The 69,298-nt window shown below is 46.9% G+C and overlaps 15 protein-coding genes across 15 annotated transcripts; 9 read left to right on the forward strand and 6 right to left on the reverse strand.

Annotated features, from left to right (window-relative positions):
- Positions 1-1,235: 1,235 nt before the first annotated feature.
- Positions 1,236-3,725, forward strand: CMQ_2285 (transcription factor tfiiib complex subunit; the record flags this gene model as incomplete). Its single annotated transcript, XM_014316243.1, has 1 exon — positions 1,236-3,725. One exon carries the CDS (start codon positions 1,236-1,238, stop codon positions 3,723-3,725), a length of 2,490 nt encoding a protein of 829 aa, XP_014171718.1.
- A 909-nt stretch (positions 3,726-4,634) lies between these two features.
- Positions 4,635-10,912, forward strand: CMQ_2415 (haloacid dehalogenase-like protein; the record flags this gene model as incomplete). Its single annotated transcript, XM_014316373.1, has 5 exons — positions 4,635-8,794; positions 8,854-9,369; positions 9,608-9,673; positions 10,223-10,523; positions 10,583-10,912. 5 exons carry the CDS (start codon positions 4,635-4,637, stop codon positions 10,910-10,912), a joined length of 5,373 nt encoding a protein of 1,790 aa, XP_014171848.1.
- A 121-nt stretch (positions 10,913-11,033) lies between these two features.
- CMQ_2193 (aminotransferase class 3) lies at positions 11,034-12,495 on the reverse strand (the record flags this gene model as incomplete). The annotated part of the gene is made up of 2 exons (XM_014316151.1): positions 11,034-11,754; positions 11,804-12,495. 2 exons carry the CDS (start codon positions 12,493-12,495, stop codon positions 11,034-11,036), a joined length of 1,413 nt encoding a protein of 470 aa, XP_014171626.1.
- A 1,386-nt stretch (positions 12,496-13,881) lies between these two features.
- On the reverse strand, positions 13,882-15,702 carry CMQ_2159 (peptidase m61 domain containing protein; the record flags this gene model as incomplete). Its single annotated transcript, XM_014316117.1, has 1 exon — positions 13,882-15,702. One exon carries the CDS (start codon positions 15,700-15,702, stop codon positions 13,882-13,884), a length of 1,821 nt encoding a protein of 606 aa, XP_014171592.1.
- A 586-nt stretch (positions 15,703-16,288) lies between these two features.
- On the reverse strand, positions 16,289-17,333 carry CMQ_2462 (uncharacterized protein; the record flags this gene model as incomplete). Its single annotated transcript, XM_014316420.1, has 3 exons — positions 16,289-16,701; positions 16,785-17,006; positions 17,252-17,333. The coding sequence occupies 3 exons, from the start codon at positions 17,331-17,333 to the stop codon at positions 16,289-16,291; spliced, it is 717 nt and encodes a 238-aa protein (XP_014171895.1).
- A 1,127-nt stretch (positions 17,334-18,460) lies between these two features.
- Positions 18,461-19,149, forward strand: CMQ_2102 (uncharacterized protein; the record flags this gene model as incomplete). The annotated part of the gene is made up of 2 exons (XM_014316060.1): positions 18,461-18,536; positions 18,596-19,149. The coding sequence occupies 2 exons, from the start codon at positions 18,461-18,463 to the stop codon at positions 19,147-19,149; spliced, it is 630 nt and encodes a 209-aa protein (XP_014171535.1).
- A 1,512-nt stretch (positions 19,150-20,661) lies between these two features.
- CMQ_2135 (protein toxd) lies at positions 20,662-22,026 on the reverse strand (the record flags this gene model as incomplete). The annotated part of the gene is made up of 2 exons (XM_014316093.1): positions 20,662-21,500; positions 21,570-22,026. 2 exons carry the CDS (start codon positions 22,024-22,026, stop codon positions 20,662-20,664), a joined length of 1,296 nt encoding a protein of 431 aa, XP_014171568.1.
- A 694-nt stretch (positions 22,027-22,720) lies between these two features.
- On the forward strand, positions 22,721-25,662 carry CMQ_2134 (ketoreductase; the record flags this gene model as incomplete). Its single annotated transcript, XM_014316092.1, has 4 exons — positions 22,721-22,724; positions 22,784-22,908; positions 22,973-23,895; positions 24,228-25,662. The coding sequence occupies 4 exons, from the start codon at positions 22,721-22,723 to the stop codon at positions 25,660-25,662; spliced, it is 2,487 nt and encodes an 828-aa protein (XP_014171567.1).
- A 203-nt stretch (positions 25,663-25,865) lies between these two features.
- Positions 25,866-26,282, forward strand: CMQ_2180 (uncharacterized protein; the record flags this gene model as incomplete). The annotated part of the gene is made up of 1 exon (XM_014316138.1): positions 25,866-26,282. The coding sequence occupies one exon, from the start codon at positions 25,866-25,868 to the stop codon at positions 26,280-26,282; it is 417 nt and encodes a 138-aa protein (XP_014171613.1).
- A 34-nt stretch (positions 26,283-26,316) lies between these two features.
- Positions 26,317-26,709, reverse strand: CMQ_2461 (uncharacterized protein; the record flags this gene model as incomplete). Its single annotated transcript, XM_014316419.1, has 2 exons — positions 26,317-26,455; positions 26,516-26,709. The coding sequence occupies 2 exons, from the start codon at positions 26,707-26,709 to the stop codon at positions 26,317-26,319; spliced, it is 333 nt and encodes a 110-aa protein (XP_014171894.1).
- A 1,440-nt stretch (positions 26,710-28,149) lies between these two features.
- On the forward strand, positions 28,150-28,824 carry CMQ_2367 (uncharacterized protein; the record flags this gene model as incomplete). The annotated part of the gene is made up of 1 exon (XM_014316325.1): positions 28,150-28,824. One exon carries the CDS (start codon positions 28,150-28,152, stop codon positions 28,822-28,824), a length of 675 nt encoding a protein of 224 aa, XP_014171800.1.
- Positions 28,825-32,065: 3,241 nt separating this feature from the next.
- Positions 32,066-32,838, forward strand: CMQ_2358 (uncharacterized protein; the record flags this gene model as incomplete). Its single annotated transcript, XM_014316316.1, has 2 exons — positions 32,066-32,635; positions 32,716-32,838. The coding sequence occupies 2 exons, from the start codon at positions 32,066-32,068 to the stop codon at positions 32,836-32,838; spliced, it is 693 nt and encodes a 230-aa protein (XP_014171791.1).
- A 2,109-nt stretch (positions 32,839-34,947) lies between these two features.
- Positions 34,948-36,203, forward strand: CMQ_2273 (cyclic-AMP receptor protein; the record flags this gene model as incomplete). Its single annotated transcript, XM_014316231.1, has 3 exons — positions 34,948-35,204; positions 35,268-35,453; positions 35,666-36,203. 3 exons carry the CDS (start codon positions 34,948-34,950, stop codon positions 36,201-36,203), a joined length of 981 nt encoding a protein of 326 aa, XP_014171706.1.
- Positions 36,204-36,286: 83 nt separating this feature from the next.
- CMQ_2175 (purine transporter) lies at positions 36,287-38,159 on the reverse strand (the record flags this gene model as incomplete). Its single annotated transcript, XM_014316133.1, has 3 exons — positions 36,287-37,628; positions 37,701-37,966; positions 38,079-38,159. The coding sequence occupies 3 exons, from the start codon at positions 38,157-38,159 to the stop codon at positions 36,287-36,289; spliced, it is 1,689 nt and encodes a 562-aa protein (XP_014171608.1).
- A 3,089-nt stretch (positions 38,160-41,248) lies between these two features.
- On the forward strand, positions 41,249-43,128 carry CMQ_2215 (efflux transporter; the record flags this gene model as incomplete). The annotated part of the gene is made up of 4 exons (XM_014316173.1): positions 41,249-41,716; positions 41,842-41,932; positions 41,982-42,771; positions 42,825-43,128. The coding sequence occupies 4 exons, from the start codon at positions 41,249-41,251 to the stop codon at positions 43,126-43,128; spliced, it is 1,653 nt and encodes a 550-aa protein (XP_014171648.1).
- Positions 43,129-69,298: the final 26,170 nt, after the last annotated feature.

The following is a 69,298-nucleotide window of genomic DNA, read 5'->3' on the forward strand; positions in this document are numbered from 1 at the left end:
ACCAGCCTTGGGGTTCGTTCGCTCAGCACACAACCGCACAAGCACGATCTTGCAATGGTCAAGATCCCTATCATCGCTGCTGTCGCGGCTCTGACTGGCTTCACCGTGGCTGCTCCTCCAAAGGGCACCGGACCGGCGGCCGTCTGGCCAAAGGGAAACTGGACAACCTCATTTCCGACGCCGACGCCGTTCAGCCCGTCTGGCCCCGTTCCTGGAAAGTGGTGGCGCGTCTAGAACATCGATGGGGTTTCAGCGCCGAGCATGCGCTGACGATCAAACCTCTAAGACCAGTTGATGGTTGCGCAGCTCAAAGTCAAGCTGGAAGGTTGGAATAGATGGACTAGCTTGAAGGACTTTTTTTCTGTGGGCTCGTGTGAAGAGAAGCATCCGCACATGCAGCCGAGGCATACATTAGGTAGACTTTAAAGAAATTCGTTCGATAACAGCTGTACTTTTGCGATGGCTCCAGCCGTGCAGTGCAACATGCTAACGGTCAGACAAAAGCACTGGTCCAATTAACGAAGTCGAGCGATGGATCGTAACTATATAATGCATATTCTATGCAACCCAATCTATTCTGCAATATGCTTTTGGTCTGTTTGGGCCGACCGTTCTTTTGACCGATGCGTGTTGAGGTTTGTTGAACTGCATGTAATGGCTAATGTCTTTAGCCTACTGTGCCTGCCTCATGTTGTCTCAATTTGGACAGGCGCTGAACTACCCTGAGAAAATAGATGCTCAACATATCGTTATGCCTAAGAGGAAGCGCACCAAGTGTTGTGGTCGCTGAATAAAAGTGCTCCTTGGGGTGCTCGAACACTGTGGCTCGCGGGCGACTATCACGTGCGATGAGTCATCCAGTGGCGAAGGCGAGCGAACAATCCCGTCTTTCCCCCTCGACCACGTCCGGACGTCCCCCACCCAAATACCGAAAAATTTCTCGCTTTGGCCATCGCCAGTATCTCCCTCTCAATCGAACTGACAAACGCGCGACGGAACGCGACGCTGCGATAGAGCGATAAAGAGCCGAGCGAGCAGGACGAATGCAGAGCGAAAAAGAACAAGAAAAATCCACGTACAGACGGAAAGAATTGCCCGGCACTGCATTGCCCAAACGATGGGCCTGACTGTTGGCCGGTAGTCTGCTTGATTGTGAATTTGAGACGCTCAAACAGGGCAATTTCCGACGCTTTTCCCCTTCACATTCCACTCCACTCCACCCTCACACCCTCGCCATGGCCTCCCTCACCAACCTGCCCAAGAAGTTCTCGGCCGGCCACCAGATCCGGCCTCGCAGCGCGCATCGCATCAACCCGATCAAGGCGATCCAGGACCGCGAATGGCGCCGCAAGCAGATGGCCGCAGCCGCTGTAGCCGGTGGCAGTGAGGCTGGCTCGCCTCCACCAGAACGGCAGCCGTCCACACAGCCGACACAAACACGGACATCTTCCCGGCCGCAGTGCCCCAACAAGGCCTGCAAGAACCCCAACGTCGTGGACGGGACATGTCGATCGTGTGGACGGGTGTCTGATGACAGCAACATCGTGGCCGAGGTGACGTTTGGCGAGAACTCTATGGGCGCAGCCGTGGTGCAGGGCAGCTTCCTGAGCCATGACCAGGGTGGCGTGCGGCCGATGGCTGGCATCGGTCATCGACGAGTGGCTGGCAACGGCTCTGCCGAAGCACGCGAACGGACGTTGCGCGAGGCCAAGATGCTCATGACCGGCTATGCCCACCAGCTCAACATTCCCGAGCACACCGTCACCGTCGGCTTCCAGTACTATAAGCTCGCGTCCAGCGCCAACTTTGTGCAGGGCCGCAAGATCCAGAACGTTGTCGCCGTCTGCCTCTATGCAGCCTGTCGCAAGAGCACGCAGGCAAACCCCTGCAAAATCATGCTCATCGACCTTGCCGATCTCGTCAAGGAGGAGGTCTTCTTCCTTGGTCGCACCTTCAAGAAGCTGCTGCAGACCATCGACGTTGCCGCCCGAGACGTTCAGCCCATCTATGTCGAGGACCTCATCTTCCGCTTCGCCGCCAAGCTCGAGTTCGATACCATGACCAACAAGGTCGCCGAGACGGCCGTCCGTCTCGTCCAGCGAATGGACCGCGATTGGATGGTCATGGGCCGTCGGCCCGCTGGCATCTGCGGCGCCTGTCTTATCATGGCTGCCCGCATGTATAACTTCCGCCGTACCGTCCGTGAGGTCGTGTACATTGCCAAGGTCACCATGGCCACTCTGCAGATGCGCCTCGACGAATTCAAGGAGCTGCCGTCGGCCAAGATGACTGTCGAGGAGTTTCTGGCCCAGGACTTTTTGACCGAGGAGTTCGACCCCCCTTCCGTCTACAAAAAGTCCGAGGAGTATCAGGCCAGGCTGCGCGAGAAGCGACGGTCGCTGAAGCGGAAGCGGCCGGGCGACTCCAACGGAGCAGAAGCCTCACCCGCGCCCATGTCAACGCCAACACCGACACCAGAGCCTACCAAGGCCCAGCTACCACCATCACAACCAATACTGCCGCGCGTTGTCGATGCAGACGGCTTCGCCGTACCGGCTGTGCCGCCAGCCAGGGCTTCTGCCCTTTCCAGAACTGAGCCAGACCAGGGCCTCATTGAGCAGGCGCTGGAAGCCGGCGACGAAGACACTGTCCTTGACGAGCAGCTCGATGCCTTAGCCGAGGAGTATGGCGATGGGAGCGCGAACAACGAGGTCGAAAGTGTGCCATTAACAGAGCCACGGGCAGAATCCTTACCCATGGACGCGGCCTCCGATGCCGGCAGCGTGACGACGACGGCGAAGCGACGTCGACGGGGACCAGATGGGTCTTCATGCCGATCGCTTCCCGTCAGCAGTGTCGAGCCCGACTATGTTGATGACGAGTGGCGTGCCGACGAGGAGAACCTGGAGATGGAGATGACTGAGGCCATCAACTCGCCTGGCTGTCTGGAGCACGCGCGGGCCTTTGCAGCTGCCGAGAAGCGCGCACAGATGATCACGATGAGCCTGGCAAAGGCCAAGGCAGAGGCAGCAGCTGCGGCAGCAGAAGCGGCAGCAGCAGTCGCCACAGAAACGGGGACAACGTCGGCTGACGACTCTGACCCAGCAGCAGACGTGGAAGAGGGATCGATAACGCCTGCAACAGCAGCAGCGACATCATCATCATCGGGCTCGTTGGACAGTCCCGAGGTCGACGAAGACGAGTTCAAAGACGATCCCGAGGTGCAGTTCTGCCTGCTATCCGAGGCCGAGGCCGCAGCCAAGGAGAAGATTTGGATGAACGAGAACCGGGCGTATCTGCGCATGCGCCAAGAACGCGAGTTCCGTGCCAAGATGGCTGCCGCCAACGGAACCAAGAAGCAAACTCGCCGCCGGCTCAAGAAGCCTAAAATCGGCGAGGGCCAGACCAGCCCGGCCACAACGCCTGGCGAGGCTGCTGTTGAGGCCATGGAGCGTCGCGGCTTCTCCAAGCGCATCAATTACGACGCCATGCGTCGCATGCTGGATCGCCCGGCCGCCAGTCTGAGCAGCCGCGCCGGCTCTGCCTCCGTCTTCGGCAGCTTCTCGTACAGCCGTGCCGGCAGCTCGGCTGGCAGCGTCATGGGCGACCCTGCCGACGAGGACGAGGATGAGGAGCTCGACGAGGATGACGGGGCTGCATATGACGAGCACGAGGTTGATCCGTTTGCCGACGATGGCGAAGAAGAGGAGGCTATTGACGAATAAGTTGATTGCCTGACGATGAGTCAGCAACAGGGATCAGTCAGTATGAGACAAACATAGAACAGAGCAGAGCAGAGCAGAGCACACAGTACGGGGTATCTCGTTAGAGCAGTGGTATCCCACAATGCGTCATTTGAATCCGACAGCATTTTTTAATCCCTCATTGTCCACTGCAACGGTTTTCGTCTGGTCTCGTGCTGTGCTGCACATCAGCTTCCGAATCATTCGGGAGGGTCCACGTGTGCAAAGTGGCCTGCCGGTTCCACCTGGCAATAACATGTGTTGGCGGCCTTGGCAAGTCTCCCGAGTGCCCGTGCCCCTGTAATCCGAACTACTCCGTACGAGCCAGTGTTCGTTCCCGACCAGGTCGTATCGTATCGCAATACCTTAATACACTTTGCCGCCGCAAAACTAGGCAAAAAAGGGCATGCCCCAGCCTGTTATCTCGATCTTGTCGGCCTCATTTCGTCTTGGAATTCTCCTGTTTTCTTTCCCCTTCTTTCGTACTCGTGTTCGCTCTTGGCATTCCGCTTTGGTATTGCCGATTGATTTGTTGTTGTTACACTCCGGAATTGCGTTCCTTGCTTTAATTGCTGGTCTTGTTTTTTCAGCCTGTCTGTTCGTCCGCAATACGACACCGGCGGCCTGTCCGACCTGCAGCGGTACAAACGTGCACTGCGACTATTGAAGTTTAAACGAGTCTGCAACGGGCAGGTCGAAGTCCAAGCTGCCAGGAGACGGAGTGGCGCAGACCGTGAGACTTGTGAAAACCGGCCACAATCTTGCTTCTTTTCACACCCACCCTCGTTTCGTTCTTTGCGATCCTTTGCCTTCATTTTCCCCGTTCTCTCCTTTCGTTGACCTGGCGCAACGGCTTGTCGTCTCAATGCTTTTCCAAAACCGCCCGATACTATGATCAGCCGCCTAAAGGTCGGCCTGCGAGGAGAGAAGGCCGACGAACGAAACCGCGTGCGGGAGACTGGAGAAGACGACAGCGAGGCTGAGACGCCTGTGCAACAGACCCAGCGCAAAAATCTTGTCGCCGCCAGCCGATCTTGGTTCCATCGCGCCGTCACCGAGCTGATTCTGCGCCGCACAACCCTGCCGCCGTCCAAAGATGGCCGCCACATACCGCTGCGTCTGACCGACGAAAGCGCCCGTCCATCCCAGCTTGTCGATGAGCGCCGTAGCCATGGCCGTGGATACGTGGCAAATGCCATTCGCACCTCTCGTTACACCGTGTTCGACTTCGTCCCCAAGCAGCTGATGTTCCAATTCACGCGCGTCGGCAACTTCTACTTCCTCTGCGTCGGCATTCCTCAGACGATCCCCGGCGTCAGCACCACCGGCAACTTCACCACGATCATCCCGCTGCTCGTTTTTGTCGCCCTGACTGTCCTCAAGGAGGGATATGATGATTACAAGCGCCACTGCCTCGACAACATCGAAAATGCCTCCATTGCGACTGTTCTTCGGCCGATTGACGAGCTCCCCCAACACGGTCAGAAGTGGTGGTCAGCCTTCGTCGCGCTGTTGCTCTCGCTGCTGTCCCGGCTGATCGGTAGACGCAAATCAAGATTCACGTCCGGAAACGTAGGTGGCCGAAGGAAGCACGTCGTTGACAACGAAACCTTTGCGGGCCTTCACTGGACTGGCATTCAATGGCGCCACATCCGCGTCGGCGATGTCGTCAAGCTCTCCCGGGACGAAGAGGTCCCTGCCGACGTGCTGCTGCTGCATGCCGACGGTGAGGGCGGATTGGCATACGTCGAAACCATGGCTCTCGACGGCGAGACGAACCTCAAGAGCAAACAGGTCCCTACTCCTCTGGCCGACGGCCGCTGCGCCTCCATCGAAGGGCTGGCTTCGTGCTCTGCGGAGTTCGTTGTCGAGGACCCTAATCCTGACCTGTACCATTTTGATGGTCGGATCACGGTCGATAAGGAAACGCTTCCCCTCACGTCGGCCGAGGTCATCTATCGCGGCTGCACCGTGCGGAATACCCAGACCGCCATTGGTCTCGTCGTCAACGCCGGGGAGGAGTGCAAGAGCCGAATGAACGCCAATCGTCATCCCAGCGCCAAGAAGCCTGCTCTCGAGCTTGTCACCAACGGCATCGTCATGGTCCTCTCGTTGTATGTCATCTCCCTGACCACTGGTTGCTCCATTGGCTACTATCTTTGGCATCGGAGCACTGAGCGCATCTCCTGGTATCTTTCCGATGCCACCGTCAATGCCGGCCAGATTATCGTCGGCTTTGCCATTCAATTCAATAACGTCATTCCGCTTGCTCTGTACGTCAGCTTGGAAATTGTCAAGATCGGCCAGATGCTCCTCCTGAACTGCGACGCGGCCATGTATGACGAGGCTTCAGACACGCCTGCACAGTGCAACACCAACACAATTCTGGAAAATCTCGGTCAGATTGGATATGTTTTCTCGGACAAGACGGGCACCCTTACCGAGAATGTCATGAAGTTCCGGAAGCTAAGTGTGGCTGGAACGTCCTGGCTGCATGAAGCTGATCTCCAACAGAAGACTTACCAAGGAGCAGGCCAGGAAGGAGAACAGGATCGCCCGCGCAACAGTCTGCATATGGCACCATCCAGGCTGTCGACGTCATCAAGAGTCTTTTCGCCCCCTCGTGAGGATCCCCCAGCAGCCGATGCCTCATCGGTGCTCTCGCCCATCCAGGATGGCAGACGGTCGTCATCGGTCTGGCGCTCGACCGGCCGACCCGACCATGCGCAGCCTGAGCTCACGACCGAAGACCTCATCGAGTACATCCGGCTCCGACCTTATACGCCATTCTCGCGGAAGGCTATCACGTACATTCTTGCTTTGGCCCTCTGCCACACATGCATTCCGGAATTGGAGGATGGTAAGGTTCTCGGCTTCCAATCCTCTTCCCCGGACGAACTCGCCCTAGTTAGTGCAGCAGAAGAGCTGGGTTTCCTTGTCGTGCAAAAATCGGCTCACTCGACGACGTTGCGCTTTACCTACACGAATTCCGAACACCCGCCCGAGGAAGTGTACGAGATCGTCGACGTCATCGAGTTCAGCAGTCAGCGGAAGAGGATGTCCATCATCGTCCGGCGTCCTGACGGCCAACTGTGGCTGATCTGCAAGGGCGCCGATTCTACTGTGTTGCCCCGACTGAAAATGGCGCCCTTGGCGATGCAGAAAGCCCGCGATGTCCGCAAAAGCGCGGATATGGAACGACAGATGATTCGCAACAGCGAGCAGTATGAGCCCAGGAGTAGCTTCGGAGGGCCAGCAAGCGTCATGATACGCAAAAGCATCGGCGCAGGGCATCGTGACAGGTTGGATAAAGATGGAAACGCGATTCCCACTCTCACAATTGAGCCAGGTGGTAGCTCGTATGGCGGGCCGCGGTTGTCCATGTCTGACCGGAGTCGTTCGTTTGATATGCAAAGACTTCCGAGGCGGTCAATGGACGCTTTTCGGCCACGTCCGACATCGATGGCTCGCGGGCCCTCCTTGGACATACCGTCTGGCATGGTGAAATCCGATGTCCAGAGATCCAGTTCATTGGCTAACCGGCCATTGCGGATGCTTGTGCCGGCGGTGCAAAAGTTGCAGCAGCGGCCTCCCTTGCCGGATAAATTTTCCTTTCTTGAAGACGCCTCGTTGCCAGAGGGCGAGGGCGGCATCTTCGAACAGTGCTTCAAGCACATCGACGATTTCGCAGCCGAAGGTCTGCGTACGCTGCTCTTTGCCCACAAGTTCATCTCAGAAACCGAGTACCGGGCTTGGAAGAAGGAGTATCTTGCGGCAGCAACCAGCCTCGACGACAGACAAGAACGTATAGAAGCGGTCGCCGAAACTCTGGAACAAAACCTTAGTCTGATCGGCGCCTCGGCTATTGAGGACAAGCTGCAGAAGGGCGTCCCAGAGACTGTCGACAAGTTCCGTCGCGCAAATATCAAGATCTGGATGCTTACGGGCGATAAGCGAGAGACGGCCATAAACATTGCCCATTCTGCACGAATTTGCCGGCCGGCGTCTGAAATATATATCTTGGACGCATCCAGGGGCGATTTGGCCGGCCAAATGCTGCACGTGGCTGAAAGTCTTGGACTCCGTGATGTGGGCGATGTCGCTGATGTTGTCGCTGCTCCTGGCGACCGACTCTGGGACTCATTCTCGTTTTGGCTTGGCCGATCAAAGGCATGGAAACCACAGCAGCAACGCAGGAACCACACGGTAGTCGTGATAGATGGTCACACCCTAGGGATCATTGAAAAGCAACAGCAGAATGCAGGCAAGAAAGCAACATCAGCGTCCATTTTCTCAGCGGACGCGGACCTTCGCGAACTCTTCTACACCATCATACCCGAAGTCGATTCTGTTATTTGCTGCCGCGCTTCTCCCTCTCAAAAGGCGCTGCTCGTTCGTAGCATCCGGCAAGGAAAGGAGACTAGCAAACGACAACGCCAGCAGAACCCAGGCCTTACTCTTGCTATTGGAGATGGCGCCAACGATCTGGCCATGTTGGCTGAAGCCCACGTCGGAGTTGGAGTGTCTGGACGAGAGGGTCTGCAGGCAGCACGCGTGGCTGATTACAGCATCGCACAATTTCGCTTCTTGGGTCGGCTGCTTCTCGTCCATGGGCGTTGGAACTATGTGCGTACAGCACAGTTCATTCTCAGCACGTTCTGGAAGGAAATGTTCTTTTACACCCCTGCTGCGGCATACCAGTGGTACTGTGGCTACACAGGCACTTCGATATATGAAAGCTGGAGCTTGACGGTGCTCAATACCCTGTTCACCAGTCTGTGTGTCATCATACCGGCGATCGTGGAGCAGGACCTCAGCCAGACCGTTCTGATGGCTGTACCAGAGTTGTATTCCTTTGGGCAGCGTAACCGTGGGCTCAACCCATTGAAGTATGTTTCTTGGATGTTGGTAGCCGTGGCCCAAGGTGTCCTGGTCTGGTTCGGCTGCTGGGCTGGCTACGGTGCCTTTGCAAACAGCAAAGACACCGGTCTGTTCGCTCTCGGAGACCTCGTTTTCGCCGCGTGCATTATGTGGACCAATGTCAAACTTTTGTGAGTCGATATTGCTAGGAGTGGCGAGTTGTTTCTTCGACAATTACTAATCGGAGCAGCATCCTGCACACGCACCACAAATCGGTTCCTGTGTTGATCGGTTTCTGGCTCACCGTCTTCGTATTGTGGTTCTGGAACATATTTTTGTCGCTGGCACACAGCGCGTCCCCATCTCCGTACGACGTTCGAGGCGGATTCTTTCACGAGTTTGGACGTGATTTGTCGTGGTGGCTGACCCTGATCATTGTCGTGACGGCTCTTACCGTGATCGATCTGAGCTATGCTGCTGTCAAACGCAACTTGCGCTTTCGTAACATCTGGCAGAGTAAGGAGGGACGCCAAGGCAGGCATCTGTTGCTGTGGCCGCCGGCATTCTGGGGACGTAAAAGGTCGTCTTCGGATACAAACAACGAGGACAGCTGCGCAGACAAAGACGACACATCGGACGATTCTGCAAGCATGGAGATGCCAGCAGACGAGCTGGATCTGGAGGTGTGGCAAGACCTGGAAAGAGATCCTGCCGTCAGAGCGAAGCTGCGGCAAATGAGCGGCGAAGAGGACGACGAAGACGACTGGTCTTGGGGCCTCAATTGGAAGAAAAACAAAGGTGAAAAGAAAGAGGGGGCAGCATGGGAAGAAAGTCGCTGCGAAACGGATGGGGAATGATCCGTTTTGGAGCGTTCTTTTGGTTATGGAGTCTGTCGCTCCTTCTGCATTTGTATTTCAATTTCAAGATACCCCTTGCGAAACTCGTATTTGCCATGCGGCCGTCTTTGTGCTTGAAAATTGTACACTGAATTGGCTGCTCAGCAGTGATAAGGATGAGAAGGTTTGCCTGCACATTACGGAGTACTTCTCAGCTGCCCTCAGCAAGTTCCTGTATGTCTTCTATCTACACTCTACTCTTCAACAAGTAATCCGACATGGTGTAATGGCTAACATCGGTCGCTCTCACCGACCAGCTCGGGGTTCGATTCCCCGTGTCGGAGCTAAAAGCGCCTGTAAGGCGACGATTTTTTGCACTTTTTTCGTCTGGTTTAGCACGTTTATTTACAAACTCTGTTACATTGACCACCCAAGCAAGGCTGGCCCAAATTTTGCTATTTTACTTCGTGCATACGGCTCTAGATCAAACCAAGAAATTGGGACAAGTGTAGTGGCAAAAAGGATTCTTCCTTGTTCAATCTATGCCGATTGGTGCACAAAAAAAGTCGCATATGCGGCGAAACATCAAAAATGCCAGCTACAGGGTTCGAACCTGTGAATCTTTCGATAATGGTGTTTTAAACTATAGGGCTTAAGACCACCGCCTTAACCACTCGGCCAAACTGGCAAGTTGTAAGAATTTTGTTAGCATTCTGAGACTATTTAGGCATTTCAAGTGGGACGACGATCTAAGACCTGGTTCACATGCTTCAAACCCAGCAGACCAAGCCGAGAAGCGAACTGCGAGCATCCAAACACGGACACGACGGCCGAGCCGCTGGCCGGGATCGTGCGGAAGCACTTGTCTGGCGCTGTGGGCCTACAGCCACCCGACCTCACGACTGTGCAGACGCTCGTGGTGCTGTCGAAGTACGACTGGGGCGTCGGCTGCGGATACCGTGTGTGGATGTACGCCGGCATGGCAGCACGTATGGTGCAGTCGCTGATGGTGCTAACACGACCGTCGAAACTGTCGGCCATCAAGCGCGATGAGCACAGCCGCATGTTCTGGAGCTGCTTTGTCGTGGGCTAGAGCTGGTGGATGACTATCCAGCACTGTTGCGCCTTGTTCAAAAACGCAAGCCGCGACTGTCAGCTGTTTCACGGCCGCACGCGCGCAAATTTGAGGCCCTCGAATACTCTATCCACGACCCGAGCGGACAGCCGCCGACAGAGGGCGAGGTCATCTTGCCGGCCAGCTCGGCTGGTCAGAGGCCGTCACGAAGTGATTTTAGCACGACCGACGGCATGGTCTTATCGGTCTTGTTCAGCCCCAGCAGCATCCATGACGTGGAGGCGGAAGAGCCAAGCCAGCCCCAGCCGCTGTGGGGGGAGCAGCACACTATTCCGTTTGCCCTCGAGGGACTGCCGCTGGACTACAACCTCGATATGCTGGACATGTATACAACGTGATGTAATAGTAGCTTACGTAAAATTGCGGAAATAGTTCCTACTCGTTATGTACGTACTTTATATTCTCTTTTTCAGCCCCAGGTATTCTTTTTTCTAATCATATCGTACATTATTGAAACACCTAATCTAGGCTCTTCACCACCTCGTCGTACGCCTCCCGCAACGTAGCTACCGCCGTGCGCAGCTCCTCGTCCGACGCCATGTATGGCGGCGCCAGCAGCACATGATCTCCGAGAATCCCGTCGATCGTTCCAGCTCCCGGATACACGGCCACGCCCTTGTCAAACGCCACCCGCTGCACGTGCGGCCCAAAGTTGACGCGCCGTGGAAACGGCTGCCGGCTGGTGCTGTCCTGCATAAACTCGACCGACCAGAAGAAACCACGGCCCCGGATGTCGGCCACGTGGACGCAGCCGGCAAAAGCTGCCTGCAGCAGTGTCTGCAGCGTCTTGGCGCGGGCTGCCACCCGCGCCACGAGGCCATCCCGCCGGAGGATCGTCTGCACTGCCAGAGCGGCGGCACACGAGACCGGATGGGCCTGATACGTCTGACCGTGGTTGAAGGTGGCTGAACCGTGTCGGAGGGCGTCGACGACGCGATCGCCGACGAGCATCCCGGCAATGGGCACATAGCCGCCGCCGAGACCCTTGCCGACCGTCACAATGTCCGGCCGGATGCCCTCTTGCTCAAAGGCAAAGTACGAGCCCGTCCGCCCGGTGCCGCACATCACCTCGTCCATGTGCAGCAGGATGCCGTACTTGTCGCAGAGGTTGCGCACCGATCGCCAGTAACCCGTCGGAGCTGCAAGCGTGCCGAGTGCCGCGCCACTGACCGTCTCGCCGCTGGGACATGTTAGGGGTAGCATGACAAGATGAGTCGAAATAAACTCACATAAACGAAATCACATTCTCCGGCCCCAGCCTCACAAACTCGGCCTCTAACTCGGCCACCAGCCTGCTGACAAACATTGCCTCTGTCTCGTCGGCCTTTCGGCCATGGAAGGCATCGGCTGCGCTGACAAACGACACATTGGTCGGTAAAATCTCGTTGTACGGCATCTTGCGGCCGGCCATGCCCGAGATCGACATGCTCCCAATCGTGTTCCCGTGATAGCTCTGCTTGCGCGCCACGTAGAACCGCCGTTGCGTCTCGCCCTTCTCGTACCAGTACTGTCGCGCACACTTCATCGCAGCATCGTTGGCCTCGCTGCCGCTGCCGACGAAAAAGGCCTTGACAAGGCCATGGTCGAAACTGCCGTCGGAAAAGTGCAGCACCGCGTGCGCCAGCTCCTCGGACGAGTCTGTGCCGTACGATAGAGTGTGCACATACGACACCTTTTGCATCTGCTTCATCACAGCTCCGATCACTTCGGCGTTTCCGTGTCCCAGGACCGCCACTGCTGCTCCGCCGCAGGCGTCGAGGATCTTGCGCCCGTCATCTAGATAGAGATAGCTGCCAGTTGCCATCTCCACGTTGCTCGGCCGCTCGATCAGCGACCGATAAAGGAGGCATGGCTCGGTCGATTGCACTGCTGCAGGCTCTGAAGCCTTCTCTAGCACTTTTGCAGAGACAACCACGGCCATTGTTCCCTGGACCGATTGGAGAAGAGCGGGGCTAAAAGGGAAAATACACTGTAGCCGCAGTAGAAAGAGGACACCCTCAAAATTATGATACCACGCAAATGGAACGGTAGCAAGTGGGGCGCCACCTCCTACTCTGCATATGTGCTGTTATCATGCAGGAAGCACAGCTGGTTGTGGCGATTCGGCTGGGAAAGCCGAAAGCCGTGACAGCTGCTAGTGCCTGATAACGTTCCATAACCGGCGGGCTCCGCTGTGGGTTACGTCAGCAATCTCAACCCGAAATGTCCTTTTAAAGCCATGATTGTAGCGTTGCCGCGAAGTAAAGCTGAGCAAATGGTCTGGATGCCGTGCACTTAATCAAAATGAAAACCTGCTACTCCCAATCAAAGAGACATCGTTATAGTTCGCGTCAGTATCCTACACAGCAACGTATGAGGGATAAGGAGCAAGAATCTCGCCGAAATGATATGACGGTCTGTCAGGCAGATCTGTAAGATAAAACGCGGTCTTAGCTGAAGATACAAGAAAAGGCGGTCCGACATTACGAATTCAAAGTAGACGGAGTTCTAGTAATACGATTTGTGTATATAAACAACATGTCTTTTGCAGTATAAAGGTAAGAAGAGGCGAGTTATAAAAGGTAGGATGACACTATCTAAAACAGTCTACTTTATAGCTATTTTCTTCGTTTGTCTAGGGTGGTCCCAATCTCCGAGATACAACAGCCCTCAAAATGGACTCACACATTTACTTGGAATATGCTGCACAATGACCGAGCCAGCCTAGAGCAGCGACCGTACCGTATATCAACAAGCAACTAGCAAAAGTTTCAAGACATGCCATAGGATCAAGACCCAACGAGACGTCTGCACCGGACAAAAGTGACTGAAATCAAGTACTCGCTGTGCTGATGCTGTGCTTAAAATGGCCTAGTAGGCTGTTCTTCATCTCACCGGCGCGCACTAAAAATCGATGCTGAGGGCAAAAATTCAACTCGATCCAGGCAGGGATCGAACCTGCAATCTCTTGGTTCGTAGCCAAGCGCCTTGCCATTTGGCCACTGGACCTCGTATGAGCGGATGGGCTTAATCCAATCTTGTGCGGTTGCTGACAAGTGCTGCCGGGATCCTAGAGGCAATGTTCGATGGCACTCGTCCTTTCCAGACCATGATGAGGTTATTCTTACTAGGCTTCCTTTGCTGGCTTTCCAACAGTGATAAAGAAAATGGGAAATATTTGGCCGGACTAACGCATCTACATAATGAAACAGTACCTGGCCTTGGTGGTGACACACTTTAGGCCTCTGGATATTCGGCATAAAAGAAGCTGTCTCCGGAGTTTCGAAAGTTTATCAACGGCAAATACGCTGTATACAAGTGTATTATCTCACAAATCAACATCACCTACATGCAGGATAGCAGAAAGCATGTCGGGTACGTAGGCCTGACGCTCCAGCCTCGGATAACGTAACCCGGCGTGGTAATCAAGTTCAGCTAGCCACTCATCACCCTCTTGTGTCATGGTGAATCGGATACGACTACCAGGGGCGTCCTTATTCGCCGTAATCTCAGCTGCAAGAGTCTTCAAACTGAACTGGACCTCGCCGACTTTCACAACAGTCTGTCTCGGAGCAAGTTTGGCGGTATCAGCCGCGCTTCCACGTCGTACATCCACTAATCGGCCGTCTTCCCCCAAACGCACTCCTATCGAGTTCCAGACTGCGTCGCTTGTCCCCTCATCGGAATTCTGCTCTTGGTCGATACCGGGCTCCGCCACGAAAGTAAATTGGTATCCGGCGCGCTCGATACCTTCGATATTAACCCGGGGCGAGACCATAATCACTTTCATATCAAAGAAAGCCTGCCAATTATTGCCGGCAACAGTGTCCAGGCTGGCCACTATATCATCCAGGGTATATGGGATCACCGTAGGACTTGTCGGGGTACCCTGCCCAAAAAATGCTCTCGTGAAGTCGTCGAGAGAGCGCTTGCTGTTGGTTTTACTGCGGATTAGAGTGTCGACATCAAGCCACAAGAGCACTCCATCATCGTAGTAATCCTGGCCGTCCCGCTTCCAATTTTCCCACGCTGAGCCGCCACGTAGACTAGTCCCAGTGCAGGTATCCTCGGAAGAGCGCCAAAGACGGCCTGTTTGGCCTTCTAGCCGTGCAACCGTCCGGGCGAGCTCTGCGCGGTAAAAGACGGACGAAGCAAGGCCGCCGCGGACGGAAAGAACGCCGCCGTAATACTGGGTGAGACCCTCGTACACCCACAGCAGTCTAGCATCGAGCGGCGTTGCAAAGTCACGAGGCATGTGCCCGGCCGGTCGGCGAAACTTGCCATTCCATGAGTGTACAAACTCGTGAGCTATCGCGGTACCATTTTTCTCCAGGTGTTTTGTGTCTGACAGCGTCTTTAAAGGCAGGACGATATCGCACGAATCATGGTGTTCGGAACCGCCTGGACCAGGCCAGTAGTCGGTTAAAGCGACAAGGAACCAAATTGTGTCATAATGTCTAGCCCCAAAGGCAGCCGAAGTCTGCCCAACAAGGCTCGCCAGCCGGTCTAGTGTGTCCTGTGGTACAGCCGCATACTCTTCTCTATCTGCAGCAACGCACAGAACATGCCTTTGGTCTGTTGTAACGGCATACTGGTCGAAGTGGAGACCTGTCAGGACAGGCGAGTCCGCCAGACGGGCTAGGCTTGTTGGCTGATAAAGCAAAGTTTGGCCCCCTTCGTCTGCAGTGTCTGTGATGATAGGCTGCCCAAGGTTCTCAAGGGCGGTCCCGGTTCGCCATCCCCGTGGAACTATAACAGACGCCTGTATGCGAATCTTATCAACATCTCGGCGGGCCGGATAAAGCAGAACATGCTCCCAGCATAGCATTACCATGCGCCTCGTAGCCTTCCGCGTGATAACGGCATCAAACACGGCGTGTATCACGTCGGTGTCCGTAGGTATCTCCACGTAGTACTCCGATGGTCTCGTTGGATTGCGACACCAACGCAGTGTTTTGTCTTCGGATGCAGATGTGAAATACAATCCTGCAACCCCTGCGACCGGCCCATTATCCCGGTGAGATTCTTGGATCCATAGGGGTGTCGTGAATATGGCAACAGCACCAGATTTCACTGGCAGCTGTACTTTGGTGTGTATGAGACTTCGCCAGGCTTCTGTCAAATCGACACTGATGTGGACAAGCCGCATGTTGAGTGGTGAGCGAATGTTAGGGTACAAGTAGGAAAGTATGCAGTCGGTTTATATTACAACTATGCGACCTGACAACTTCGTATGTAGATTCACTTGGAAGTAAGTAGGCAGCCAAGAAGTTGCACAGTCGCGTGATGTTTATATGTGCTTTTTTAGATAAAAAGAACCGGGTTTATAACGCTTTAATAATGCTATGAAGCATACTAACGACTTTCTATATGCAGTCTAGTATACTGTAGTATTAGGTCAGGAAAGTAATATACGTAAGTCCGACCGACCCCCTTAGCACTACCAAACCTTTGTAACGCCTTTCCAGTGAGGGCACGGTTGGCTAGCATAGCTAAGACAGGTCTTAAGTACGTCTTGGATACGCTACATTTCTGTCCTATTTTTTTCTCCTTTTCGCTTGCTTTTCCCTAAATTGTTGTTTCTAGAGGGTTCTATTGAGAGTTTTTCCTCTCAATAGTTTCGCTAGCCTGCTATCGTACAACGGATCTCAGTTGTCAAACAAAGCTCTACTTGTCAAACAGTTTACCGCCGTTCTACTTTTTGATAAATATATTCCAAAGATTGTGACCGTCTACTAGCGGGTACCATTCCATCCGTTCTGTTTGTTTATTTCGACCAGTTCGGGCCATAACGGTAGGAAAAAGTCTCCTGGTTGCGGCCGAATCTCGTCCCATTGATCCATCGTGATCATATTGCTCCTCTGCCAGTCTATAATCCTATCGTGGCTCTTACACTTGCGGTTCATGTTGAAATCCGGTACGGGATACTGCTGCGTTTCGACCCAGTTGTGCGTGATTAGATCTAAGCTCGGCTGGCAGGTTAATGTTTGCAGCAACAGCATGACACAATGATCTCTATGGGAATTATGGAGCAAGCCGGGATCGTCGCCAAATTTGGGCCGGAAGTAATAGTCGTAATGACCCCACTTGCGGAGGACGTTCAGGCAGTGGATCTGGTGCTGGCCATCAATTTGGGCAAGGTGTGCATCTGTTCCAAAGCCTGATTATCTATTAGGACGATGCGCGACGCCGGGAAAATGGTACGTGAGATACAAAATCCCCTGTACTCACCCCATTCAGGTGGAGCCTTCACTGTTCTGGACGGATCTTTGCCAAGTCCACGGACGTCCTCGCCGCTTATGAGGACGATGCCGACTTCAGCTATGGCATCCCAAGCGGCATCGACCTCGTCAGAAGGAGCGCCACGATAGATAGTGTAAGGCCTGTTAAAGAGCTCATTGATCTCGTAGCGCGCGACGGGTTCGCCGAGGTCAATATTGTCCAGCAGCGGGGCTTGCACGGTTAGTCCGGTTCTAGAAACAATGTACTTCGTTATTGATCTTACAATACGCTGAAATCTGTTTCAAATGCCATTGGTATGTCTGATGGGACTGCCTATAAGCAAGCCCCAGACAGATTACAGAGAGGGGAAAGAGGACCGAGTTTAGCAGGAGAGTCCATCTGCCTGCGCGACTTTGTCTTCTCGGATGCTCTATATTTACATACTGCTCGACGTTAGATTAGTGAGTCATTTTTACCGACAGAGGGAGACCTGACCTGTTCGTCCTGCTCATCGTCAAGCTTCATCGGAATATAACCCGATTTCGTGGCACCGTCCATAGCTTGCCGAGTCAGATGAATTTGCCCAAGGCTCGAAACAGAGACCTCGATGCTATACTGCTAATATGAGGGGATTTTAGCGATTTAAAAAGGGCAAGCAGAAAAATGGTAGTAGGCTTCGTTGGATGTAAGAGGAAGAAGGGGAAGGGAACACGGGCAAAGCAATGGGATGGAAGAATGTCAACAGCGGACGCTTCAAAGCCCCGGATTACCCAAAAGAAAAAGGGTTGCCTTCGTCTTGTTCCGTGCTTACCCTGGTCTCAACAAGGCTGGCTAGGTTTGATGGGGAGGATTACGCAAGCGTCCTACTTTCTGACGATTCAGTTTCGATCTGCATTGAGGCTTGCATCATGAGTGTCGACTGTAGCGGGCATGTCTTGAACTCTTAAAGTACCTATGTTTTTTATGCCGTAATACAATGTTTTCATTGTGTTTGCAGGAGGGCGAACCTTCCTAGTGCGTATTAGAACAGGTTACAGAACAGGGTATGCCGCGTGCTGGGAGCTGCAACCTGATTGGCTAGAAGGCACACAAACGATTTTGGACGTAAGACTACTATTACACTGCACTCTGACGTGGCTTGTTTTACAGCAGGAACTCTGCATAGTGTCTTACATTACGACATTGGACCCACCTGAATTGCAGACGTACTGCAGCTTAAGCACCTAGGCGCCGGTATATTGTTTTTAGAAAGACAACTACAGCTAGACATCATATTACTGCCTTCCCGAATTGGTAAGTGCTATATGTACAAACGCATGCCGTAGCTGCTGGAGACAAAGGCTCCAGCAGTGTCCTAGCCTGTTGGCAAATATGTCGCGATCGTGTGCCGAGGATGAACACGAATGAAATAGAACTCCTCATTGCGGATGGTGCAAGATCAACCTTGATGCTGTATGAGCACATCATAGGCAGTCTCCGGGTGGCAAGAAACAATAATGGAGGAGCACAGTAACCGAGGATAGTTGTTGTAAAAGGCCGCCCTTACGTATAAAAGCATGCTCATCAGCAACACTTTCATAGCAACAGCACAATTGTTATCATCCCAAAGATCCAATTACTCAAATCAAACTTCCAGTCATCATCATCACATCGTTTTTAGTTGTTCTTTTACAAAGTTAGGCATAATGCAGATCAAACTCACTCCCGCTGCTATTATGGCCATCCTCACTGTGACCGCTATGGCGGCTCCAACCATCACCGGTACGCAAGAAGACCATCTTAAGTTTGTGCCTTAACTAACAATTTACTATGCTGGAAAGAACCTGCTCATGTCGATGATAGCATCGCTGCTCGTGGTAAAGCCGCCGCTGCCTATGGACATCACCAGGACGATATTGCTGCTCGTAGTGAGGCTGTCGCTGCCTATGGACACAAACAAGATGACATCGCTGCTCGTGGTGAAGCTGTCGCTGCCTACGGACACAAACAAGACGACATCGCTGCTCGTGGTAAGGCTGTCGCTTATGGACACACACAAGACGACATCGCTGCTCGTGGTGAGGCTGTCGCTGCTTATGGACACAAACAAGACGATATTGCTGCTCGTGGTAAGGCTGTCGCTTATGGACACACACAAGACGACATCGCTGCTCGTGGTGAGGCTGTCGCTGCCTATGGACACAAACAAGACGATATTGCTGCTCGTGGTGAAGCCGTCGCTGCCTACGGACACAAACAAGACGATATTGCTGCTCGTGGTAAGGCTGTCGCTTATGGACACACACAAGACGACATCGCTGCTCGTGGTGAGGCCGTTGCTGCCTACGGACACAAACAAGACGACATTGCTGCTCGCGATTCTAAGAGCAACTGATATTATAGAGACGTTGTCGTCGGCGGTCCTGTCGCTTCTGAGGTACACAGCTTAGACGATATTTTTGTGGTGGTGCTTGGATTCTTGCGGACGCTCTACTTCCTCTTTTTGTATTGTGTAGATGTTGAGCTACTTGTACGGGAACACCACGAGGGGCACGCCATGGCGACTGAAAGCTAGGTTATTATGTGTACGGCCGAGTGCAGCAAATACTTGGCCGGACTTTATAGGCTTAAAATTCTCTCTATTCAGTCAACAGTAGTTGATGGTGATGACCACGTGCTACGCTTCTGAAATTACATCTTTTCGTCTTATTTCGCTCTCTATCAGGTTCTTCGTCAGCCTGCCTGAGGCGGCCCAGGTCATACGAATGCAGGATTCTCTCACCTGCCAAATGTGTACTCATAATGTGTAAAGGTTTCCAGTGAAGCATCTTCTCTTGCAGTCCTTCTTAAGCCACAATCTCAGCCCAGATCTGTGCATGTGAGAGAACCTAGTTTATAATACGTGTCTAGTCTCGTTACAAGGCTTTTTGCGTACTGTCTGTGATTTTCGTCAGCCTCGGCTGCCACTACTGGTACGAACGAGGTCGGTATTAGTGAATGTGGCCGTAAACTCTGGTATCATAAAAGGAGGCCTTTCCCTCCCAGAAGATTAAGCAAAGATAATGGTAGAAATGTAAAAGTGTAATAATAAACTATTATAGAGGTAGAAAAACTTAAAAGCTAGTAAGTATAAAAGCAGAACCTATATTCATAGTAAGTATATTATGAAGAGAAGAACAAATGGTGCAAATATACATGTACAAGCGCTGCCTACTCCTACCAATTTTGGTGATATTCCCGATCACGGCTCAAGTAGTGCTGGAGCAAAGTATCAAGGGTCGAAAAAGTACTTAAGGGTCGGCGAGGGCAATCCGTGCGTAATCAGATTCCGTGCATAGAGTGAGTCTTCATAGAGTACGTAATTAGTAGATTCAATATCCCTCAATAGAAATAAGTAACAATAACAGCTCTTGATCACACCTGTAAGCTACGTGGCTTCTACCTTGTTGGCTGACTAGTGCAACAGGATATGGCTGTGGCATACATGTCTCAAAATTGTATAAATAGACAGGGTTGGATACTTGTTTTTTGTTTCCTCCACCATTTTGCAGCCTACTTTTCTGCAAACTTTTGAGTCCAGCTTGCAAATACTTACGAATTGAAATTTGCGCAAAGAAATTCATGGCTGTTTATCGGGAGGGGCAACTCAAACCTTGGCCGTTCGTGCCTCCAAAGCCTAAGCCAAGTCCCAGGCAGAATTAACGAGTATTAAAGCTCTTTTAGCATCAAGCCAAAGAAGAATGACAGAGGGTTTAAAGTTCACTAGCAAGCTGCGGCCGCTTTAATGCGGTATTAACAGTTCCGGGGCTCTCAACACATGAAGTAACACCAACGCTGTCATCATTCAATTTATCTCGTGACTATTGAAATCGAGGTTCAGTGCTATTGTGTCGTGCCAAGCTGTAGTCTACTCTGATTTAGAAAGGAGACTTTGCTTCAATCTTTCGTCATATGTGTCCTGTGCTTGGGTCACCATGGCGGAGGCATCGTTGTTCCAAATGTGGTGAAAACGCCAGGTTATCTCGCGCTGAAACAGTTCCGTGTCCTGGCCGGCAGACTCATCCCTCCACTGAAATAGGTCCACGGCATCACGTGTGTGACGGACAAGCCATTGAGTGCGGTCATAGCGCATGTCGCTGTAGGCAGAGAGGGCGGCGGTGATCCGCGCGGGAAAAGCAGACGTGTTCGTTGTTGTATGATTATCCCTTGCAATACCAGCCAGAAGCTCGGCCAGCACAAGAGCGTCCTCGATGCCGAAGCCAGCACCGGCTCCGAGATGTGGTCCTGCAGCATGGGCGGCGTCCCCGGCGACAGCGATACGTCCGCGGGCGTAAGTGGGCAGCGGGTGCTCCATCAGGTCAAAGATGGCCCAACGATCGGGTTTAGACGGCAGGAGGCTGACGACAGCGCGAGAACATTTCTGCCACGAGGAAAAGGCCCGTTCTGCATCCTCTCGATTACCACGAGAAGTGGCAGAGGAAGCAGGCGAAGCCTCCTTGACGATGCCGCCATCTACTTCACTGCTTGTCTCTGGCCATGGGTTGGGATCCGACACGACCACGAGGATGTTGAGCATAGCCCCCTTGAACATGAACCGTGTGGACGAGCGCTGGTTGCCCAGAGCGACACGGGCGTCGGCCATGGGGACAACAGCACGAAAGCAGTACTGGTGGGAGTACGTGGCGCGGTAGGCGTCCCCAAAGACGAGGGATCGCGTGCGTGACCAGACGCCATCACAGCCAATAACTGGAGACGAAAGGAGGTGTGAGATAGGATAACAGTGGGAAGAAAATCCAGGCAATCAGGAGAACGAACCTGCGTCTGCTGTGGCGGTCGTGCCATCGCCAAATTGCAGCGTAACCGTCGTGCCGCTGTCGTTGAGGCCGACGAGCTCCTTGCGGAACTGGACAAGATCTGGTGGAATGAGTGCTGCCCAGCAGTGCAGCAGCTGGGAGCGGCGGCCACCCTGGAAACCATCTTTGCCGAGGGGTAGACGGTAGATGACGCTGTCGGTGGTGTGGCCATCGATCCACTGGAAGTAGTCCTCGCCGTTGGGCGTGACGGCGGCCTGAAAGGCGGCGTGTACTGCTGGATCGATGAGTTGCATTGCTGCCTCGGCGGTGGGGCTGATGCCAATGCCGGCACCCGTCTCAGAGAAGCCAGAGGCACGCTCATAGATGGTGCAGGAGACGTTGCGCGCGTGCAGCCCGATGGCGAGCATGACACCGGTGATCCCGCCACCAACAATGGCGACGTGAAGTTTAGAGGACATTGTGGTAGACAGAACGAAAATCAAGAGGAAATGGATGGTATTTCCTGCGGGTGGCTCGAAATTCGATTGGGGGATCGAGTGTGGGCACCACAATGTCCGGCTTTGAGCTACCTTGCACTTGTGTTCACGGTCGCCAAGGTATCAAACGTCGATCTGTAGAGCCGTCAAGTTCTCCTGAATATCGTAAAGTCGATTCGATGCCTAAGAAGAAGGACAGGTCAAATTCAAGTTGAAGTATTCGGCACAGTTCACACGAAATGAGACCACAGCTGCAACAGACGACTGTCGTGCGGAGAAGGGCAATGCATCAGGCTTCCCCCCGGACATCGGACTGACGCCAATGGATGTCCGGTTAACTTATCTTGTGCTCTTTTCCAGATTGTAGTGGGAAACAAAATGAGTACGTCAATACTCTGACACCACCTTCTTCAGCGACTCTTTCCGCTTTTGCTTTATGAGCTCTTGTTTGCGCCTTCCGTTTGCAAATCGTTTCTGCACCTGATTTTGTTCTGAAAATTTGACCGTTTGTGAAATATCATCTTAAATGACTTTGCAAAATTCTTCGTCCAAAGGAAAAGTCCTGTTGACGGGTAAGTCATAATATGGTGACCAGCTGGCCGATCACAAGCTGATTCCCCATTCTCAGGCGGAACTGGGTTTATCGCCTCCCACATTCTCGACATACTATTGGAGCATGGGTATGTACTGGGATATTTTCCCTTAAACGGCAGCATAATCTGAGATCTCAGATTTACAGTCGTGGCGACTGTACGGACGGCAGCCAAAGGCGAGGCCGTTCTCGATTCCATCGATGCACGGCTGCGCCCCGCCGTGTCGTATGTTCTCGTGAACGATGTTGCGCAAGAAGGTGCTTTTGACAGGGTGAGAAGTGTTTCTTGCGAAAAGGAATCAGATGACTTCACTGCTGACGCCTCAAACCGTCCAGGCCGTCCAGGCAGAGCCACCATTTGATTTTGTCATCCACACGGCCTCGCCGTATCAGGTGCGCATCGACGATCCTGTCCGGGACCTGCTCGAGCCGGCCATCCGCGGCACCACCGGCATCCTGCGCTCTGTGCAGAATCATGCCCCCTCAGTGCGACGCATCGTGTTAACGTCCTCTTCAGCCGCCATGCTCAACCCGGCTGCCCACGCCGCCGTGTACGACGAGTCTTTCTGGCGGCCAGTCACCTGGGCAGAGGCACAGCTGCCACAGAATGCCTACGAGGCCAGCAAGGTGTTTGCAGAGCGTGCTGCTTGGTCAACCGTGACCGGTGCCGATTTAGAGACAGCGGGCGAGCCAGCGGGCGATGCCAGATCCCTCGCTAGAACCCCCGCTTTTGATCTTGCTGTCATCAACGGAACGTACACATTTGGGCCAGTACAGCGGTGGCTGAGGGGCGCCAACGAAATCAACGCATCCAACCACCGGATCCGCGATCTTATCGCGGGCGGCTGGCTGTCCAGCAAGACGGACAGCACGGGAAAGCACAGAAGCATGCCGCCCACTCGGCCAGTCTTCACATGGGTCGACGTCCGTGACGTGGCGCTGGCCCATGTGCGCGCTCTGCTGGTGCCGCAAGCTGGTGGGCGTCGCTTTTACGTCGTCGGTGGCCATTTTAGCAACGGAAGGCTGGCACACATTGTGCGTGAAATGGTGGCAGAAGCAGAGAAAGAGTCGGCATTGAGCCCACTGGTTAAGCGCATTCCACCGCTTGCCGATACGCCTGATGATCTGCCGGCAGACGTGTACCGATTCAACAACCGACGGTCGCGTGAAGTTTTAGGATTGACGTATCGCAGCCTCGAGGAAAGCGTGATGGACACGGTGTACTCGATTTTGTCGTTGGAGGCAGCTGGGGCCGAAAAGTAAAGACCGTATGCGCGTAAGGTAGTTTTGATGGTGTGCAAAATGTTTTCATGTTCAAAAAGAGGAATAATATTAGCCGTGGGGTTGGACAATGATTCACGGTGTCTGGCTTTAAAATGGACGACTTGCCGTATCGAGCTGTTTGTCGGGGCTTTCTCGGTGCTGGAAATCCATTCACTTATTGCATGCTCAGCTCGAGATCACCTTTCTTTGACTCTTCCAGAAAACAAACTGGTTTCATCGAGGAAGACTATTGCTAGTATCTGACATCTGTACCACGGCTTTGCTCTCCGATGGCCTTACTTTAGATGATCTGACAGACGGGATACAGACAGCTCAACTTCACTCACTCGAGTGGTTGTGCAAACGGCTCAATGGAGACGTACCAGGTATGGAACAACTGTCTCGATACTTCGGGACAGGCAGGCCCAGAAAACCCGTTCGATCCTTTCAGGCCCGAGGAAAGATCGTCTTACCAGACTTGGCAGCAGCAGAATCACCAACAAGATAGCATGCAACAGGACCTTCCAGGCCCCCAAGACTACCAGGCAAACATGTGCAGCAACAGCTTCTTTCCCAGCCAGGGGACCTTTCTTCTGCAAGCCCCGACCATTCCCAACATCATGTATCCAACAGCGACTTACCAGCAGCCTACTCAAGGGCAGATGACCTCCGTTGGAGTGTTTCCAACGATGGAACAGGCGCCCTCGGATTGCCACAGAAACCCACTGCCTGTCCCGCCCAGAAGTGCAAATGCAACTGACGACGAGCTGCTTCCCTGGCTTTCCTCCCAGAGCGTGCCAACCAGACACGAATATTCGATCCAGAGCATGACTGAACTTGTGAGCAGCCAGCAACCGTGGCACTCCTGGTCACAGAACACGCAGTTCCAGCAGCAATTCCAGCAGTGCCCACGATTCGTTCCGCCCGTGCAGATCTCGTCCGGAGGACTGTTGAGTCCAGATGGCTCCGGCCTGCAGAGAGAGCGACCCCAGACGCCGGCAGCACACCGGAACAGCAAAAACAACAAACACAGCAACGCCGCATCTCCTTCCGCGTCAACGTCGTCCTCGCCTCCCTCACCCGAAGAAAAGATCACATTGGCAGACGTCAATCGATTCATGAGTCCCTGCAGACGGGCGGAGATGCGGAGATACCGGCTGCGTGCCAATCACGGAAATGCATGGTCGCAGCCAGTTGACGTCGATGGCCTGTATGCAGAGCTGCAAGAGGAGGTGCTCGAGAGTCGACGAAACCAGCGGGACCGCGACGCATGGGTGGAAAAACACCTGCGCAACAAGAACAGGAGCAAGAAACGAGAAAGGAAGGGCCGTGGCGCAAACAGTGGTGGCAACACGAAGATGGACGTGGATACGGCGCATCCGGTCGATCCCACGGCTCCGAGTTCTATGGCGTATCCACGAATGCTCTGCCAGCCCAATGATAATGTTCCGTGGTTCGCGCAGGAATTGCCACAGCGAGTTTTATTACAGGGAGCCCCGCAGGGAGTTCCACAGGGCATGAGACCAGCCGCACAGCCCTTTCAGGCAATGTGGGCACCCCAACAGGTGTTCCAGGGACCGTATGAACCGTCTCACAACCCCGCAAACCATGCGGCTGGCGGTGAAATCTCTCAGGCAACAGTCAATGGCAACATGAGCGATGCATGGAACATTCAGGCCAATGCAATGGGTAGATGCGACGGCCAGTACACAGCACGGGACTGGCCATTTGTGTCAGACTGGACCGTGCAAGAGCAATATTGAATGCGGAAAGATGGCGGCAGTACGAAGGTAATTTGTATGGGGGAGAAAATACGCAGTTCAGGCGGTCGAACCTTTAGGTTCCTGGCTCGCATAATGCTTAATCTACGAGATGGCTCCTCACCAAATCTGTCGTCCTCAAATAGACTGAGTTTCTGTCCGTTGTCTACGACGTACTCAGATGCACGTATCAGAATTCGATCCCGATGGTTTGGAGGTATGCCCAGCTCATCACATTTGTCCACACCAACGGCATTTTCAGCCTCGGGCAGCTGGTCACATTCCTCGTAGACCTGCAGCGCCTCGAAATCGTTTATGTTGATACGCACGCCCTTCTCCTGCAGCTGTGCTTCGCGCTCCTGTGCAAACAAAAAAGTCAGCGTTGTTGCCGTACTCCGATGACTTTGGGTGGCCAGCCGTTGCCCTTGGAAAGCGCCTCGTCCCTGTGCCATGATTCTGGTGCCGATAGCTCGACCTCCACCATTTCGCGCTGTCTCAACCAGGGCGTTGCTCTGGTCGCTGGCACCCTCTTTACGGCGAATGGTCTTGACCACGACAGAAACCTGCCCTCCAGCGAGCTCCTCATAACAAATATGCCTTCGCTAGGAGGCATGATCGTGTAGCCCTCTGGCACAGGCTGCATCCCGTTATTGATGACTATGCGTGCTGCGAACCACGTCCGGCCGGCAGCGTCAGCCGAGATAACCTGTGCTGGTCCACGTATGTGTGCAGCGCCATGATGCGCATGCGCATCTCACCGATGAACCCGTTCTCCTTCAGCACGGCCTGCTCACGGCTGCCAGGACCATCAGAAACACACCGGTTCGCCTCTCTTCACTCGTCCTCCTCTCGCCACCGCTGCAGGACCACCTCCATGCCGTTCGCAATGGACGTAATCTGAGAAATTTCAGGGCTCGGCTCGGTCACCCTCGTCTTGGCATCGGCCGTTCCGGCCGCCTCATCTTTCGCCCGTCGTCTTTCCATCTCTCGCACGTGTAGCTCGTCCATCGCCACCACAATCACCAGCACGTCCACACCCTCCACAAACATGGTCAGTGCCGTCACCTGGATTAGTCCTGGGACTTAAAGCCGGTCCTCTGGCCCCTGAAAAGGCCAGCAGATCGAGCTCCTCATCCGACAATGACGACAGCGGGCGGGAGGCGATGTCTTTCTGTGTGCTCGAGTCTGCATCCGCTTCCTAGGTCTCCGCCTCTGCCTTTTTCAGAAACGCAGCCGCCTTTTTGATCAGCTGCCGCGGCTTGCTGAAAGCTCCCACAGTCGCCTTCTCGACGAGGTAGCGCACGTGTGATGGTGGTATCCACTTCAGCGGAAATTGCTAGAGACACGGGTCAAAATTCTAAAAACACGGACCACATACCTTTTTAGCGGTCCAAAAGGTGTCGAACGGACCAGGCCAAAATAGGAGGGGCGTGTACGATTGTGCCGTGTACGAGTAATGGAAGAATAACATGTACTGTTTGGCGCAGGGCGCTATTTAGTATAATATTTCGTGCACGTCGGCATAGCTCGGAAGTAGTCAACTGTGTCTACCAACCACAACAATACGCACACGCTTACGGAGTACTGGGCACCCATAATGTGACAAAAGGCGGCAGAACACAGAAATCGGCGCTTGGGCGGGAATATTCAGGGACTACAGAGTACATTGAATATTATACCCCGTACGCACATGCTTATTGAGCAAGCAATCCGACCCATGCGTGTGAAATTGTTGCGCGGTGGTGCACGGACCACCTCTGATGCAGGGTTTTCGGCCCAGGCTTTCCTCTCTAGCCTCAGATAGCTGTCTTCCTTTTGAATACAACGATCTTCGCCTCATCTAAGTCTTATCTTCTACCCAAATATACGTCAATTGGACTGCGGCTTTCTTCCTAAAAATTGCGAAACTTTACAAACATATGTAAGGCGGGGTAACAAAGACGGAAATTTGTCGCGCGTCATTCGCCGTCAGTATCGTGGTTCGTAGGTTCTGTACACTCCGTAAACACACCAGTAGAATCTAAATCCGCACACCCTCAGAAGTAGATGTGGTTTAGCTTATATCGGGTGACGAAATGCTAAGGGTTTCATTGGTTAAACACTCGCAGGACGGAAAGCAGGAGTGCCTTGGGCACATAAAGGCATTGTGACAAAAAACCTAAAAAGCATAGCGGGAACAAGAGGAAGACAACTCAGTCTTGATAGCCCCAGAATATGTTGTTGTCGAGGCAGCATTGGTGCCAGACTTGTCCCCAATCTCCTTTATCATTCCGGCCTGCGTCTCTTCTCTTCGTCGTTTCTTCCGGTTTCGAACCTCTGAAGAACTGTAGATAATAACCTGCTTTTTGCCTATTTCCTTCATTTGAACATTTCGACTCAGCACTCGTACGTTGAGTCGGAACTTGGCATCTCTTAGTCAAGGTTCACATATAGTTTCTAACACAAATTTTCCACGCAGCAGTCTTGTGGCAACCAGCCCCGATACCCACAATGGATCCCCTCAGTGCCATCGCGTCCACGATTGCAGTAGTACAGGCCATCTCATCGGTGTACACGACTATCCGAACCATCAAGAACCTCCCAGGCGAGTTTAGCGAGGTGGCTCGAAATCTTCCACTAGTGACCAGCACTCTTGACGCTGCAAGAGTTCGCATCGAACTTGATGGCCTGGACAGTGCAGCTACTGCCGCCATCGTGCCAGTCATAACCAATTGCGAGGAGAAGGCCACTGCATTGCGCGACATCTTTCAGGAAATTGAGAACAAAACACGCGGAGGAAGGGACTCGTCATCGCTGATGCTCTATCGCTCTACGGTGCTGCGCCTTGGAAAGGCCAGCCGCGTGGAGGCCCTGATGCAGAGTATACTCAAAAGCCTACAAGGTCTAGCGATGAAGCAAATTTTTCTAGCCTCCGGTCAGATCCAGGTTGCCGCGTTGCAGGATGCCGTCCACAGGCTGGCTGATGTACCGTCGTCTGTACCCGACTCCGTCTCCAATGGCTTGGAAAGTGTGGATCAGCACATACTTCAAGGAGGAACTGGGAACCAGTTTATCAACAAGGGGCAGACAAAAACGTCAATTTTGGCGCCAGTTTCGAAACGGGTGGAGGTCCTGTCTACTATGGTATGGAACCTAGGAGGTAGACCGAGGACATTTGGGTCTTAGACCTAGATCGAGTTCCAATATACTAACTTCGTTGTTCTTAAGACACCAGAGGTCAAAGCTCTGAAGCTCGCACAAAAATTCTCCAAACGCTTTACACGTTGCCGTATGAAGACAGAAAGAACAGAAACCCTGAACGAGCTCCGGGTACATGTGAGTGGTTTGTGGGCCACTCTCGATTTCAAGAGTGGAACAAAAGTCAATCATCCAGCATCCTATGGGTGTCTGCGGATCCTGGTAGTGGCAAGTCCGTATTAGCGAGACACCTGGTGGACTCGGTGCTCAAAAGCCAATTTCGAACAACCTGTTAGTTTTTCTTCAAGGATGACTTTGAAGACCAGAGGAGTGTGCGAAATGCCCTTTGCTGCCTTCTCCACCAACTTTTCACGAAGGGAAGCTTGTTGAGCGATACGATTGTACAGCAGCTGGACGCTCATCGACCGAGACTTACCGACTCGTTCGGGGGGCTTTGGAAAGCATTGCTTGCTGCTGCTGAGGACAGTAATGCCGGCGAGATCGTTTGTGTTCTCGATGCCTTCGACGAATGCCAAAGTGAAGACCAGTCTACGTTGTCAGAGGCATTGTTCAAATTCTACCGCTCAGCGAACAGTCGATCTAACTTGAAGTTTCTAATCACAAGCCGGCCATACAATCAGATCAGACTATTGTTCAAGCCTCCTGAAAACGACGGTCTCTCGATGATCCACCTCAGCGGCGAGGACGAAGCTGAGGTGAAAAAAATTGCTCACGAGATTGACATCTATATAAAGTTCAGAGTAGAAGACATTGCAAAACTTTATGGACACCAGCCAGACGAAAAACTGTTTCTTTTGGAAAGGCTCACTCGCAACCCGAACCGGACATATTTATGGGTTTATCTTGTCTTACAACTGATTGAGGACGACAGCTCTACTGGTACCGACAATGTGACTCGGGCAACAAGCATACTTCCAGCCAGCGTCGATGAGGCATATGACAAAATTCTATCCAAGAGCAAAAACGTGGATGACACCAGAAAGCTGTTGCATATTGTCGTTGCCGCTACACGGCCGTTGACCGTGACTGAGATGGCCGTAGCGTTGTCTCTTCGGGAAACGCACCACTCCTACAAATACCTGCCCCGTCACTCTGAGGTCCGATCCAGAGCCTACATAAGAGGTCTTTGCGGTCTTTTCGTGTCAATTGTGGACAAAAAGATCTACCTCCTTCACCAGACTGCAAGGGATTTTCTAGTCCAAGGCATTGCTGCGGAAACTGAAATGAAAACACACCGTTCACTAAAATGGAAAGAATCCCTGCGGCCGCACGAGTCCCATACAATTCTTCGTCAAATTTGCATCTGGCATCTGTTGTCCGCCGAGTTTGATACCCATGGTCTCCATGACGAGTCCGATATACCCCAATACCTTCACGACCATCCTTTTTTTGGTTATTGTGCGACAAACTGGGCTCTTCACTTTAGAGAGTCCAGTGCCGCAGACGATAGCGTCCTAGACCAGGCTCTTAGGCTTTTCGATACGAACTCGAATCGCACAGAGACCTGGTTTCGGGTTTTTTGGATGAACACTCAATCGGGCTTGAGATATCCTCGGAATTTCACACCCCTCCTGTTTGCCTCATACTTCGGTTTGGAGCCAATTGTCAGGTTCCTGCTGCACACTCCCAAAATCAATGTCAATATGAAGGACGGCGAGTATGGGCGCACTCCACTATTTTGGGCTTCTGAAAACGGACACGACAAGGTTGTTCGGCTGTTTGTCGCGGACCGCAAGACTCGTCTCAAGCGTATTGGCAGACTATGTTTCCGGAGAAGCGCGAAGATTGATGCACAAGATGGAGAAGACCGCACCCCCCTATCATCTGCCATTCTAGGACGTCACCATGAAACCGTCAATCTTCTTCTCAAGGAAGGCGCCAAAGTCGACGCCAAAGACAAGATCGGAGGGACACCAATATCCTACGCCCTTAGCACCGGGCAAGAACACTTAGCCCACCAACTGTTAAAGGGTTCACCGGCTGATTCTGCTTCCAATATCAAATCAGAGCTACTGCTATCCGCTGTTCGTTCTGGAGATGTGGCTCTTGTATCGCTGCTTCTCGACAACGGTGCGGACATAAATGCAAGGGACGGCCTTAACGGGACGCTATTACATGTTGCCGCACGCGCTGGTAGGAAAGCTGCGATACAGGCGCTTCTCGACAACGGTGCGGACATAGAGGCAAGGAACAGTGATGGAAGCACGCCATTACATGTTGCCGCACGGGCTGGTGAGAAAGCCGCGGTACAGGTGCTTCTCGACAATGGTGCGGACATAGAGGCAAGGGACACCGGTGGTAGCACACCGATAATAGCTACTAGTCACGAATCTATTAGGAGTTTGCTTCTTAGTCGAGGTGCAAAACCTAGGTAGACTAGAGCTTGATTGGTATTAATCTAGATATATTATACATTATAACGGGATTATCGGGACCTTCTAAGATGCGTAAGTCATATTAACAGGAAGTTAGCTGAAGATGATAGTTAAGCAAGAAGGAGTTGACAATATCCAAAAGTACTTATGTGACGATAGGCCCTCCCACTTTGAGAGAACAGGACCCGTAGAGCTTAGCTAATCTAAGAACCCAAGGACAGAACACAACGACTACTCCGTATCGACTTTCGGAATCTGTCAACTACGAGTATGGAAATTGCGACCGCGCCACGAATCGCGCTGCTGTACCTCGTACTGCGCAGATCTGCGAGCAGAACGATCATGAGACAACAATGTGACAATCTGGTCGCTTCTAGGCTCGTCCGGGGAAAGTGGGGTCAGGTGGCTTGGTCTGGGTACAGGCGGCCCTGGCACTATTGGCGGATTTGCTGGCCCCACCAAAGCTGCTTGCACTGCCGAGAAGCTGCCAGAAAGCTTCAGCAGGAGCGAGCACGCACCGTCAACGAGTCTTTGTCAGGCGCTGCCTGTCTCATTATGTTGTTGGAACTCTATTACGCAATTAGTAACGTGTGGTTCTAAGCTATCAGAAGACGGAGCATCATCAATAATCGGGAGAAGTAGGACGGAATATGAGTGGCCCGGTCTTGCAGGTGACATCATGAGGGTTGTTCCGTCTTTTGTCTGACAAGTAGTATATAAGTACGGGCGAGGGCTGTCCTGAGGAAATGGAAAAACGGACTTGACCAATAACTTGATTAACAGACATCAATTCACACACAACACAATACACTCAACACTCTATCCATCAAACAATGTCTGGCATTCCAGAGCAGCTATACCACACCACGTTGACAGTCGTCGATTACCACACCGACACATCTGGCAGCACCCGGACTGTCTACGTACTGGGCACGCACACCACGCTCGAGGCGGCCAAGGCCTTTGCGAAAAAGGCCCTCTCCGACCTGGGCTACGAGCCGTCCGACTTCAAGGAGTACGCCGTACGGGCTGCATCGCCCGACTCGTGGACGCACGGTGACGGCGTCGTCGCCTTTGCCAAAGCCTTTGCCGGCCAGGAGTTCCTCGTCGGCATCGACACCACGCCCAACGACCAGGAGTTTGCCGCTGGGCCAAACGGCACCGTCCGTCTGTCGGCCTACCCCGAGGATGCCGGCGTCCATCCGGACCATCACTTGCACTATGTGCTGCAGACAAAGGTCGACTACGATCAGGACCGGTCGGGCGCCCACCAGTCCACCGACATCGAGGGCTGCTTCGAGCACCGCGCCGACGCCATCGATGCCGCCAAGGCCAGCCTGTTGAATACCGGCAACGAGTTCGCCCAGTACGACGAGCGCGACAACCCGGCCTTTGCCGGAGAGGTGAGCTGGGTCAGCCTCTAGCAATCAGATGGCGTTTTTTTTTCTTTTCTTTCGATTTGTTTGTACGCTAACATTTCCAGTGGCCGTTTGGCGAAGACGTCGTCATCCATGCAGTATCGCAGACCGGCGAAAACTACACTGTGGCCATCCGGACCATTCCTGGCGCTCACGAGAAGCACGGCAAGAAGACCCAGAGAAAATGACGATATTGCTTTTCCCACAAATAAAAGGCGCCTTGCTGTTTTGCCAAAGCGCCATTCCGTCAACTAAACCAGGCAGGGCTTCAACGGTACGGAGGGTTTTATATTGGCCACTTCTTGCATTACTGTCTTAAATGGAGACTGGAAATGGTATGGGGAAAGATGATCAATACGGAGTAATACGTGGGAAAATAAGCATAGTGGATTGGCGCATTAATGACTGAGAATGGATCAGAACATGTGTATTTTGTCCCGAGGTTGGTAATTTGAGATATCTTTCCTGGATAAATTAGCGAGATCCTGTATGTTTGATTAGCTGTCGCAGTTAGGTGATGCTAGCAAGCGACCGTTGGAACGTTTACGAACAAAGCACCGTTGTGTTCCTAAAGTGTCCGAGGTGATCGAGATGAAGAAGCAAATGCGCTACTGCGACCTGTTGCTTACCACATATGCATTTGTGGTTGCGTGTTTGTAACACCGAAAAACGTGATAAGCAGAGGCTGGAAGTGGAGAGAGCGGCCTACATGTGCAGAGCTTTTTGAAAGTATAATGATAGTGGTAAAGTGATTCAGAAGCCAGTCGGGGAGTTTTTGTATCGAAAAATAATCGTCTGTCCAATGCGTGTCCAATGCTAAGCAATCTGTCGCCTGAAGGCGTAGAATGGAGGGGATGGCTCCAATCCAGTGGATACCTGTAGATTATGAGCTAAAACTTGGGCCTCACAGGCTGAGCTCCAATGGATTAGCGCCTGTGTGGGGACATGCGCAACAAGAACGCATGATGCTGCAGGACGAATTGGCTCTAGTCGCTGCGACGTGACCAAAAACTGAAAAGAATCTAATTTCCAGCTGCAGTGCTCGTATCAACCTTGAGTGAAATTCTGCAGACGTGCCTAACGACCGCAAATGAAAGGCACAGACAGTCCGCAAAATCGACATTTTCGCACAGCGACAGCCACCATAGCTTTGGTAGCTCCAAGTTTACAACAAAGTTCGGAATTTAATGGTCTTTTCAAAGATCAGATAGTTTCGTGGGCACTGTGTACACCAAGTCCTGCTACTGTAAGATACAAAATAGTTCGGTCATCAAAGCCCTACCGAAAGCCCTTAGCAACCGCAAGTTCCAAATCCGTAACGATGCCGAATCGCATCCGAATGGTGATACAGCCAGCACATTATTCGGCCCAGGAAAAGGTGACATAGAGCCGTTGCATGCGGAAAACGTGGCTCCATCGACTCATCGCGTTTTCAGCAGAAATATTGCGTTATTGGGCGAACCCACGGACCGTTGCGCTCCAGTCCGTATTTGAGACCGTCTCCGTTGCACACTAATATGCGGAATCCTTCCAAAGTCCACTTACGTCAACGCCTGACCGTGTGTGTGCTGTGCAAGGTTCTTTAAGCATTGAAGAACACTTTATACAAGGGACAGCTCTGGACATACACACTTTGGCGCACAATCGCGGAGAGCGACAAGTACTCTCTGGCCCTTTATACGAAGCACTTGGTCTTAGTACGTAATCGGCTGCTTTAAACAGGCAAGTCTGGACATTAGTGTTGAGAACGCCATAGTCTGCACAAATCACGATGACCTTGGCATTCCCGCGTCTCTGCACAATACCGAGCTGCCGCTTACAGGTAGACAGCACCGAGAAAATAGTGAAACACTTGCGACAGATGGCTGCTAACTCTTTAAAGGCAGGGAACAATGAACCTACAAATCCGGACGCGATGGGCCATAGTCTGTGCCGCTCGTATTTCACCTTACTGTTTATTTTGCGAGCGCGTTGGAAACCCCCCACGTACTTTCTCCCACTTCAGCTGGCCTGTGAATAATACAACACCAGATGGGCTACAGAAAGCCTCGCGGCCGAGAGCACGTCATCCATCACTAAAAAGGTCATATAGCTCTGTTTACTCCACCAGCTCCCATTCAGCCCTGCCTTTTCTCTCGAACACATAATATATTAATCTCGTCCAAAGATCGCCGACATGTTTTGCATTGTTCTGTACTCGGCTACAGGCCGGAATTTACGAATGAAACAAGATATTGTCACGACTTCGTGAAAGAAAACACACCATTCGAAATGCGCTGCGGTCGTGAATCTCGACCATGACGCTCTCGGCCGAACAGCTTCACGTTTTGGAGATTGTCGAGAGGTGCTGCTCGGGCCTCTCCATCCTCGGCATACTGATCATCATAATCACATTCTTCTCGTCAAAATACTTCCGGAACCCCATCGACCGCCTCATCCTAATCAATGCAGTTTACAACATCTTCGACGTCGCCGCAACCATGATCTCGCTTAGTGGACCTAGTGCAGGGGACCATTCAGCCTTATGCAGGTTCCAGGGGTTCTTGATGCAAATGTATGTACCTGCCTCTCGTTGATCGGAATGGTATCGTGACGTCACTAACGGCCCTCTTGGCAGGTTTCCACTAGCAGATGTACTTTGGACGCTTGCAATGGCTTGTGACGTCTTCTTGATTGTGTTTTACCAGTACGATCCCAAGGCTCTGCGGAAGCTCGAGCTCAAGTACATTGGTGGAATCACCATCATTACATTCATCCCGGCCTTTGTGTTTCTATTCGTCCACACTGCAGAAAAGGGCCACATGTATGGAAGTGTAACGGTGGGTGATCTTCTTGAAAGCCTGATGGCTACCTTTATGATTGGGGCTAATCTTGTCAGCTTTGGTGTGCCATCTCTCCACATTGGGTGATCTTCCGTATAATATTCTACTATGCATTCATCTGGTATGCCCCAACTATTCCGATACCGAGTTCCGTCTTCTGTTCCGACACCAATAATAGTTTTTGTTTTTACAGGCTCGCTATATTTATCGCCACGTTACTCTACTGCCTTGTCGGCTGGAAGATAGTCAGCGGAAAGCGCGCGCTCAGGTCCATCGAAGTCGATCTTGTGCCCCTGGATACTCGCCTTGCCGAAAAGATTTACAAGAATGGCCATGACAGTGGCCACGAGCTGTTAAGCCTTGGGCCTGACCGCATTTCAAGATCACGCGACGGATCTGAATCGACGTATCAATTGCGTCCGCCCGAAAACTTCACTCCAAGCCGCAATTGGCAAGGCAGCCAGTCTGCTCTCTCGTTGAGGCAGTACATCCTTATGCCTGGGCTTTTCCTTGTCGTATTGCTGGCTATCTGGGTGGCCCCGACAACAAACCGAATTGCGTCTTTCGTCAGACCGGATTACGTATCTTTTCCGCTTTATATCGCTGTTGGAGCTACGGGCTCACTCCGTGGCTTCTGGAATGGCGTTGTCTTCTTAGCCGTGGGTATGAGGTCACGGCAGAGCCAGAAGAACATTGAAGAGAAGATGCACCCGACCCGCCTGGTGTTCTAACATATTATGAGTTGTTCGGCAACAGTGCCTCGACCTGTCTTATAGACGCCGAAATTGGGCCACCTACTACATATACAACAAGCCTAGACCTTTTCGCTCGCGCTCGTCACCTTTGACGGGTTCTCCTCAACCACCATCTCTGTAATTGTGGTTGGCTCCTCTCGCCAGAAGTTCTTGTTGCCCTTTGACAGGCGCACAAGCCAGGGAGGAAAGAATCCTCCTGGAATTCGATACGTCCATGGATCCTTGCTATCTTTGTCCTGAGGCACGATCCGGCCACCCGATACCCTCTCGATAATCCATACCAGGGTATTGATCAGAATATAGGTGCAGACACCACCGATCAAACCGTTTGCGATCGAGTACGTAAATGGCATCAGGACGATACACAAGAAGGCGGGGATAGCATCGCCCATGTACCGCCAGTTGATTTCCGTAACAGCTTTCATCATCATAGATCCAACCAAAATAAGAACGCACCCAGTGGCCCAGGGAGGAATCGAGGCAAATATGGGCGCGAAGAAGATGGAGATGAAGAAGCAGATGCCTGTAGTCATAGCTGTGAGCCCCGTCTTTCCACCTTCAGAGATACCAGCTCCGGACTCGACGAAAGCAGTCACGGGGGAGTTGCCCATGATCGAACCGATGGAAATTCCAATGGCATCAACCATGTACGCGAAAGAGGAGCCTTCGAAGTCCTGCGTGACGGGGTCGATCATGTCGGCAAACCGGGCCATGGAATACAGCGTACCCGTGCAGTCGAGGATGTCGACGTAGAGAAACGTAATGAGGGCGAGCCCGAACTGGCTACCGTACTCGGAGATGTCCCACCTCTGGACGTTGAGTATCTGGCCGATCTTATGAAAGCTGACGACCTGGCGGAAGAAGCTGAACAAGTCGTCACCTTCTGGCGTATATGGAAAGTACGTGATCGCCGATGTCCGTGGCCATGAGATGATGCTGACAAGGGCGATTCCGGCGATGATGGCGCCCTTGACGCGATACATCATCAGAATGACCGTCAGGATGCCACCGCAGAAGATGCCGACCCACATCGCCGGATTGCGCATCTTGGCAGAGCTTGGGCACTGGCCTGACTCGTTAAGTAGCTCCTCGCGACATCCGGCGAGTGCTACCGGCGTATCAGTAGCTCCCACCATCAGGCCGATACCTTCGCTGTAGGTCAGGCCGATCAGGGTCAAGAAGAGGCCGATACCAGCGCTGGTGGCCAGCTTCAGGGATGCAGGAATGGCACGTGCCAGCCATTGGCGCATCCCAAAGAGAGCAAGTGCAAAGAAGATCCATCCCTCCACGAAGATGGCCGTAAGGGCGACCTCGTAGGGGACATTGCCGGTGCCGTGATATCCCACAACGGTATAGGCAAAATAGGCATTGAGGCCCATGCCCGGCGCCAACGATACTGGACTGGCCCGGATGAAGTTCCGTTTGTCAGCAGGAAGACCGGATATCACACCGTCAGGACCGGGATTATCTCACAGATTGGCAAAGAGGCCCATACAAAAGGACGTGAGGGCCGAGATGGCAGCAGTGGACGTCACGAGGTCTCTCTTGATCTCGTTGACGCAGAGAGCGTAATCAACATCCGTGGAGCAACTGATGTCAACCGGGTCATTGCAGACGCATGTGCCTCCGGAGTCTGACACTACAGAGGCATTGACAGAGATGACGTAGGCCATGGCAAAGAAGGCAGCCAACCCAGAGCGGATTTCGGTAAAGAAGAACGAGTTTTTACGCTCCTTTGGCTATAGATATACTCGCGTTAGTTGTTACCCTTTTCCCAGAGATGCATGCCTACAAATCCCTTCGACTTTGGAGGCTGAAACAACGGCATTGCTCGATCGGGTGATTACATACGTGTCCGCAACCTTGCAGCCGAAACCACCTGCCTACCGGGCTCGCGGCAACCCTCTGGTTGACAGTGTGTATCCAGCCCATTTTATCGTGTTCCTTATTTGTCGCAGTAGTTTCGCAGAGTCTTCCTGGGCCTGGGATAGGACGGTGACCTTTTCTGCACGATCTGTTGGTCGTTGGCGTGAAAACCGAGGCTAACGGGAGATGTTATATGGCAGTAGGTTACTGACCCTAGGGTTGCATCTGATGTGGTGCAAGCCAGACAAGGTTGGTCCGTCAATTTATTCCATTCACGATCAGATATGAGGACGTGACCATTCTTATCTCCTGCTGACAGCATTCGATTATACAGAGTCTTGGCTTGATCTTGGCTTTTCTTGGCTCTGCCTTGGCGAGATAACGCGCGCCATACTATTTGACGAGCCGCAAAGTTTCGCCACAAAAAAGGCGAAATGTTGTAGGACTGCGGTAGTGCAGTGTAGCCGTTTTCATTTTCGCTTCGGTCGGTACTACGAGTATGGAAGGTGTGAAATATACACGACGCAATTGTTGATACTGGCGGAAGGTGTGCTAGCAACAAGCAGGGTTGTTATTTAGCGTGCTTGGTTTCGTACAGAGTACGCCAGGCCTGATGAAGTATACAAAGAATCCAGCACGTCAGTGAATAATCTCTTGTCCTGCTTATGGGACACAGTACTTTTTATACTGGTCTCGTGACTCATCCCTGGCCTTTGCCGCTCGTTTTGCGTCTTCCCTAGGTCTGTGGTGTTTGTTCCACGTACGACAAAAAATTTGCATGAGCAGGGCAACTTCCTTGGTTGGCATTATAGCAGCTATGTGCAGTCCATGTCGCGTTTGTTTATGCCCTGTACTTGATCAATGGCGGTGCCCAAGGCTAGTAGTTCGGCGATGGAGAGAGAGCAACTGGATTTAGCAACATAAATAAAGAACGTACTCAAGCATTTTTCCTTTTCCGACGCTATGCCACTGCATTTCATCGTGAACCCTATCCCAGATTCCTGCAAGGGACTGTTCGCTATGCCGCTGAAGTCATGGGTACGTACCAAAGACACCAGGAGAATCCTGACTGGGGTGAAAAGCTAGGGAAATGCCCCCTGGCTGCATTAGTACGCGCAGAAGCGGCGACTTTAGGCTCGACAGCCTTTTCCCCCGGGACCGACCGCATCCGTCTGGTGCCACCGGCATAGTCCTCCATCATGAGGTGGTAGAAAGCATCGGGCCTCGGCAACGTCCACGCTCTCGAAATTGTGGTGTCCGTGTCAATTTTGTCTTGTCGAGAACAGACGCTTTTTCAGACAGAACTTATCGCGCTTTTTCATGATTGGAATGTCAAAGATAGGGAAGGTCATACTTTGGGATTGTGCATTCCTTTAATTTTGCATGGCTGTTGTACTTCGTATCACTCTTTGTTTCGAAGCCTCGGTAAGCGCACTGACAAAATGCAAACGTGCATCTTCGTACCAGGTTCCCGGTGAGGTTCTTTATAGCCTTGGGCTGTTCATGGGTCCGTAATTTAGGTTGCCGGGAGGTTGGGTTGGTCCTTCTTTCACCCGATACATAGTTGGTTGCCTCTTTACTGCTGGTGATGTGTGTACTGCGTTTGGTGTGGTTCATTATTCTTGAACGCGGCTGAGCTTCAAGACATGCATGTATAATGCGACTGATTGATTACTCAAAAAATAGCGATTTATTCACGAATTGGGGTAGAGTCGGCGACTTAATACTAGAAGCTTTGTGTTCTTCGAAAATTTGCGATGCCCCAAGCCTGTGACCCGTATGGTAGATGCAACGCTTACCACGGGTGTAATATGGCCATACAAGACAGGAGCTCGGTGCCGCTACCACAATACAGGGAAGTCAACCAACTAAGATCGACTTCCTGCGTTGCGGCTATCACAACTACCGCCTGTGTAGCCATCATGTCGGCGTCAGATATGAAGAGGCGGATTGTAGATCAAAGGCTCGAAATTGTATTTTGCAAACTCATAATATATTCATGTCGCTTTCCGAGAGAGAGCATGATGGTAACGTCATCTATTGCGACTGAAATTATATGCAGAGAGATCCACAGTGCCAGTATCATGCTTGCTGCCACCTGGCCGGCTTTACGCCAAGAGATTATGGAGGGCCACAAAGATACCATGGCCAAAGCCCTGATGGGCATTCCGGAGCCGGAGAGACGGGGTGATACTACAGACAGAAGACAAATCACCTGGCAAAACGCCGCAAAACACAAGAGTATATTAGATCGGGCGACGAAAGTACAATAAAAAAACACAACCGAAATTTGCTCGTCACTGTTTGCTGGAAGTTGGGGCATTACCAGCAGCGAAAGTAGGTCCTTCTTCGTCGATGTCCGGGCAACGTCGTCTCAGTATTTTGCTTTGCCTGCCAAACCCAAACAACATCTCTGTCATTGATTGGCTTGCGGACCCCCTCACTCGTAAAATGTAGGAAAAGCGTTATTATTTTTTCTTACATTTTTCACCTTCACCATCTATCATGTCGTAGGTTCCGGGCCGTTGATACGAGAGGTGTCTAAAGGGTGTAGATCATCCGGCGGAACATTTTCCGTGCGTGACCGAATTAGAGTAAGAAGCTAAACTAGCTAGAATATGGGGTTTCTTGTATAATACTCCTCCCACGCCATTCTTCCTCGAGGCTTGTCGGGTCGAAGAAACTTGAACTTCAATTGCTGTGAAGCCCGAAGCTTGGTGGAGCTCCACCTGCTGCTGAATCCACATTACTAGTCCAAAAGGGGACACTGCGGATCCACGCACCGGAGATAGGAAGGACTGCACAGACATAGCGACGGAGCTAAGCACACAGTGCGCCATGGAGGGCTGGAGCGATCTGCTGAACATGGCAAGAACGGGGGACGAAAAAGTCCTGAGACTTGGCATAGAGTCATGCCTCAATGATATTGCTATGACTCTGCATTCTAAGACGGCGTCGGAGGCACGCGGCTCCGGGTGCGGCGCATGCTGACAGGGATTGTGAGCCACAGACACAGTGCAGTTCCACTTCGCGGCGCCGAAAGCGGGTGTGGTGCTCGGCTCCAGATAGCGGCGTCTTTTACGACCGCAGCCGCCCATTGCAAAGCCTAGGTTTTTTTTTTATTTTTTTTTTTGGCGAAATTTGTCTGGACGGCTATGGCGCAGGCAGTAGCAACGGCCGTTTCGCCCGAGCTGCACGGCGTGTCGACGTCTTCACGACCCGTCGAGATGGCAGACTTGGAGAAAAACGAGATGGCAGAGGCGGCCAGTCGAGAAACAGAGGGGGCTGAGATCGGAGACAAGAAGACGGCAGACGGCAGCGACGACGACATGGACGCCGGAGATGATGCCGACCCGAAGACAGTGCTGCCGTTTTCAAAGCTGCGCTGCGTGGCGCTCGTGGTGACAACAGCCAGCGCCGGTTTCCTCAACATTGTGTCACTGCAGTCGGCAGTGATCATCATGCCTACGATCAGCCGCGACCTCAACATTCCAGCCAGCCGGCAGCAGTGGGTACTGTCGTCGTACACGCTCGCCTTTGGCTGCTTCCTGCTGATCTGGGGCCGGGTGGCTGATCTGTACGGAAAGCGGCCCGTCTTCATTTTGGGCAGTGCCTTTGTGGTGGTCATCACGGCCATCAACCCGATTCTGCCCAACGAGATCGCTTTCGACCTGTTTCGAGGCCTACAGGGATTCGTGCGTCTCTCTCTCTCTCTCTCCCTCTTGTTGAGCCGGATCTGACCTCGCAGGGCGCTGCCGCCAACGTGCCCACGGCCATTGGCATTCTGGGCGTGACCTTTCCGCCGGGCAAGGCCAAGAACTATGCGTTCAGCGCGTACGGTGAGTGTAGCCTCCGTCTCTGCCTCTGTCTGTCCCGCTGACCCTCCAGCTGCCGGTGCTCCTCTGGGCGGCGTCTTTGGCAACGTCCTCTCGGGCCTGGTTGCCAGCTATGCCAGCTGGAAGTGGGTCTTCTGGGTGATCGCGATTCTGTCGGCGTTTATCACGGTGGCCGGCATCTTTGTCATTCCGGAGCTGCCGGAAACGCGCACGGCCGAGGAGCTGGCTGAGCTGTCGCTGCTGCATTCGGTCGACTGGATCGGTGGCGCGCTGATTACCGGCGGCCTGATCGCACTGCTCTTTTCCATGACCGAGGGCAACATTGTCGGCTGGTCGACGGCCTGGGTCATCGTGCTGATCCTGCTCGGGCTGCTGATGATCGCCGTCTTCATCGCCTGGGAGCTCTACCAGGAGAAGCATACGACCCGATCACCGCTGATCCGGCTCTCGCTCTTCCGCAACCGCCACTTCTCGGCTGCCGTGCTGATCATGTGCATTTTCTTTGGCATCTTCAACGACTTCTCCGTCTATGTCACCTACCTCTGGCAGGACTACCAGGGCTACAGCCCCATCCAGACCATGCTGCGCTTTCTTCCCGGTGCCGTCACCGGCACCACTGTCGCCATCATTGTCGCCCGCCTCATCTCACAAGTCCCCACCGTGCTCATCCTTGTCGCCGGTCAGCTGGCCACCTGTGTGGCCCTTATCCTGATGGCAGTGCCCCTCCCTGACAGCACCTCGTATTTCGCCTACGGCTTTTCAGCCATGGTGCTGGCCGTCGTTGGTGCTGACACTGCATGGCCGTGTCTGACTCTCTTCATGTCCAAGAGCTTGCCACCGGAGTGAGTCGTTTGCCTGCTCTCCCGTCCCTTTCTTTCAGTTGCTAAGTTATCAGACACCAAGCAATGGGTGGCGCTCTCATCAACGCCTCCGGCCAGATCGGTCGGGCCATCGGTCTCGCCATCACGACAGCCATCCAACTGACCGTCGTGGCCCACGAACGCGGCGTACCAGTGCAGGATGTGGGTGCCGTCGTCAAGGGCGACCCGGCCTCGCTGCGGGGAATTCGCGTTGCTAACTGGTTCAACTTGGCCCTCGGTGGCTGCTGTGTCATCCTTTGTGCTGTGCTATTTCGTGGCACAGGCATTGTTGGCAAGATTCCCGTCCAGCGACAGCGACAGGGTGGTGTTTCCGCGTAGACGGGCTTTAAATGGCGTTGCTATGAAGTTGCACAACTTAGACTAGAAACAAAGAATACATATTAGCAGCCTAAAGCGGCGAGAACAATTTGTATCAGCTGTATGACTGCAGCCTCTGATTACCTAATGCGTCTAACCGGACTTCCCAAAATCATCACGTGCTGAAGGGGGCGCTCTCTGCCGTTCGTGCATATGCAAGGCAACCCACGAGCCACGCAATCTTCAGAGTTGCCTATGACCAGCAGTCCAAATCGCAGCTCCCAGCTGTCCGGAAAATCAACATTGCCACCTATTCTCAAGTTCTCATTCTGAGTTTTGGCTACTTATCATGGAGACGACGCTTCATACGCTGGACCCCGATGGAGATGTCATTCTCGTTCTTCACAACCCAAGCGCGCCATTTGCCGTCTGGAATGAGAGCGCTAAGCCTGATCTCGAACCTGAGCCTCAGAAAGAAAGGCCTGTAGCTGCCGACCTCGAACTCGAACCTATCGCGGACATTCAATACCGAGTGTCTTCGAAACATCTGGCTCTGGCTTCTCAATATTTCAAGAGGATTTTGGCGGGGCCATGGATTGAGAACAAACAGACCAGTGACGTGTGCCGCTACTTATCTGCAGATGGCTGGGACCCCGAGGCCCTGCTGCTTCTTATGAAGATCATCCACGGCCGGAATGGAAGCTTACCCCGCGAAATTAGCCTCGAGTTGCTAGCAAAAATCGCTATCCTCGTAGACTATTATGACTGCTATGAGGCAGTTGCGATAATCGCGGGACTCTGGATCCGGGATCTGGAAAAGTCTAAGCCCAAAACGCTGTCCAGAGACCTTATTTTATGGATTGTTGTTGCTTGGGTATTTAGAGACCACACACTAAAGACAATTACGGGACTAGCCGTGCAGCATAGCAAAGGATTAATTCTGATGAAGGATCTACCAATTTCGAAAATACTAGGTACGTAGTTATCAATAATGTCCTGGATTGTGCTAACGAAGTTCAACAGACGCAGTGGAAACACGAAGGCAGGAATGTATCGATGAAATCATTACTGGGCTCTTTCGTTTGCTCGACAGATGTCGTGATGGCACCCATGGGTGCTCGTTTGAATGCTCATCTATTCTTCTTGGTGCTCTCGAAAAGGAGATGCATCGGATTGGTATCTTCCTACCACGACCAGAGCCGCCATATTCCGGTTTCGGTGTTACAGCGACATTGAAATTGGTTCGTAGTTTCAAATCCCCAAGCTGGTCTGTTGTAAATACAGGCTATTATCCCATGATCCACGAGTGCAGCCTTCAGAAAGAGATCCTGTCACTTGTTGATGATGTTGAGAAACTGGTGCTAAGTTTGGCTTGATGATGTCAAATCCAGGAGGTCGTTGAAATAAACGTTGGGCCCTCTAGCGTCACGTGCAGGATACCTACACTTTACGTCCTTTGGACCGCCCGCCGACTCAATCGTGTTGGTACGCACTTGTCCTAGCCGATAATTAAGTAAATTTTCGCACAAAAAATATCGGCGTCCTGCTCTACCAGTGCCATTTCGTTGATGCGCTACATCCCATCATTCCGCTTTTCAGTTTTGTCGCCGTCTGTGGTCCAGCCAATGTGGTCCAGCCGATGTTGTGGTCATAGCAGCAATCATACGCGATGAGTCATCTGAACTGTTATTGTCTCCTATTCTCATTCATGCATTAGGGGGGCGTGCTCTTTTATCGCCAGTCAACTATACCGTAGGCACATGAGTTTCTAAGGATGCAGGGGGGGGGCACTAGGGCCGATGTAGTGGAAGACGCAGGCACGGGGCTTTCTGTAGTCAGAGGACTAGTCGATGTCGGCGTGGTTTGAGTTCCAGTCGTCATGGTAGTGGCCGCTATGGCGGGATAGTTCCATGTTTCTTTGCTCAGAAGTTTCGGTATTCTCTCGTCGGAATTTGTTGCGCGACTTGTAGAGGATATTGTCAAGCATTGGAATCCGCCACACTGTGGCCCTTCCGCCCTACTTGGCCGTACGGGCCTGTGATTGGTCAGAAGGCACAAAAGCAGGGCCTGGCACTAGTATTAATACGGACCCCCAGAAAGGTTGCGATGTATCTATTTCTTCCTTAGTATATAACACTCTTTCGCCTACACTAGACCTTATTTAGCCTCCTGCTCCTTATAGTGCATTACGTTATATAACCGTCACGTATAGCCTCCTTTAACCTTTACACAATGCTGTGCCTTATAGTTACGTGGTAAATAGTATATATATAGCTTAGCCCCTAGCGCTTATCAGATTCGTGCTTACTTAGCATAAAGCGTTGGTTGTATTACTAAAGAGTAGAGGAGAAGATGCAGCTATTCTAGAGGGATAAAACTCTGCATAGGGTGGAGCCCTGATTGACCAATCAGGGTTTAACCGTATGTCACATGACTTGTGATTACTTAACACCCTCCTAAGCACTGGCATCGTGATATGGTACCGAAAACACCCTCCTCTCTCTATACAGTAACTTGCTTCGCCGCAGCCTTCCTTACTATGTAAAGGCATTCCTAAAAGTCGTAAACGTACTACTTAAACGGTGGTATTGGCTCGCATTTAGTCTAGGTGTTTTATTAGTACTAAGGTGTGCTTTTTAAACGTTAACCGCGGGAGCGGTTTTGTTATAATATCGGCTAACTAATTAGCTGTATTAATTCTAACTATGCTTAAATAAGCGGCTTCTTGTGAAGGTTAAAGGAGGCTATACGTAGCGGTCATATAACGTAATGCACTATAAGGAGCAGGAGGCTAAATAGGGTCTAGTGTGGGCGAAAGAGTGTTGTGTACTAAGGAAGAAATAGATACATCGCGACCCTTCTAGGGATCCGTATTAATACTAGTGTCAGGCCCCGCTTTTGTGCCTTCTGACCAATTACAGGCCCGTACGGCCAAGTGGGGCGGAAGGGCCACAGTGTGGCGGATTCTAATGCTTGACACTCCCCTTAAATACGCCATGTAGGCGCACCGCAATGCACTGAAATCATCCTCGGCAGCCCTTTCACGGCTGCCAGCCCATCAAGCGAGGCAACAGCCTCTCGAACGCTGCCTTAGGCAGCGCCTTCGTCATAATATCAGCGATCTAATCCTTAGACTTTACGTACCGTACCGTTAACAAGCTGCTTAGTACGCTTTTACGAAAGTAGTGCCACTTAACGTTAAAGTGCTTTAAACGCTCTTTAAATTTAGGCTTCTTTATAATGCTAATCGCGGAGGTGTTGTCTACAAACATCTAGATGTCGGCTTAGAGGCCCATTTCAAGCATAAATTGCTCGATCCAGCGGGCCTGCGTTGTTGCGTAGTAGGCGGCGCCGTATTTAGCTTTACAGGTAGAGGTGCTAACGGTTAAGAGCTTCTTAGCTCTCTAAAAGACCGGCCCTCCTAAAATCCTAAAGACGAAGCTGTATATAAAGTAACGATTAACTAAATCGTTAGCTTAGGACGCATTAACCTACCCTTTAACGCAAATGTGCCCCTTTAAAGAGGGCTTCTAACGGCGGTAGACTATTGCGTAGTCCTCCTTGCCTTGTAGGTAGCGAAGCAATCGCTTAGCTAACTTGGCATGCGTTTCCCTAGGTAATTTTATTACCTTTAAGTGCTAGTGTAAAGGGCTAGTGTGCAATGCGTGGTTACAAAGGCTTAACTAGTTTGTACTGTTATATTAAGACTTTAACTTAACGAACTATAGGAGATTAGTAGGCAAAGGCTTGCTAGCTTATACGTAGCTAGAAGATGCGGTGTAGCGCAAACCTAGTAGGGCGTAGCGTAGCTAAGTGGCTGTGCTAGTCCCGTGCAACGTGTTAAGATAGTTTGTTAAGTCCGCCGCTTAGTAAGCGACTAGTTGCCGAACCGGTGCGTAAGGACGCGTGTGTAGAATACCCTTACACTATCCCCCCCCTCCTTAGGTAACGCCCTTGTTAGCCTAGAGGTGCACACGCGGCAGCCACTTACTTATTAAAAAACCTCCCCTTATAAAGTTAGGAAAAAGAGTTAAGCGCTCTAGGTTATTAGCTGTCGCCGAGTGGTCGCGGACCGCTTGCTTATGCGACTACATTTAGGTAACGTAGAAGCGCATACGTACTGCTTAGTCTATAGCGGTAGTAAACGCTAGATCCTGCCTAATATATAGGTCGTCCTGTTTGTTAGAGCTCCTTAAAAGGCGTGTAGCTTAAATCTTAGTTAAGGAACGCTTAGGTTGCTGCTATATAAAGGGCTAGTGTATAATGCGTAGTTATAAAGGCTTAACTAGTTTATACTATTATATTAAAACTTTAACTTAACAAACTATAGGGGATTAGTAGGTAAAGGCCTACTAGCTAATATATACATAGCTAGAAGATGCGGTGTAGCGCAAACCTAGTAGGGCGTAGCGCAGCTAAGTAGCTATGCTAGTCCTATGCAACGTATTAAGATAGTTTGTTAAGTCTGCCGCTTAGTAAGCGACTAGTTGCTAAACCGGTGCGTAGGGACGCGTATATAGAATACTCTTACACTATCCCCCCCCTCCTTAAGTAACGCCCTTATTAGCCTAGAGGTGCACACGTAGTAGCCACTTGCTTGTTAAAAAACCTTCCTTTATAAAGTTAGGAAAAAGAGTTAAGCGCTCTAGGTTATTAGCTATTGCTAAGCGGTTGCGGACTGCTTGCTTATACAACTGCATTTAAGTAATGTAGAAGCGCATACGTACTACTTAGTCTATAGCGGCAGTAAACGCTAGATCCTGTCTAATGCACAGGTTGTTTTGTTTGTTAGAGCTTCTTAGAAGGCGTGCAGCTTAGATCTTAGTTAGGGAACGTTTAGGTTGCTGCCAATAGGTGTTATAAGGGGGCTAGCCTTAAACACTAGGTGTATAGGGGTGTAGTATACGCTAACTAAAAACAGCGGCGTAAGGCTTGCAACTTTTAACTACTAGCAAGGTAGGACAAAGGCAATAGCGGCCGTTTATCGCCCGCCGATTGTAAAACTATTGCTTACTAGATAGCAAAGGCGGTCTGCCGCTAAGACATCTTTTTATTTAATTTTAAACGTTTCTTACCTTGCTATTAAAGTAAGGTTAAGCGAGTTCTTAAGACGCATTCAAACGTTTAAGAACGTAGCTTTTTTATTGCCTTAAGGTATAAAAAAGTAGGTGCATTCTATAATTTAAAACAAATTCGTCCGCACTTATAAGATTACTCTTACCTCTTTAGCCCTTTTTTCTTTAATCTTACTTACGTAGTAGGTTAATATAATAGTTTGCAACTTTATATAGCAGCTAGCTAATAATCGCTTATAAACAATGTCTAACTAAAGCTACTCTTAAGTCTTAATAAACTTTTTTATAGATGTAAACCTTATAAAACGCCCTTCCTAGGCATACGCACTATCTTCTAAGAGCATAGGTCTTTGCTAGCATAGCGTCTACTAAGCAATAGCTAACCTTATAGTAAGCTTTATGTTTAAACTACGTCTTTAAAGCTTATCTAAACGTCTACTATAAATTCTTATATATAGCTACGCTAAAGAACCTAGTACGCTATGTTAGTTATATAGCTAATAATATATTATACTTACTAGTAAGTGCGTTAACTTATATACACTAGTAGCTAATTACTAACTAACAGCTCCTTAAAGAGATTAAAGGCTTAGCCTAATACATTTAAGAATTTTTAGCTAGCATAAACAAGTTGCTACTTTAGCGGATAATAGTTAATAATATTATTATAGTGCTAGGCGATTGCGTAGCAATCACCTAAAGGTTAATAGCCTTAATAGTAGTAACTAAGAAACTTAGCCGCGCCTTATAAAAAGATAAGTTAAAGCCTTTAGCAACTAACTAGCACTCTTAGCGCGAACGTTTTAAGATAGTATAATAGGCTACATTGCGCCTTAGTGTCCTTTACTAGTACTAGCAAGAGCTAGAGCTTACCTTAACGCTTGCGTAGCAGTTAGTAAAGGTAGCCTAGCTCTTGCTACTAACGTCCTTAGACATAGGTATACTATTATAAGCGTAAACCTAAGTTGCTACTACCTTTAAAGTAATAGTAAGTCTTTTAATCTTTATTATTAAGTTATTGCTAACTTGTTACTTAGGCTAATTCTTATTTTATTATACTTAGCCTAGCCTAGCGCGCTGCAGTTATTTAAGCTAGCTATAGTAGTACGCTTTACTATACTATAGAAGTAGAGAGGCTGCCTAAGCGGATCTTATAGACTATAGTAGCCTTAATTAAGCTAGCTTAGATTAACTAAGTAGTAATCTTTCCTTAGCTACTACCTTTAGCAGCGCTTAGTAAGCGACAGTCTTACGCTAAGTTGCTAGCCTTAGCTAAGCGCTAAGACTATTCTTAGTACTATAGCTAGCAGTAGTAAAGCGGTTATAATAGCTAGTAGTAGTAGTAAAGTAGCATTTAGTAGAAGTACGCTAGTAGGCAGCTAGTTAGCAGCTAGTAATAGCTATATACTAGCTAGTAAAAGCTTGCTTAGTAGTAAGAAAAAGGATAAAAAGAATAGTGTTAAGAAGAAAGATAAGAGGGTAAAAGAGACGTTTATAAAAAAGAATAGTAATAAGTAGCTAGTAGCTAAGCAATAGCTTACTAATAGTATATTTTAAGTTTATAGCTCTAAGAGGCGCCCTTAAAGCTAGAACAAGTAGTTTATAGTATATAATTATATAAGAAATAGCTAGAGTAGTTAACTAACAATTAGTTAGCATATAGCTAGCTATTGTCTTATAGTCTTTTTATTTCTTATAAGTGCGTTTTGCAGTCTTTTAATAAGACTATAACTTATAGCTAGCGTGCGCTAGGTGCTTTTTAAGTTCCTAGGTATTATACTTAGCCGGCTAGCCTTTTTATTTTACTAAGAACTAGGTTTGCAAACCCTTACTAAGGTAAGTAATAATGTCTTTAACCTTATACTCCTCTTAGTCTTTTACTATTTCTAGGAACAAAAGCTCTTCCTTGTCTTTTACTATAGTAGTCTATAGCTTAAGGCAAGAGATATAAAACATATTATGTTAGCATGCGTACTACAATAGTAAGGCGACTTAATGCATAACTAGGCCTAGCTTCTTTATAATATAAACGTATAAGAAGGTTAGGTTTAGCTTCTTTAAGCCGGCTAGGTTTAGGTGCTTTGTCGACAACCTTATAAATTCGCCTTTAATAAAGTCTTTATATAGGCGTTGCTTATTATAGCCCTTCTTTTATTAGCGAATTGCTTTTTCCTACAATACTTCTAGCTTTTGCTAGACGGCCTATAGCTAACTAACACGCTCTTATACGCCCTTTACTAAGGCCTTAGTAAAGGGGAAGTTGTTTATAAAACAAAGGTAGTATGCGTATAATGTATAGAATAAGAAGGTCTTTGTTATAGTATAGCAAGCGTTGTTGTACGCAAACTCCGCTATACTTAATACTTATGTCTACTAGTGTTGCAAACAACTATAAAACGTTTGTAAGAAGCGCTTTAAAGTTTAGTTAAGGATCTTAGTGCTACTGTCTATCTATAGGTAGTACGCCGTTAACATTATTAGCTAGACTCTTTAAAGTTACATTAGTTCTTGCTAAAATTGGCTAGTAAATAAGTTATTACTAACAATTACTTCTAGGATACTAAACTTAGTCTCTACACGGTTATAGATAAGTTAGGCGACTTTAGCCGCTATAACCGTCTTTTAGGTAAGGATAAACATACTATGCTTTATATAGCAATTAACTACTACTAGGATAGCGTTATATAAACAGCTATCTAAGCCTAGGCTTAACTTAAGACCGGTTACAAAATTTATACTAATGTGCTAGAATAGCCGAATAGGCATAGATAAGGACTAGAGGTATCTATATAGCTTATGCCGTAAGACCTTATTGCTTATACATAACAAATAGTTTATAACAAACGTACACACATTAGTAGCTATGTCTAGCTAGTAGTACTTCTTAGTAAGGAGTTTTATAGTTTTATAGACTTTTATATAGCCTGCTATAAAGGAGTTGTAGTATAGACTAATTAGCCTTGCTCGCAGCTTGTCTGCCGATAAAACGACAATGCAATCCTTATAGAATAAAGTATTCTCTTTCTATAGATAATAAGTATTGTTCCCCTAGCTTTGTTTAGCCTTTATAAACAAGTTGTTTAGTAATTAGTCTTAGCCTTAAGCGTTATAAATAGTATTATATAGTTTAAGGGAGCACTAGGGTTATAACGGCTGTTCTTAGCTAGTAGCAACCCGCGCCTTTTATACTAATAATAACAAAGCTTTTAGCATAAAGAGCCTTAACAACTAGTCTGCAATCTATAGCTTGCTAAGAAGCAAGGAGAGTATATTATTATATATAATGTTACTTTTTATATAGTCTAGTTAGCAGGATAGACTGTTTGCTAGGTTAGTAAACCTTAGGTAGTGCTTAATCTTAAAGTTAAACGCTAAAAGGCAAAACACTTATTAAGTAATTTAGTTTTAAAGATCCTTTGCTAATGCCTTAACGACGCTTTTTAGCGCTTAGTAGTTGGTTAAGACTATAAATAAGTCCTTTAGACCTTTTAAATAGTAACGCTAGTACTCTAAGCTTTTAATAATAGCTAGAAGCTTTTACTATCTTACTTTTTACTGCATCTTATAGGCTATTAGCTTACGTAAGTAGTAAGCAACTAGTTGCTACTTACTGTTTATAAGCTAGGAGATAATGCTAAAGATAGCGTAGCTTAATGCATTTGTTTTTACCCGCGTAAGCTTTATGTTATTATAGTAGTAAAGAATTGTTGCTATTATAAATGCTATCTTTAGCGATTTAAAAGCAACCTTTACCTCTTTAGTTAATATAAACAGTTGCGTAGCAACAGCTCTACGCTTGCGCAGCAGGCTAAGGCTTATCTTTGTTAACTTTGTTAAGGCTTGCATAATGTAGAAGTAGTAGGAAATAAAGCGTCTATAAAAGTTTGCAAACCTTAGAAAGGATTATACGTCCTATACACACTTAAGGGCCTTCTAATTAGCGATAGCTTTAACCTGCTTAGGGTCTATAGCTAGCCTCTTTATAGTAATAACAAACCCTAAGAAATTAATTTCCTTTTTAAAGAATTTGCACTTCTTAAGATTTATATATAGCTGCGCAGCCTTTAGCCGCTTAAAAACTAATTAAAGGTGCTTTTTATACTCCTTCTTAGTCTAAGAGTAGATTAAGATATTATTTAGGTATACTTTGCAGACTATGCCTACTAGCCTTGCTAGTACGCGGTAAATATATACTTAAAATATAGCCGGCACGTTAGTTAGTCTAAAGAGTATAACATAAAACTTAAAGAGCTTATATTTTGTTTAAAAAGCGGTCTTTTATTAATTAAAGGCCTTAACTTAAATTCTATAGTACGCTTCTTTTATATCTACCTTAAAGAATACCTTTACGCTATTTAAGCAATCTAACAGCTTACTAATTAGCAAAAGAGGGTAGCAGTCCTTCTTAGTTACCTAATTTAAACCCTAGTAGTTAACGCATATATAAAGAGTACTATCCTTCTTTAAAATAAAGATTACTAGAGCTCTAGCTAGACTATTGCTATAAGCAATCTGCTTATTTACTAATAACTTATTAATAAAGCAATAAAGCGTCTCTTGCTAAGTAGAAGATAGCGAGTATAAAAGGCTATACAGCATCTTTATACTATCTTCTAGCTTAATTAAATGCTTTGCGTCTACTAATAAGGGTAGTTCCTTTACCTTATTAGTATTAAACACTTTAGCAAATAGTTATATATAGAATAGCAGTCGCTAGCTAGGGTTTAGTAGAGCTAGATTATTATCTATAGTAAAGATGTCTAGTTTATAAGGACTTAAATTTAACTATATTAAGTAGATAGCAAACAACTCTTTGCCGTTGCGTAGGCGTTAGCTTATTTGCTTAAAGGTCTTAAAAACTATAATAGTAAATAACTAGGCCTATTAAATAGTGTTAATAACAACGCTTAGAAACTTTAGTCCCTTATAACTTAGGATAATGTCTTTACGGTTAGCGCTTACTTAGTAAACGGCTATAAAGACCTATATTAACGCGTAAAAACCCTTATTCTTTATTAGTATAATAGTTAGCTTATATAGGCTGCGGGCCTATAGTGCTTTCCTATTAATAAAGACTAGGTTTAGGTTTAAGTGCTACTAAAGCATCTTTAGACTAAGCTATTAAATAACCTTTAGGTTAACTACGTTTAAGTTAGTATAAGAATCTAGGTTTGCAACAATGGCAGCCTAGCAATTACTAGGCGTCTATGCCTTAGCTAGAGTATAGTAGCAAAGAATTATATCCTTAGTTAGCTACGCTAGTAGGGTTAATAAAGGGTAAGGCTTTTTTGTTAACCTTGCTAGTTTTCTTAGTTAGAGTAGGTTGCCTCTTAGTTATTAAGCTCTTAAAAACTATCTTTTAGTTTTGCTTAAAGCTCCTTAACCTATGCATAGGTTTTAAGCTTAAAGCACTCTTAGAAGGTGTGCTTACTCTTGCTACAATTCTAGCACTTTAACGCAACGTTAATATTATTTAAACTGCTAAGGTTAGCAGGTTAGGAAGTAGGCTAACCTTAGCTAGCAACTAGTTATAGGCTTAGGTTGCTCTTTATAAGACCGCGGTTCCTTGTCTTATTATTATTATAGCGCTGTTTCTTTATTAGCTTGCTAGCTAGCACGCTATTAACTATAACTGCTTACTTTTAGTCGTCTTATCTCTTCCTTTATTCTTAGCCCTAGGACTAATACTTTTTATAAGCATTAGCAATCTTTATTACTATACTAAAAGACTTGCTAATAGTTTTATTCTAATACTACTTTACTAAGTAGTCGTTAAGCCTTTGCTAATACCTCTAGGCAATCTTGCTTGCCTAGTTAAAGGTGTTGCTAATCTTTTATTGTAAGTAGTCTTATTTTTGCTAGTACGTTATTAGCAACTTGCTGCCTTGCTAAAGCGTCTAGCTTTCTTTATAGATGCAGTGCATCTAGAATTTAAGGTTTAAGTGTTCCTAACAGATAAACGCGACAAAGTGCGTCTATATGCAGTGTATAACTAGGGGTTTACTAGCGCAGAGTTAGTCGCGGTACTTTTGCTAATTAGCTGCTAGTATAGTAGTTAGCTAACTACTTGCTTAAATAATCTTTATATCTTCTAACGCGTTGCTATGTGCATTAGTGTTATAAGCATCTTTTATTGTTGCTAACTACTCTTTCGTCTTTATAGCAAAGGCACTAATTTTTAGCCTTTTAATACTATATTGTAGTAGCTTGTTATTATAGTAGCAACTACTAAGCAGTGGCCTTATAACCCTTGCAGCTATAATGTTAGTTAGTGCCTCTAGCGTTTGCATAATGCAAGTGTATTTATTGCTTTGCAGCTGCTTTTTAGCCGGCAAGGTGTTGTTAAGCGGTAAGGTATTGTTAAGCGGCATGTGTACTAGTTTTGTTTTTAATTTAACGGATAGGGTTAAGGTGCCTATAGATGCTGCGCGCAAGGTGTGGCTGCTATGCATTAGTGTAAGGGGTAGCATTAGCATGTTTTTAGCTTTTAATAGTTCGCGTGCTAATCGCAGAGTAGCCGCCCTATAATCGAACATTGCTCTTTATAAAAAAGAAGTTAAAGAATGTAAGAGGCTAGTGTGCAATGCATAGTTATAAAGGCTTAACTAGTTTGTACTATTGTATTAAGACTTTAACTTAACAAACTATAAGAGATTAGTAGGTAAAGGCTTGCTAGCTAATATATACGTAGCTAGAAGATGCGGTATAGTGTAAACCTAGTAGGGCGTAGCGTAGCTAAGTAGCTATACTAGTTCTATACAACGTGTTAAGATAGTTTGTTAAGTCTGCTGCTTAGTAAGCGACTAGTTACTAAACTAGTGCATAGTGACGCGTGTATAGAATACCCTTATAAGGGCCTTTTAATTAGTAATAGCTTTAACTTGCTTAGAGTTTATAGCTAGCCTTTTTATAGTAATAATAAACTTTAAGAAATTAATTTCCTTTTTAAAGAATTCGTACTTCTTAGGATTTGTATATAGCTGCGCAGCCTTTAGCTACGCAGCCTTTAGCTGCTTAAAAACTAATTAAAAGTGCTTCTTATACTCCTTCTTAGTCTAAGAGTAGATTAAAATATTATTTAAGTATACCTTATAGACTATGCTTACTAGCCTTGCTAGTATATAGTAAATATATGCTTAAAATATAGCTAGCGTATTAGTTAGTCTAAAAAGTATAATATAAAACTTAAAGAGCTTATATTTTATTTAGAAAGTAGTCTTTTACTAATTAAAGGCTTTAACCTAGATTCTATAGTACACTTTCTTTATATTTACTTTAAAGAATACCTTTATACTATCTAAGCAATCTAATAGCTTACTAATTAATAGAAAAAGGTAGTAGTCCTTCTTAGTTACTTAATTTAAACCTTAGTAGTTAACGTATATACGCAAAGTACTATTCTTCTTTAAGACAAAGATTACTAAGGCTTTAGCTAGACTATTGCTATAAGCGATCTGCCTATTTGCTAATAACTTATTAATAAAGCGGTAAAGCTCCTCTTACTAGGCAGGAGATAGTAGGTATAAAGGGCTATATAGCACCTTTACACTATCTTCTAGCTTAATTAAGTGCTTTGCGTCTGCTAATAAAGGCAGTTTCTTTGCCTTATTAGTATTAAATACTTTAGAAAACAGTTATATATAAAACGGTAGTTACTAGCTAAGGTTTAGTAGAGCTAGATTATTGTCTATAGTAAAGATGTTTAGTTTATAAGGACTTAAATCTAATTATATTAAGTAAATAGTAAATAACTCTTTGCTATTGCATAAGCGTTAGCTTATTTGCTTAAAGGTCTTAAAAACTATAATAGCAAATAACTAAGCTTATTAAATAGTATTAATAATAACGCCTAAAAACCTTAGTCCCTTATAACTTAAGATAATATCTTTATAGTTAGCGCTTACTTAGCAAACAGCTATAAAGACTTATATTAACGCGCAAAAAACCTTATCCTTTATTAGTATAATAGTTAGTATAAAGGGCTAGTGTATAATGCATAGTTATAAAGGCTTAACTAGTTTATACTATTATATTAAAACTTTAACTTAACAAACTATAGAAGATTAGTAGGCAAAGGCCTGCTAGCTAATATATACGTAGCTAGAAGATATAGTATAGCGCAAACCTAGTAGGGCGTAGCGTAGCTAAGTAGCTATGCTAGTTCTATGCAACGTGTTAAGATAGTTTATTAAGTCCGCCGCTTAGTAAGCGACTAGTTGCCGAACCGGTGCATAAGGACGCGTATATAGAATACCCTTACACTATCCCCCCCCTCCTTAAGTAACGCCCCTATTAGCCTAAAGGTGCATACGCAGTAGCTACTTGCTTATTAAAAAACCTCCCCTTATAGAGTTAGGAAAAAGAGTTAAGCGCTCTAGGTTATTAGCTGTTGCCAAGCGGTCGCGGACCGCTTGCTTATGCGACTACATTTAGGTAACGTAGAAGCGCACACGTACTACTTAGTCTATAGCGGTAGTAAACGCTAGATCTTGCCTAATGCATAGGTTGTCTTGTTCATTAAAGCTCTTTAAAAGGTATGCAGCTTAGATCCTAGTTAAGGAACGCTTAGGTTGCTGCCGATAGGTGTTATAAAAAGGCTAGCCTTAGACACTAGGTGTATAAGGGTATAGTGTACACTAACTAAAAACAGCGGCGTAAAGCTTATAACTTTTAACTACTAGCAGGGTAGGATAAAGGTAATAGCAGCCGTTTATTGCCCGCTGATTATAGAACTATTGCCTACTAGATAGTAAAGGCGGTCTACTGCTAAGACGTCTTTTTATTTAATTTTAGACGTTTCTTACCTTGCTATTAAAGCAAGGTTAAGCAAGTTCTTAAGACGCATTTAAACGTCTAAGAACGCGGCTTCTTTATTACCTTAAGGTATAAAAAAGCAGGTATATTTTATAATTTAAAACAAATTTGTCCGCACTTATAAGACTACTCTTACCTCTTTAGCCCTTTTTTCTTTAATTCTACTTACGTAGTAGGTTAATATAATAGTTTACAACTTTACATAGCAGCTAGCTAACAATTACTTATAGAAAATGTTTAACTAAAGCCGCTTTTAAGTCTTAATAAACTTTTTTATAGATGCAAACCTTATAAAACGCCCTTTTTAAGCATACGCACTATCTTTTAAAAGCGTAGGTCTTTGCTAGCATAGCGTTTATTAAGCAATAGCTAACTTTATAGTAGGCTTTATATCTAAACTACGTCCTTAAAGCCTATTTAGACGTCTACTATAAATTCTTATATATAGCTACGCTAAAGAACCTAGCGCGCTACGTTAGTTATATAGCTAATAATACGTTATGCTTACTAGTAAGTGCGTTAATGTAACGCCGCCCTAGGGAGGGGACTAACGCAGGCTACGCGCAAGCCGTACGCAGTATGCGCATAGCGTATTAGATGCACATTATAAACTAGAAGCGGTGCTAGTAGCGTAGGCTGCGTGGCGCAGTCTGCGCACAGGCCATAGCACATGCTAGCGCACAGGCCAAGTAGAAACAGGGTCGCGCCTGTCCTGCGCACTTAGTGCGCTAGAGGTGCGCCTACGATAAAGAGCGCCTCCCGCACTCCCTTAGAGTGCAGAAGGCAAGAATTAGCTATTGAATATACGGCTGTTTCCTCCTGTTAAGAAGATACCTTCTTGCCTGCCTAACTTACCTAGCCTACCTAAGTACACCTTTAACAATTCCTAATTCTTCTACTATTAGGCTACCTAAGTTAGAAGGCAGAAAAAGCAATAGCACCTTAAAAGACTATAAAGTAAACGTTGCACGCACGTAGTGCGCAAGAAGAGAGCAGCTCTAGGGCAATAGTTAAGAACCCTCTTAACCCTATCGTCGAAGAAGTAGAGAACGAAGACTTTAATCTCTTAGAGAAGGATTATAAGCAACTAGATAACGACAATGCGGGCGAAGGCTCTTTAGGGCAGACTATTAGGCCTACTATAGACTAGATGGTAGCAGACTTTATTGCTGAAAATGATTAACTGCGTAAAGCAGAGTGCTTAAAGCAGCGAATAGTAGACCTATAGCAATAACTCTTAGATATAAGAGTAACTTAAGCAAAGGGTAAGCGCACTTATAGCAAGGACTCTAACGAAGACAGCTCTTGCAGTTAAGATATTATCTTAAAAAGCAGCATTAAACTGCTCTTTAAGACACTTAGCAGCTTCTAAGAGCGCGCTACCTAGCTATAGGCTAGAAAGCAACACTTTTATCTAGCTCTTAATAAGTTTAGAAGCGCTAGTTACCGGATTAATTATATACTTAAATATATAGAGTAATTATGCTGCACTATATAAGAAACATGCCTATAAAGCATAATAAACATAGTAGTAGCAAAGGCTTAAAGCAACTAGGATGCATTTAAGGCCTAGACCTTAACCTTTATAGCTAATTCTTATAACATAGCTTTTATCGTTACTGATAGAATTAGTAAGGCTTACTAAAGATTAGGGCAGACTCTCTAAGACTTTAATAACTACCTTGCCTTCTTTAAAAACTAACTACCTATTAGATTAAAAAAGGAATAGGCGTAGTTGCTATTCTTTAAGCTACTCTTAGAATTAAAAGAAGATCTTTTAAAATTAAATAAGATACTATAGACTAGAGTAGAACTAGTAGCTAAAGCAATAACGTTTTAAAGCTTAAAAAAGCTAAAAGCTTAGTTGAAATAAGACAATAATAGCACGCGCGGCAAAAGGGCGTAAGAGAGTTAAAGGGGCTATAAGGGCGGCTATAAAAATAACACTAATTAAGAAAACAATCGTAGTAACTACTATAGTAGTGCTAGAGGTAGAGGCTAAGGTAAAGAAAAAAGTAGACTAGCTGTTACGGCTACTAAAGGCTACTAAAAAAACCTTACTTATATAAATAAAACGCCTAGAACAAACTAAGACCTTTAGGCGTTACTAGAGACGATTAAGATTAGTAATTCTTTTCTTATTTAAGCTTCTTTCCTTAGACTAATAACTATAAAAGTATTCGCTATATAAGATACTTACGCAAGTCTTAATACTATTAACTATAAATTTGTAAGACTATAAGGACTAGAATCTATAAAGATGTTAATACTAACCTTTAAAGCGCATAATAAAAGCATTATAAGCGTAGTAAGAGTGTAAAAGGTGCCTTTGCGTATAAGAGACTTTTATAGGTACACCTATAAGATTATATAGGTTTGTATAAGAGTTACTAAACCTGCTAGGTATCAAGGCCTAATAATATTACTATTAATAACAACCCTTTAAAGTAAGAAAGTTTACTTAAAGCTAGTAGACCGCCGCTAGTAGTTCGAAGCATGCATAAAGACTATACAACTTATACTATAAGAAATCTTCCTTGCTATAGCGCATAAAGAGCGCGCATAGGTATATATAATCTTGCTAGGCGGCCTAGAAGTAAAAGGTTATTTAGGAGGCACGGGCGCACTGCCTGCGCATTTAGCGCGCAAGTATAGCAACGTGTTAAATTTATCTAACGCTAAGGTCTTACTGCTATATAAGGCTACTAACTATGCAATTAATCTTTTACTTAGCGGTTAATTACTGTATAAGATAATATATTCTTTGTTGTAAAAAGAATTAGGAGAGCTACGCTAGTACTTAGACGATAACCTAGCAATAGGACAAATTCGCTTATCGAAAAGCTTTGTAAGCGCACCTATCCTTTTTGTGCCTAAGAAGGATGGAAGCTTGCGCTTGTGCGTTAACTATAGAGGGTTAAATAAGGTTATAGTAAAGAACTAATACCTGCTACCCTTAATCTCTAAGATTATAGACCGCGTAGTAAGAATAAAAGTAATGTTAAAAATTAACATTAAAGAGGCGTATTACCGCCTAAAAATTAAAAAAGGAGACGAATAAAAGACGGCTTTTTAGACTAAATATAGTCTCTTTAAATACCTAGTCTTACCTTTTAGGCTAACTAACGCTCTAGCAACCTTCTAGTACTATATTAGCTAAGTACTATATAGTCTAGTAAATACAATCTATATTGTCTACTTAGACGATATTCTTATGTTCTTGCGCAATAAGAAGAAGCATACAAAGCACCTAGACTAGGTCTTTAAGCGTCTTTAGCAAGCCTAGTTATTTATTAACAGCAACAAATGCTTGTTTTACTAACAGAAAGTTAAATTCCTAAGGTTTATTATTAGAAGCGAAGGGTTTGCAATAAACCCGCGCAAAGTACGCGTAATTGCAAAATAGCTAACGCTATAAACATTTAAAGAGGTATAAGTCTTCCTTAGATTCTGCAACTTCTACTATCGCTTTATTAAAGCTTACTTAGACATCTCGTCTCTTTTATTAGGGCTGCTACAAGGCAGCAAAAATGGCAAAAAGCTAGGACCGGTGTAGCTAGAGAGCAAGGAGCGCGCAGCCTTTATAATGCTAAGAAAGGCATTTACAAAAGCACCTTTACTATGCTATTTTAACTTAAAACAGGCAATATGTGTAAAGACTAATGCCTTAAAGGTAGCTATTAGTAAGATTATCTTTTAATAAGACAAAGAGAGAGCCTAGCACTTAATCGCCTTTTAGTTAAGAAAACTATAAGGACTAGAGCTAAATTATAGCACCTTAAATTAAGAGCTACTAGCAATTATAGACTTTTTTAAGCAATAGCGACACTACTTTAATAGTAGTAAAGAGACGATTAAAGTCTTATTAGACTATAATAACTTACGCACCTTTATAACCTAGCTAAGGTATAACAGACACAAGGCTTGCTGGGCTATATACCTATCCTCTTTTAACTTTATAATTAAGCATAGACTAGGCGTAACAAACCTAGCTAATGCGCCGTTAAGACAGCTAGATTACTTTAATAAACCTAGACAAGTTAAAATAACTATTACTAGGGTATAAAAGAAAGACGCACAGTTAGCAGGCACCGCAGCTATAGCGCAAGAGACGCGCAAGATGCGCGCACCTATTATAAAAGACAATAGCGCTAAGCTAGTTACTAACGCAGCTTATACGAATAAGACGCGCAAAATGCGCGCACTTGCAAAAAGACCTAGTAAAGAAGAGGAGCTAAGCGCTACCTCTAAGATCTTAGTAGCTTTAGATCTTATGTAGCAAGCTACTATAGCGTAAAACAGCGCACTGCTTAAGCAAGCAAAGCGTAGTAAACTAGGAAGGCTAGACAACTATAAAAGACCTTAAGAAGACTTTAGAGATATTATCGCTGCGGCGCTAATTAAGGGTCTAACGCCCTTAATAGGCGTAGATAAAAACCTAGTATACTCTAGCCTACCGTAGCAACTAGCTATCGTTGCTACCTTATATCTACACCTTTAAGAAAATAAAGTCCTTAAAGCTATTTGCAAAGTAATAGCAAGAATCTAAAACATAGACCTAAAGGTGCAAGTCGTTAAGGCGCGCGTAAAGCGCACTATAAGTATAAGAGGTACAACAAAGCTATAGAGCCTTGCACTAAACAGTATATTACTATAAGAAAACCGCCTGTATATAGGCAGCGCGTACGTCTTTTATTAAGAGCTACTATAGCTTTATTATAACAACTAGATCTCTAGGCACTTTGTAGTTGCTAAGACCTTAGAACTGCTTTGTTAATACTTTTACTAGGAAGAAATAAAGAAAAATATAAAGGCTTACATTACCTTATGCTTAGTTTGCTAAAGATAGACGATTAAACAGTACACGTAATATAGTAAGCTAAACCTACTACTACTACTATAGAGTCCTTAGCAGAAAATCTTTATAGACTTAATTACTAGGCTACTAGTAGCTAAAGCAAGCATAGGCGGCAAAGTAGATGTAATTTTAGTAATTATTAACTACTTTATAAAGATAAACCTCTTTTTTGCTATATAGACTACCTTAATAGCTAAAGGCCTTGCGCACCTTATGCACTAATATATAAAACTAGTGTATAGCGTAACACTAGAGGGTATAGTCTTTAACTAAGGAAGCATATTTACTAGCAAATTCTAAAGTAAATATTACTATTAGACTAGAATCTATAAGCGGCTATTAACTACATTTTACCCTTAGATAGATAGGTAGATAAAAAGATCTAACTAAACGTTAAAGTAGTACTTACGCTGCTTTATAATAAAGAAGTAATTAAATTAGCCCTTTTTATTATCTTTAGCGTAATACGCCTATAACAACGCTATTAACGCAACAACTAAAATTAGCCTATTCGAAGCGCTATATAGTTAGAAACTAGACTTGCAAACTTGCCTTAAAGACGGCGCAACCGTAGAAGAGGAGCAGGACACGCGCAACATAGTCCTAGCGGTGCACAACTGCTTAGAAAAACTAAAAGCTGTATAAAAAAGGTTAGTAGCAAATTAAGAGCATATAATAAAGCGCTAAAAGCGTTACTATAATACGCGCTACTAGCCTATAAGCTTTATAGTAAAAGAGCTAGTAAGCCTTTCTATAAAAAACCTTTACTTAAAAAATAAAAAATTAGCACTAAGACGCATTAGGCTCTTTAGAATCCTTAAGACTATAGGCAAACAAGCATATTAACTAGCACTACTAAAGCAATATAGCTAACTATACAACGTTTTCTTAGTCTTGCTATTAAAGCACTAAAAGAGTAGGGTAAGCGTAAAACAAGCGCCTTTAACAATGCTAGCGTTAAAAGACCTAGATAACAAATAAGAAGTAGAAGTAGTCTTAGACAAAAAGCGCAAAGCTAGCCAAACTAAATACCTAGTACGTTAGACAAGCTAGCTAACTAAATACAACTAGTAAGTGCTAGAAAAAGATATAAAAAATGCGCACGCAGCAATTAAGCAGTATACGCGCAGCAAGCGTATAAAGATAAAAACATATAAGCAAGAGCCTAAATTAATTTAACCGGCTAAAAGGCCTTATAAAAGACTACGCAAAACTATTTAAGGAGCTTTTAGAGCAACGCTACGCCGGCCGCTACCCTAGCATAAGCCTTGTTTATAACATACGCCCCTACTACTACCTTAAGAAAGGCATTAAAGGCTGTAATAAGGGCAGCATAACTAGTATTAGTAGGCATTAGGCGCGGCAGCTAAAAGAGCTACTAGAGGGTTAAAGTAGTAGGCTTAGGCGGCAAAGACAAAGAAGGCGTGTATAGCAATAGCAAGTGCATTTAGGCTAATAAAGCCTACTAAGCCTCTACTTAGCAAGCTACCTCTTAAGCCTCCTCTTAAGCCTTAATGCCCTAGCAAAGATTAAGCTCTGCCTACATAACGTTAGCGGCTAACAACACCCTTAGCAACGTAGGCCGCTACTACTTATCTACCTATAATAAGGTAGCGACAAAAGCATCTATAGTACGCGCGAGTGCCGCGCGTACTACAAGCGAACCCTAGCTATAAAGCTTTTTATTAAAGCTACGCCGCACCATCTTAAAGTCAGCCTAGTTGCCAACCATTAGCGGGAAAACCTGCATTCTATTAGCCACTAAAGCAGCCTATAGCTACTAAAAAGAACTTACTCTACAATACTCGTGCTTGGTAGCACGGCAGCCGTCGCAGCGCCTAGCGCTAGCGACGCTATAAATATACAGCACAGCCGCAAACCTAGGCAACTTTGCAGGGAAAGTCGTTAAAAAGCGGTGCAAGCACCGCACGCACAACAAGCTGTCTAAGGCAACCTAAGGGTAAGCTAGTAGCGCAGCCGCCACTAACCTTAAGAGCGCCAGACCAGCAAGGGCAGCTTTTGCACCTTAATAGGCTACTAAAGGCCTAACTAAGGGCACGGCGCGCGCCGTAGTCTACGCCAAACGACGAACTGTGCTAGCGTAAGCCCTGCGCGCACGTTGCGCGCGGCCGGAACTAGCACCTTAGCTAGAGGGCAAAGAGTGTTAAGAAGTAAAGGCTAGGGCTGTAGCTGGTACTAAAGCGCTAGAGGCGCTTACTGTAGGCATAGGAACGTTAGAATTAAAAGTAGCTATATTGCTGCTAGAAGATAAATTTGTTGTTTCTAGAAGAAGTAACTAAATGCTAGACCTTATAATAATCTAATTTAACTATAAGACTAACCTTCTAAATAAAGAGAACTAAAGGCGCCTTAAGTTGCCTTTAATAACAATCTTAGCAAGTATAAAGAGGCCGCTATAAACGGACAAGCACTACTACTACTAAGAATAAAGGTTGTAAGCCTTTCGTTAAGACCTGCCTTAAAAGAGTTAGGCATAGAAGAAGAGCAATTGTAACGCTGCCTTAAGAAGGAGACTAACGCAGGCTACGCGCAAGCTGTACGCAGTATACGCATAGCGTATTAAATGCATATTGTAAACTAAAAGCAGTGCTAGTAGCGTAAGCTATATAGCGCAGTCTACGCATAGGCTATAGCACATGCTAGCGTATAAGCTAAGTAGAAACAAGGTTGCGCCTGTCCTACGCACTTAGTGCGCTAGAGGTGCGCCTATAATAAAAAGCGCCTTCTACACTTCTTTAGAGTGTAGAAGGTAAGAATTAGCTATTAGATATATAGCTACTTTCTTTTGTTAAGAAGATACGTTCTTGCTTGCCTAACTTACCTAGCCTACCTAAGTATACCTTTAATAGTTAACTTATATACGCTAGTAGCTAATTACTAACTAATAGCTCTTTAAAAAGATTAAGGGCTTAGCCTAATATATTTAAGAATTTCTAGCTAGCATAAACAAGTTGCTACTTTAGCGGATAATAGTTAATAATATTGTTATAGTGCTAGGCAATTATATAGTAATTACCTAAAGGTTAATAGCCTTAATAGTAATAACTAAGAAACTTAGCTGCGCTTTATAAAAAGACAAGTTAAAGCCCTTAGCAACTAACTAGCGCTTCTAGCGTAAATGTTTTAAGATAGCATAATAGGCTATATTATACTTTAGTGTCTTTTACTAGTACTAGTAAGAGCTAAAGCTTACCCTAACGCCTGCATAGCAGTTGGTAAAAGTAGCTTAGCTCTTACTGCTAACGTCCTTAGACGTAGGTACACTATTATAGGCGTAAACCTAAGTTGCTACTACTCTTAAAGCAATAGCAAGTCTTTTAATCCTTATTATTAAGTTATTGCTAACTTATTACTTAGGCTAATCTTTATTCTATTATGCTTAGCCTAGCCTAACGCGCTATAGCTATCTAAGCTAGCTATAGCGGCACGCTTTACTATATTATAAGAGTAGAGAGGCTGCTTAAGCAGATCCTACAAACTATAGCAGCCTTAATTAAGCTAGCTTAGATTAACTAAGTAGTAGTCTTTCCTTAGCTGCTACCTTTAGCGGCGCTTAGCAAGCAACAGTCTTACGCTAAGTTGCTAGACTTAGCTAAGCGCTAGCGTAGCGCTAAGACCGTTCTTAGTGCTATAGCTAGCGGTAGTAAGGCAGTTGTAGCAGCTAGTAGTAGTAGTAAAGTGGCATCTAGTAAGAGTGCGCTAGTAGGCGGCTAGTTAGCGGCCGGTAGTAGCTATATACTAGCTAGCAAAAGCTTGCCTAGCAGTAAAAAGAAGGATAAGAAGGACGGTGTTAAAGAGAGGGACAAAGGGGTAAAGAGGACGTTTGCAAAGAAGAATAGTAATAAGTAACTAGTAGCTAAGTAATAGCCTACCAATAGTATATTTTAAGTTTATAGCTTTAAAGGGCGCCTTTAGAGCTAGAACAAGTAGTTTATAGTGCGTAATTATATAAGAAATAACTAGAGTAGTTAACTAATAATTAGTTAGTATACAGCTAGCTATTGCCTTATAGTCTTCTTATTTTTTATAAGTGCGTTTTATAGTCTTTTAATAAAACTATAACTTATAGCTAGTATGCGCTAGGTGCTTTTTAAGTTCCTAGGTATTATACTTAGCTAGCTAGCCTTTTTATTTTACTAGAAACTAGGTCTATAAACCTTTACTAAGGTAAGTAATAATATCTTTAACCTTATACTCCTTCTAGTCTTTTACTATTTCTAAGAATAAAAGCTCTTCCTTATTTTTTACTATAGCAGTCTATAGCTTAAGGCAAGAGATATAAAACACGTTATATTAGCGTGCATACTACAATAGCAAGGCAACTTAATATATAACTAGGCCTGGCTTTTTTATAATATAGATGCATAAAAAGGTTAGGTTTAGCTTCTTTAAGCTAGCTAAGTTTAAGTGCTTTGTTAATAAAATTATAAATTCGCTTTTAACAAAGTTCTTATATAGGCGTTGCTTATTATAGCCCTTCTCTTATTAGTAAATCGCTTTTTCCTATAATACTTTTAGCTTTCGCCGGATAGCCTATAGCTAACTAACACGCTCTTACACGCCTTTTACTATAGCCTTAGTAAAAGGAAAGTTATTTATAAAACAAGGGTAGTATATATACAACGTATAAAACAAAGAGGTCTTTATTATAGTATAGCAAGCGTTATTATATACAAACTCCGCCATACTTAACACCCGCGTCTACTAGTGTTATAAACAACCGTAGAACGTTTATAAGAAGCGCTTTAAAGTTTAGTTAAGAATCTTAGTACTATTGTTTATCTATAGGTAGTATGCTATTAATATTATTAGCTAAACCTCTTAAAGTTACATTAGTTCTTACTAAAATTAGCTAGTAAATAGGCTATCCCTATTACTAACAATTACTTTTAGAATACTAAACTTAGTCTTTACGCGGTTATAAATAAGTTAGGCGACCTTAGTAGCTATAACTATCTTTTAGGTAGGAATAAATATGCTATGCTTTATATAGCAATTAACTACTACTAGGATAGCGTTATATAGACGGCCGTCTAAGCCTAGGCTTAACCTAAGACTAATTATAAAATCTATACTAATATGCTAGAATAGCTAAATAAGTATAGGTAAGGACTAAAGGTATTTGTACAGCTTATGCTATAAGACCTTGTTGCTTATATATAACAAATAGTTTACAACAAACATATAAACGTTAGTAGCTATATCTAGCTAGTAGTACTTTCTAGTAAAGAGTTCTATAGTTTTATAGACTCTTATATAGCCTACTATAAAGAAGTTATAGTATAGACTAATTAGCCTTGCTTATAGCTTATTTGCTAATAAGATAATAATGCAATCTTTATAAAACAAGGTATTCCCTTTCTATAGATAATAAGTATTATTCCTCTAGCTTTATCTAGCCTTTGCAAATAAGTTGTTTAGTAATTAGTCTTAGCCTTAAGCGTTATAAATAGTATTATATAGTTTAAGAAAGCACTAAGGTTACAACGGCTATTCTTAGCTAGTAGCAACCCGCGCCTCTTATACTAATAATAATAAAGCTTTTAGCATAAAAAGCCTTAATAACTAGTCTGCGATTTATAGCTTACTAAGAAGTAAGAGGAGTACGTTATTATATATAATATTACCTTTTATATAGTCTAGTTAGTAAGATAAACTATCTACTAGGTTAGTAGACCTTAGGCAGTGCTTAATCTTAAAGTTAAACGTTAAAAGGCAAAACACTTATTAAGCAATTTAGTTTTAAAAATCTTTTACTAATGCCTTAACAACGCCTTTTAGTGCCTAGTAGTTAGTTAAGACTATAAATAAGTTATAAGAGTATTCTACACACGCGTCTTTACGCACTAGTTTAGCAACTAGTTGCTTACTAAGCGGCGAACTTAACGAACTATCTTAACACGTTGCATAGAACTAGCATAGCCACTTAGCTACGCTACGCCTTACTAGGTTTGCGCTACACCGCATCTTCTAGCTACGTATATATTAGCTAGCAAGCCTTTGCCTACTAATCTCCTATAGTTTATTAAGTTAAAGTTTTAATACAACAGTATAAACTAGTTAAGCCTTTATAACCACGCATTGCATACTAGCCCTTTACATTCTTTAACTTCTTTTTTATAAGAAGCAATGTTCAATCATAGGGCAGCCACTCTGCAATTAGCACGCAAACTATTAGAAGCTAAAGACGTGCCAATGCCACCCTTTACGCCAATGCACGGCAGCCACACCTTGCGCGCAGCATCTGCAGGCACTCTAACCTTGTCCGTCAAATTAAAAACAAGACTAGTACACGTGCCGCTTAACAACACCTTGCCGGCTAAAAAGCAGCTGCAAAGCGATAAATACACTCGCATTATATAAACGCTAGAGGCACTAACTAACATTATAGCCGTAAAGGTTATAGGGCCACCGCTTAGCAGTCGCCACTAACGACAAGCTACCGCAATATAGTATTAGAAGGCTAGAAATTAGTGCCTCCGCTATAAAGACAGAAAAGTGGTTGGCGACGATAGAGAACGCCTATAATACTAATGCACGCAACGATGCGTCGGAAGATATAAAGATTATTTAGGCAGGTAGTCGGCTAACTACTGCACTAGCAGCTGATTAGCAAAAGCACTGCAACCGACTCCGCGCTAGTAAACCCTTAGTTATACGCTGTATATAGACGCACTTTGTCGCGTTTATTCGTTAGGAACACTTAAACCTTAAATTCTAGATGCACTGCATTTATAAGGAAAGCTAGACGCTTTGGCAGGGTGGCAAGTTGCTAATAGCGTACTAGTAGAAATAGGACTACTTGCAATAAAAGATTGGTAACACCTTTAACTAGGCAAGCAAGATTGCCTAAAGGTATTAGTAAGGGCTTAACGACTACTTAGCAAAGTAGTATTAAAATAAGACTATTAGCAAGTCTTTTAGTATAGTAGTAAAGATTGCTAATGCTTGTAAAAAGTATTAGTCTTAAAGCTAGGAATAAAGAAAGAGATAAGACGACTAGAAGCAGGCAGTTATAGTTAATAGCGTGCTAGCTAGCAAGCTAATAAAAAAACAGCGCTATAATAATAATAAGATAAAGAACTATAGTCTTATAAAAAGTAACCTAAGCTTATAACTAGTTACTAGCTAAGGTTAGTTTACTTCTTAACCTGCTAACCTTAGTAGTTTAAACAACATTAACGTTATATTAAAGTGCTAGAATTATAGTAAAAGCAAGCATACCTTTTAAGAGTGCTTTAAGCCTAAAACCTACGTATAAGTTAAAAAGCTTTAAGTAAAACTAGAAAATAGTCTTTAAGAGCTTAACAACTAAAAGGCAACCTACTCTAACTTAAAAAAACTAGTAAGGTTAATAAAAGAAGCCTTGCCTTTTATTAACCTTACTAGCATAGCTAATTAAGAATATAATTCTTTGCTGCTA

Source organism: Grosmannia clavigera, assembly GCF_000143105.1.
Source record: "Grosmannia clavigera kw1407 unplaced genomic scaffold GCSC_156, whole genome shotgun sequence".
Classification (NCBI taxonomy): Eukaryota; Fungi; Ascomycota; class Sordariomycetes; order Ophiostomatales; family Ophiostomataceae; genus Leptographium; species Leptographium clavigerum.